The sequence below is a fragment of the Tiliqua scincoides genome, chromosome 4 (genome assembly GCF_035046505.1).
Source record: "Tiliqua scincoides isolate rTilSci1 chromosome 4, rTilSci1.hap2, whole genome shotgun sequence".
NCBI lineage: Eukaryota > Metazoa > Chordata > Lepidosauria > Squamata > Scincidae > Tiliqua > Tiliqua scincoides.
In genome coordinates this window covers 116,285,144-116,356,856 of record NC_089824.1, presented here as the reverse complement: position 1 = coordinate 116,356,856, position 71,713 = coordinate 116,285,144, and the positions used below count along the sequence as shown (strand labels likewise).

The 71,713-nt window shown below is 45.1% G+C and overlaps 2 protein-coding genes across 6 annotated transcripts in view; one reads left to right on the top strand and one right to left on the bottom strand.

Annotated features, from left to right (window-relative positions):
* Nucleotides 1-14,033, top strand: part of RNASEL (ribonuclease L) — a 14,640-nt gene extending 607 nt beyond the window's left edge. For 2 of the 5 annotated variants that reach the window (XM_066626346.1, XM_066626345.1), the window contains exons 2-7: nucleotides 2,088-3,773; nucleotides 4,528-4,619; nucleotides 7,914-8,116; nucleotides 9,852-9,972; nucleotides 11,604-11,758; nucleotides 13,787-14,033. In XM_066626346.1, the coding sequence (XP_066482443.1) occupies nucleotides 2,369-3,773; nucleotides 4,528-4,619; nucleotides 7,914-8,116; nucleotides 9,852-9,972; nucleotides 11,604-11,758; nucleotides 13,787-13,922 (2,112 nt within the window). In that variant the 5' untranslated portion in view covers nucleotides 2,088-2,368 and the 3' untranslated portion in view covers nucleotides 13,923-14,033. Of the gene's footprint in view, nucleotides 1-2,087; nucleotides 3,774-4,527; nucleotides 4,620-7,913; nucleotides 8,156-9,851; nucleotides 9,973-11,603; nucleotides 11,759-13,786 lie in introns of those variants that run through there. The other 3 variants (XR_010794410.1, XM_066626348.1, XM_066626347.1) reach the window with 3 other exon arrangements.
* Nucleotides 14,034-26,167: 12,134 nt separating this feature from the next.
* Nucleotides 26,168-53,061, bottom strand: RGSL1 (regulator of G protein signaling like 1). The gene is made up of 19 exons (XM_066626112.1): nucleotides 53,021-53,061; nucleotides 50,940-51,022; nucleotides 50,539-50,613; nucleotides 48,746-48,875; nucleotides 45,548-45,652; nucleotides 44,124-44,285; nucleotides 42,582-42,945; nucleotides 41,819-42,449; nucleotides 41,242-41,304; nucleotides 39,977-40,199; nucleotides 39,214-39,319; nucleotides 38,252-38,362; nucleotides 36,913-37,106; nucleotides 34,520-34,637; nucleotides 32,717-32,810; nucleotides 30,284-30,413; nucleotides 28,728-28,896; nucleotides 27,768-27,906; nucleotides 26,168-26,296 (listed from the first exon to the last, which is right to left on the bottom strand). Exons 1-19 carry the CDS (start codon nucleotides 53,031-53,033, stop codon nucleotides 26,168-26,170), a joined length of 3,039 nt encoding a protein of 1,012 aa, XP_066482209.1. The 5' UTR covers nucleotides 53,034-53,061.
* Nucleotides 53,062-71,713: the final 18,652 nt, after the last annotated feature.

Genomic DNA, 71,713 nt, shown 5'->3' with positions numbered 1-71,713 from the left:
CTCTGGTGGGGAGGCTCTGCCTCACCTGCCTCCCCACCCAGCGCATGTCCCTGCAAAAAAGTGTATTTTTTTGAATATCACAGTGACTACAAGTGTTTGGAAGGGGTGCCCAAACCTTCATGTTTGCTCCAGAATGCGAAATATGACATGGACCACGCTAACCTTGATGCCATGTAGTTATTTTTCACATTTTTATACCACCCTTCCGCCAAGGAGCACAGGGTGGTGCACATAGTTCCTGCCCTCCTTTTGTCTTCATGACAATTCTGTGAAGTAGGTGAATCTGAGAGAGCGTGACTGGCCCAAGTCATCCAGGAGGCTTCATGCCTGAGGGGATTAGAACCTGCTAGACACGTATATGTGAATCAGGATGGAATGAAAATAAACATTTGAAAGAGCCTTTTTAAAAGTCTATTTAATTTTTCAGCAGATTATATAAAAAGGTGAGGCCTAAACTGAAGCTTACTTACAGTAGCTTGTACATAAAACTGGTCCTGCTTGCTGAATGGCAGGGGGTGGGTGAGCTACTGAAGAGCATCTGCTGTGCATATGGAAGGCTCCAGTTTCACTCCCTGCCATCTCTAGGATGGGCAAAGGTGCCTGCCAGCCAGTGTTGACAATATTAAGAGTGCAATCCTGACCCAGGGTTGGATCAGCGCAAGTCCCTTGCACCAGCCCAGGAGGGTCGCAAACGTGCCCTAAAGCACGTTTGCGCCTCCTTGTGAGTTGACTGGACCGGCATATGGACGCCGTAGCTTTTGTGAGGGCCAGCTGAAAAGCCACATCATGTGGCCTGTGGACGCTGAATCCAGCTTCCGCACTGACTCTAATGGAGAGCTGTGCGTTGGCTGAGCTCAGCCGACGCAAGACTTTGGAGTGGGTGTGGAGGCGGGGATGAGGCAGGAGGGAGGCGTTCCGGGGCGGGTGGACAGCTGTCCCAGGGGCAGCGGGCAGGGAGCGGGAGGCAGGGTTGGGACCTGGCTCTTATACCAGATCCCAACCCCTGTTCCCAAGCAGCGTGGAGCAGCTTCAAGCTGCTCCCCTCTCCTTATGCCACCTCAGGAAGTGGCGCAAGTCTGAGGAGACCCATAGAGGCTGCAGTGGCTTACCCAGGGGTAAGGGGAAGAGTTTCCCCTTATCTTTGGCCGAGTCACTTTGGTGCCCTATCTTGTGCTGGCTACAGCGCAGGCCTCCTGGCTTTGTGGGTAAATAGCTCATACACCAGATTTCTGAAAAAAAAATGTCAGAATATTCTGCATTATCGTTACCCTCAGCCATTCTCAAACTTTTTTTGGCTACAGCTCTTAGAAGCTCTTCTCTGTTTCCAGGACCCCCTTGTCAAACAAGGGTACAACATGAACAGATAAACATAAAATCATTTATTCCTAAACACCAAATATGTCCCCCTTCAAAAGTGCCAGGGCTCCACTGAAGAAGTTTTAATATATCCAGAGTGAATTCAGCTCTAGTTTTTGAACGTTCCATGACCCAAAGTAGGGTTGCCCCCACTTTTAGGCAGAATTGTGGCAATGTTCCCGAAAATATATCCTTAAGTATTGGCTGATCGAGCAGAGGGGAGGGTGGGGCACTGGAGCAGGGCACTGGCATTAACAGGTATATCCCACAGTTGCAAGGAACAGGCCTGCCCACCCACCTGCTCTATGTTAGAAGAGTGGATTGAGAAAACGTCCGCCTCTTCTTAAAGATCAAAGTATTCTTAAAGACCAAAGACCAAGGTCTTTCCAATTTGAATCTAGAAAACAAACAAAAAGAATTGATGTTCATTGAGCACCAACAGTGTGTGCGCATTGTTGTAGCTCCTTCACAGAGATCTATTACATGCCCCTCTTTGTGTGTGCTGCCTCCCTTGACCCTTCGCATCATTCCTGGAGGATTGTAAATGTGGCACAACTTCCATGGTGATGTGCAAATCAGCCTGGGTTGTTCATGCTGCTGATAACATTGTTAGTGGAACTCAGCACAGAGCTAAACTGCACCTGAGTACGGAGGTTCTATTTCATTATCATAGCTAGTGATTTCTTTTTCATGTTAACTAAAACATGATATTTTCTTCCTTTACTAAACAGGAGCAAAGTACTTTGAAGGAGAAGGACTGTGAACCCTCAAAGACATTCATAACCTTGTGATCATGACACCGATTTCCCACTCTCTTTTATTATTAGAGCCGTTGCCATCAGAAACACCTAACATCCACCCCATGGTGCCATAACTCTATGTGTGACTAACTTCTCTGTGAACACATGTTCATGTGAACACATGTGAACAACATCATAGCTGTTGAAATATATTTGGAATTTATGGAAAGCTAGTTCAATCTGGAGGCTTCAGATTTTTCCACGGGGGAAAAATGGCCGCAGAAGCACTAAATGCTGCTGTGCAAAACGGCTCAATTGAGGAGGTGAAGCAACTCCTGGATGAAGGTGTAGAGATCAATTCTAAAGTGGTTACTGGTGGCTGGACAGCCCTTCATTGTGCAGTACAGAATAAGAAGGAGGAGATTGTCCACCTTCTGCTTGACAGAGGGGCCGATCCACATGTGAGGAAGAATAATGGCGCTACTCCTTTTATTGTAGCAGGGATAGTGGGCAGTGTGGAGCTTTTGGAGCTCTTTCTTTCTAAGGGATCAGACATCAATGAGCATGATATAAATGGCTTCACCGCATTCATGGAGGCTTCTTGTTATGGAAAAGAGGATGCTCTGAGATTCCTGTATAGCTGCGGAGCAGATGTGAATCTGAGAAGAGCTGTTGATGAAGAGAAAAGGGCCCTGAAGAAAGGTGGTGCAACAGCCCTGATGGATGCTGCCAGGAATGGCCACATCGTTATCGTCAAAACTCTGGTAGAAGAAATGAATGCTGACATGCACATCTGTGACAATCAGGAGAGGAATGCATTAGTCCATGCGCTGTCAGTGACTGAAGACAAGAACTGGGACCGAGACAAAGAGGCCATTGCCCTTTTCCTCTTAAAACATGGGATTGCTGTGAACAAGAGAGATGAATACGGGAAAACAGCCCTCATCTTGGCAAGTGAAAGACAGAGCCAAGACCTAGTGAAGGCTATATTGGAAAAAGATGAAGTGGACGTAAATGCCACAGACAGCAACCACAAAACAGCACTCTGTGTTGCGGTTGAGAATAAAAACCACGCAATAGCCAGGATATTGTGTGAACATGGAGCAAGGACAGACATCAAGAATCAGAATCTCATTGCAAGTGCCCGTAAACTCTATGACTACAAAATGGTAGAACTGCTTCAGCATTTTGGTGCCGTGGCTGTGTCAAGGCAGCCTCAGAAACAGTGGACACTCCCCAGCAAACGCTGGCAATCAAAGCTCCAGCAACTCCAGCAAAACTGCGCTGACATTGGAAAACTCCAAATCTGCAAGATTAATTATTTCAGGATTCAGGGAACCTCTCAAGGGGGTGTCTACCTGGGATTCTTTGATGGAGAAGCAGTGGCTGTGAAGATATTCCGTACTGGGACAGAAAATGCTGAGCGAGAGAAAACCTGCCTTGAAAAATGTCGTGCTAGCAACCATCTGGTGAAGTTCTATGGGTGGGAAGAAAAGAAGGCTTGTCTCTATTTGTGCCTCACTTTGTGCGAGCAGAACCTTGAGGAGTACTTGAGGGTGAAGGAGAATGCAACTATGAAGAGCAAAGACATTCTTGAAGGAGTCTTTCAGGCAGTGCAGGAACTGCATGGGTTTGGATTTGGTCACCAGGATCTCCACCCACGTAACATTTTGATAGGTTTGTGTTCGCTTGTCTTTGTCAGTGGAATACCCATTTACTCCAGGTTTGTTCCACTTAGCTAGCTTACAGCCCAATCCTGAGCTGCGCAGCGCATGGGGTTACCGTGGTGCCAAAAATGGCTGCCATGGTATCCTGCACACACCGGGCAGCTGCTGCCAGCTCCTTGGGAGAAGGGAACTTTTGTCCCTTTACCCTGGGTAAGGGGAATTTTGTGGTATCTCTTGAACTGGTGCAAAATCATGGAGTCCCGTGTTGGTCCTTGAGGCCCAATACAGGGCTCAGGATTTGGTGGAGCTGAGCTCTACTAGTCCCAACCCACTGCCTCCCCTGTCACGCCTCCTCCACACCCTCCCTTCACCTCCCCAACCCTGGAACACCTCCCCTCAAGCCTCCACTCATCTGCCCGCTGCCCGGCAGTCCAGGCAAGTGCCAGTTGGTGGAACATGGGCCCAGTGTGGAACTGGTGTGACCTCACGCTGGGCTAGCTCCAGCACTGGGCCTGTGGTAAGCACGCAAGCAGTAAGCTGGTGTGCCAAGCTCTGGATCAGGCCCTTAGACTGTTGCAGGTTTAAGAGCCACTGAAGCAGTTTGTATTCATGGAAACAGAATGCAGCACTGACTAAGGTGTTCTAAGAAAGCAAAATGGCTGCCTTTGTCACATGGTGAAATTAACCATGGCTTTCCAGGACATGTTCATGCATAAGAGACAGGGCAGTTTCATGTTCTTTTCCCACTTCTCTTATCTTGTTAGATGTGACTGGCAAAGTTTTCCTGGCAGATTTCGATAAGTGCAGAAAATTGATTGATGATGAGACAGACCTTATAATCAGTGAAGATGTGAAGGTAATGTATGGGTTGAATTTAAGATTCTTTGTCATTTTATTGTTTTCTTTTTGTTATTATTTTAAGATGTAAGCCACCATGATCAGCTACATCTTGGCGGTGGAAAGGCTAAGGGTGCAAGCCAGTCCTTGACTTAGGCTGGCACAAGAGGGTCACAAAGGCACGTTTGCACCTCCTCAGGAGTTGACTAGCCTGGTGCTCAGAGGTGCAACGGAGGCTGGAAAAAGCCTCCGCAACAGTGGAGGCACTGAGGCTTGCGTTGGCCCAGCTGGGCGAATGCAAGCTTCTGAGGTAGGCAGGGAGGAGGTGGGAGGGGGGTGTTTCTGGGTGGGGATAGGTCAGGCAGTGGGTGGCCCCAGGGCGGGCGGAGAGCAGGAGCGGGGCTGAGATCTGGCAGTTATGCTGGATCCCAACCCCCTTTCCTGAGGAGAACGGAGCAGCTTCAAGCCACTCCGCTCTCTTCGGGCTTGCGCTACTTCTCTGAGGAGACCTATAGGGGAAAGGGCGCCTTTCCCAGAGGTAAGGGGAAAAGTTTTCCCTTGCCTCTGGCTGAGCCACTTTTGGCCCCTATCCTGCATTGTATACAGCGCAAGCCTCCTGGCTTGCCTGTTCAAGCGCAGGGTAGGATTGCACCCTAAAGTATATAAGTAGATAAATAAGTTGCTTCTAATTAATGCAAATATTTTCTCCTTCTGTAGACATTTTTATTGTTAGTCTATTTTCTTTATTGGCTTTGGCATATTTTGTTATCATGAAACTGGCTAATAGAATGCAGAAGCTAGAAATAAATTGATAGGTTTCATAGTAGAGGGAATTAAGCAGTGGAATCCCTTGAGGATTTATTTGTAAATCACCTGGAGTTGGAGAGAACAATGAGGTAGCCAACTTTGCAGATGATGGCAGATTATTCAGGATGGTGAAATCCTAAACAGACTATGAAGAACTGCAGAAAATATATCTCTAGGCCATATAAATGGGTAAGAAAATAAGAAATGAGATTAGGTATAAATCTTTGTAAAATGGTTCCTAGTGGGACCAAATATTTTTACGTATAGATCAGGGGTGCCCAAACCCTGGCCCTGGGGCCACATGCGGCCCTCGAGGCCTCTCAATGCAGCCCTTAGGGAGCCCCCAGTCTCCAATGAGCCTCTGGCCCTCCAGAGATTTGTTGCAGCCCGCACTGGCCCGACACAACTGCTCTCAGCGTGAAGGCAACTGTTTGACCCTTTTGCGTGAGTTGTGGGATGAGGACTTCCTCCACTGTTTCATGTCTGTGATGCAGCAGTGGCAGCAAAGGAAAGGCCAGCCTTGCTATGTGCAAGGCCTTTTATAGGCCTTGAGCTATTGCAAGACCTTCATTCATACATACGTATAAGTTCATCTCTAATATGTTCATTTATGTAAACTTATGTAAATTTATTCAAATTTTAAATGTAAATTAATTCTTTCTTTCCCTGGCCCCCGATGCAGTGTCAGAGAGATGATGTGGCCCTCCTGTCAAAAACTTTGGACAACCCTGTTACAGATGGATGGAGTCACTATTAGCTGCATCTACCCAGGAAAGAAATCTTGGAATTGTGGCAGGCAGGTCACTAAAAGTGTCACATCAGAGCCATGTCACACATTATGCTAAGCAAGTAATGTGGCCTAGTACCATGGTTTTCAAACTGTGGGTCTGAGACCCACCAGTGAGTCATAACCCAATTTTTTGTGGTTCGCGGAACTCACAGGGAAGATTAGGCTATGTGCATCAAGTGTTAAACAGTCTGCCACTTGGGGGGGGGGGAGCACTGCTACCCAGTCACCATTATAGTCACACCCCTTGGCATTTATAAACCAGACAGCAGCCACTAGGGCCTCTAAAATGTTTGGGAACCAGTAGTCTAGTGGGTGGTTTGTTTTCTAAAATAGCAGCCTAGGATGGAGGCTACAAAACAGAGTGGAACTGTGGTGAGGGAATGGGGGGGAGGTGGCTTTAGGACTTTGCCTCCATGGCAGTTTCACTCCTGATTGCATCCCAAACGCACAATATTTTAAAGAGAAAAAAACCTTTACATTGGTTCTCAATGGAATCTTTTTTTCTCTAAAATGGCTTTAGAGAATGATTACATGAATTCATGTCTGTTAAATCTGCCAGTAGCTTTCAGGCATCATAAATACCATCTCCTGGCACAAAGCCAGCATTATTATTATTATTATTAATAATATTAATATTATTATTATTATTATTATTATTATTATTATTATTATTATTATTATTATTATTAATCTTGGAAGCCAATTACAGTTGCAGTAAAGCAGGTTAGGCTAAGAGAAAGAGTGACTAGCCAAAGGACACCTGAAGAGCTTCATGACTAAGCAGGGATTTGAATCTGGATCTGTCAAGTCCAAGTTGAATACTCTCAGCATGGTGCTGAATTCTTCTGAGGTATTTGGGATAAACAAGAGGATGGTCATGACCTTCATATCATGCTTTCAAGCTTCCCATAGGCAACTGGTTGGCCACAGTTTCTTTGGCACTTTGGACATGTGGCAGAGGAACTTGCATACCAAAGCAAGCAGTAGTTACCAATTGCCTGCACAGAGCAGGCAGATCAGATCTCCAAGATCTCTTACAACACTAGCATTCTATGATTCTGTGGAAGCTAAATGTGTGAATCCACTCTTAGGGCACAATCCAAACCCGCCCTGGAGCAGGCAAGCCAGGAGGTTTGCGTTGCATCCAACGCGGGTTAGTGGCCAGCAGCAGCTCAGCCAGAGGCAAGGGGAAACTTTTCCCCTTACCCCTGGGTAAGGGCTGCTGGCCCCAATGGGTCTTCTCTGACCTGCGCCACCTCCAGAGGTGGCGCAAGTCCAAGGAGAGCGGAGTGGCTTGGAGCCACTCCCTTCCCCCCAGGGATGGGGGTTGGGATCTGGCATAACCGCCAGGTCCCAGCCCCGCCCTTCCCCTTGGGGCCGCCCATTGCCCATCCTCCCCCCACCCAGAAATGCTCCCCTCCTGCCTCCTCCCCACCCCCCCACACCTACCTTTTCCGCTTGTGTTGGTGCAGGTGCACTGGCACAAGCAGCAGGGAGGAAGCCACCATGGAGGCTTTTGCCAGCCTCCGTGTGTCGGCGCATCTAGATGCGCCGACACAGCTTACTCCCACAGAGGCGCAAACGTGCTTTGCGGCACATTGCGACCCTCCCAGGGCTCCTATGCCACCATAAGTGCCGGTTAGGATTGCGCCCTTAATTGTTCATTCTGGTGTGGATGTATGTTTAGGAATGTAATCATTCTTTATTCTCATGCAGGCTCTCGAAAGATTGGTTATATATGTTGCAATGGAGGGCAAGTCCTGCTTTGAAGACTTGCCTACTGAGTGTCCAGAAGACGTGACTGATTATGAGGAAATTGAAGATCTCAGAGCAAGTCTAAGCTCCTTTGATGAAAGTATCCCAGTCAGTGAACAACTGGGATGCTTGATGCACCATCCTTATTTTTGGAGCAAGCAGATGTAAGCACCAGATACCGGTTGTCCCCTACTTAAATACAGGTTAGGTTCTGGAGGTCTATACTGAAGTTGAAACAAAATTTATCCATAAAATAGATAACAATTCACTCCCTAGACAATGTACACTCTTTGGTACCCTTACTTTTTCATTGTGTAATGTACAAACAGCAACTTAGATGGGGGAATGCATTTGTATTCGTTTATTTTACATTCTAGAGCAGCCATTTTCAACCACTGTGCTGTGGCGCACTAGTGGGCCGCGAGAGGTCCACAGGTGTGCCACAGGAATTTGGGGGGAAGATCATTTATTAGTAGGGCCAATGGGGATGTGAGCCCCCCAATGGCAGCATGGTGTGCCTTGTCAGTTGTCAAAAACCTGATGGTGTGCCTTGACAATTTTAGTGCCTTGTCAGTGTGCCACAAGATGAAAAAGGTTGAAAATCACTGTTCTAGAGTTTATTTTTGCATTAGTTGGAGATGAACGTGAATGCAGTTCAAGTACTGTAGCGGCTGTCCTTTACCTACCACTTCTGATCTCCAAAATGCAGCATCTCTCTCCTTCACACAAACCAGCATCTGTCTGTCTACAAAACCAGCACACTGGAGCCAGCAGACTGCAGCTGTCTTTAAGATGGGACATCTGTAAGTTAGATGTCCTTAAGTCAGGGACTACTTGTCAGTATAAATGGCTTTAAGGCAGAAAATGTGTGTGTCTTCAATTCTTACTCTGTCATTAACCTCCTTATGAAGATTACCCCAATATATTGTTGTTGGCAACCTTCAGTCTTGAAAGACTATGGTATCGCGCTCTGGATGGTGGTTCTGGCCCAGCATCTAGTGTGGCTGAAAAGGCCGATTTGGGAGTGACAATCCCTACCACACTGGGAGCAAGTGTAGTGTGTCCCTGGTCTGTCTCCCTGGCTGTGGGCCTTCCTTCTTTGCCTCTTTGCCTCGGTCTGTTGGCCAAGTGTTTCTTCAAACTGGGAAAGGCCATGCTGCACAGCCTGCCTCCAAGCGGGCCGCTCAGAGGCCAGGGTTTCCCACCTGTTGAGGTCCACTCCTAAAGCCTTCAGATCCCTCTTGCAGATGTCCTTGTATTGCAGCTGTGGTCTACCTGTAGGGCGCTTTCCTTGCATGAGTTCTCCATAGAGGAGATCCTTTGGGATCCGGCCATCATCCATTCTAACAACATGACCGAGCCAACGCAGGCGTCTCCGTTTCAGCAGTACCCCAATATACCCCAATATAACTTGAGTTCATTTCACATGTGCATCAACACTTGATGATTCCATCTGAGTCCAATTGGACTGAATTTATAAACAGAGCATTTACACTCCCTGGAAGGATAAACTCTGTTTGTATGTGTGCACATGTGGATATATATCCATTATTTTTAGAAAACGTTTCATGGTATATCCATTACTGTGCATATTAAGCTGCAGCATGGCATCATAGTACTTTGCAGTTAGAACATAAAGATGGAATTACAGTATACAAGATCACCCAGGTGGGCACAGTGCTTGCCCTAATGATACAGGCTGGCAGCGCTGGAGTCAGGCAGGATCACAGTACCAGTGATGACTTCCAGAACTCTGAGTACTTCCTTTCTAAGATTTCAGCAGACATTTTCAAGCTGCTTATCAAAAGGGAAAGGGACCTGCTTTTGTACGCAATTAAAGCAAAAGTTGTTGAAACAGCTACACTGCTACCAAACATTATCAACTTTTCATTTGGACAGGAAATACAGGTTCTTAAGAGACATAGGAAATGAGAGCGATATCAAGACACGCAATCCTGACAGTGGCCTTGTGAAAGCATTAAACTGTGATAAGAATCCTTTCCCAGACTGGACTGTAGTGGTAAGCTTTTGGGAGGCACATGGGGCTGGAGAAGCTAGTTTGCAACTTCCATCTTAAGACATACATTAGGGCTGCTTTACACATATATGTTTTGATTCAAAGTATCCTAAACACAGAAAGGGAGATATTTGCAGGGGAGAATCAGCTGGTGTGTCTGTGAATCATTTTGTGCCGGCACATCTTATGGTGAAAAGGTATTGCTGGCTTTCTGAACTGGTGTTGGTATTGATATCTTGAATCAGCCAAGCTGGCTTTTGGTTATTTTTGCATTTTTATGATGATGCTGTTGATATACAGTCATGCCACCATATCCTTGGGGGATCCTTCCCATGCACACACACTCCCATAGATATGGAAACCACATACACAGGGGACATCTGTATTAATACTGTAGTGGCACCCCCCACCCCGTGTGCCCATTAATGTTCTTTAAAGGCTTACCAAGAAGTGTATTTTGCTTTAAACAAGTCACTGTAAGTATTCCAGCTTATAACAGGACAAGAGCAAACTGCTGGCAACCTGAATGCCTGACATAACTAGACTTAATGCTAAGCAGGAAGTGAAAGTTCACTGCTAGAGAGCACCACCACCACCTCACCCATTGAGTCATCCCTGTTGGCATTCTTGATCCCAGAATGGCCTGCTAGCTGCAGCTTGCCTTTGCTGTGCAGGTCCCTGTTTCTTCCACCCTTGCTGAGTGGGAAGGAGCTGCCAAACAGTCTCCCAAGGAGTTTCTCCCTTGGACGCTTTCCCCTTGGATTCCCCTGGACAGCTTCCCCAAGCCTCAGAATGCCTTATAAGGGCAAAAAAAACACAAATCACTTGCAGTTTCCTGACAAAACTGAAAGTTGGTTTTTTTTGGGGGGGGGGGTGTTTTTTTGTTTTTTGTTTTGTTTTTGCCAAAATGGCCATTCTGAAACCCGCAAAGACTTTGGGCAGATGTGCATGGCCTCTACAGGCCTCGGAAAAAACCTATGGACCCAGCCAGAGCATAGCTCTAGTTGGGTTGGGGGCTGGCATTCTTAGGTATCCACGGTTTCAGTTAACTGTGGAGGGTTTCAGAACAGAACCCCTGCGGATACTGGAGCACACCTGTATATAAGCCACATTCTCATCTATGGCTGCCTTTTATTTTGGTTTCCAGAGACAGCTTCCCTGGGATACATCTGTGAATACCTCAGTTATACAACAGCACAACCCTGTAGGAAATAAACCATCCTATCCAAAAAAATTTATGGGACTTCTTTATTGACACTCACTGGCATGGCATCTGGAGCATTTCAGGAGCATGTGCCTGACTTCTGGACTAAATGCAAACCAAATGTTCAAGTAAATTGCCCTTGGCCTGAGTCAGCAAGACAGTTAATAATGTAGATGAAACTGATTAGCCACATTATCCAAATATAAACATTTTCAACCTTCTAAGCAGACAAACATGTTTCCACTCATTATTAACATATGAAGTATGAATGTCACTATCATTCTATCTAACATGGAATGTATGTGCCAATTTTTTTATTTTTATTGTGAATGAAGATTGCCAGCTTCATGGGGAGAGAGTTCCCTTGCAGAGAAGGCGTTTCCTAAACCTCAGATAATTACAGTGTCTTGCGGATCTTTGGTTCTTTCAGATTGACAAAGAAGTTCTGGCCAGTATGGAAGATCCTTTTAGCGAAAGGGACAAGAAAAAGAAGAACCGGGTCAAGAAGCCTTATGAAAACTATGTGACAGATTTACTGAAGCTAATCAGGAATCTTGCGGAGCACTTCAAAGAGAAAAAGCCAGAGTAAGCAGCATTTGATTTCTTTAGATTGAATTGCTATCCCGAGCCTGCTTCTTAAGACAGCATGTTAGCATACGTATTTCCATTTTTTATTCACTATGCAACGTCTGCCAACAGCTAGTATGTAATTTCTGGGCGTTCAGCTGACAAAATGGGCTGCTGTTGCTGCTGCTATCTCCATTTCGCAGCCTGGGTAACCGAGAAATTCACTCTTGCAAGAGGCTGCCTCTGAGACCTTGGCTAAGATGGGATTTACACTCAGATCTCTCACAGCTTCCAAGCCCTGTCAGTTGAACCACATTGGTTTCCCAGCCATATGTCATGCCAGTCTCTGGCAATCCTTCCTTTTAAAGTCACCAACTTTAAACTGCTTTGTTGGAAGAAAACTCTGAAGGGGAAGCACTTTGATATTTAAAATAGTTTTTTTTCTAGTATTACAATCTAAATACCAGGGTCACAGATCTGTGACTAATTATGAGCCCAATCCAACTTTCCAGTGCTTATGCAGCCATGAGGTAAGGAAACAAATGTTCCTGTCTTGAGGAGGCCCCTGGGACTATCTCCCCCCCCCCCCCCCCCACTGCAGGATGCAGATTGGCATGACTGAATTGGTGCTGGAAGGTTGGATAGGATTAAGGCATGTTTCAGTATGACCAAACTGGGAGAGATGTATGCATTTTGTAATGGGGTGCAGGATTGTGATCTACCATCAGTTGGTTCAGTTGACCAAACAGTGTGCTTTTATTATTGGGACCTGGATTATGTTTCACAGTATTGGTGAATTAACATGCCTTGGAAGTGAGGCTCCACCAGAACCTCAGGTTTGATAACAGGAGTGTTCGCTGAAGATACCTAATGAACTACTTCAGCAGGAAAGACATGTATCCATGACCAGCAGAACGATATATATCTAATACCAAGCTGATCATCATTTAAGTACATCTGAAGCCCATATAAGCTGCTTTGAGAACGTTTCTGTTGATTAATATTAAGAATATTTATATACTCCTTTTCAACAAAACCAGTTCACAAACCGGATTACATATAAAAAATAAATCACTAAGTGGTTCCCTGACCCCAGAAGGCTCACAGTCTAAAAAGAGATGCAGAAGAGACACCAGCAACACTACCACCACCAATATATTATGAAATAAAAATACACAGGAGAAAAATTACTTGAATGGTGCAGTTGCTGTGGCAGTGCCCTTAATGTCATCTGCTCAATAACTGTATTTTTTTGGTCAGAGTTGTGCTGAGGAAAAACTGCTTCTGCAGTGATAAGTGCAAAAGTTACATAGAGGATGCAACAGGATCATTGGATGCAACAGGACACAAAGTACCTTTATTGCTAAAATAGCTGCCTTCCATCTTGACATATAGCATTAGAGCAGGGGAGCCCAAACCCCAGCCCTGGGGCCACTTGCGGCCCTCAAGGCCTCTCTATGCGGCCCTCAGGGAGCCCCCAGTCTCCAATGAGCCTCTGGCCCTCCGGAGATTTGTTGGAGCCCACACTGACCCAATGCAACTGCTCTCAGCATGAGGGTGACTGTTTGACCTCTTGCGTGAGCTGTGGGATGAGGGCTTCATCCACTGCTTGTTGTTTCATATTTGTGATGCAGCAGCGGCAGCAAAGGAAAGGCCAGCCTTGCTTTGTGCAAGGCCTTTTATAGGCCTTGAGCTTTTGCAAGACCTTCATTCATTCATATAAGTTCACCTTTAATATATTCATTTATGTAAACTTTATGTAAATTTATTCAAATTTTAAATGTAAATTAATTCTTTTTTTCCTGGTCCCTGACACAGTGTCAGAGAGACAATGTGGCCCTCCTGCCAAAAACTTTGGACACCCCTGCATTAGAGGAACTGACCAAAAGCAAATGGTTAGGAAACTGGTGTTTATATTCTAGCAATGCTGTTGATGCCAGGACACAATATGTGGATGTCATGTAGATTTTTTAAAATGAAGAATTAACTAGTGCTCACTTACATACTTGTAGTTTTAAAAAAAACCATGTTTTCTTCTCTTTTCAGGGTACAGGAAATAATTAAAAAGCCTGAAGACTATTTTCTGAACCTTTTTCCAGATTTACCCATTTATGTCTACCAGAAATTGCGCAACACAGAATATAAGAAATATTTTCCACATGTCCAGAATGATTCATTGTAACAGGAGCTGCAGTAGTCGATTTTGTAGTTGACGCTTATGTCTCTTTAATTTGTCTCCATTCTATAAAGATACTCAATGAAGTCAAATAAATTTCATCATGCTCAATATAAAGAGAGCGAGAAAGAAAGCATATCTCTCTCAGACCTTTTATTGCCTTTGCTTTTGCCATTTCAAATCTGCTAATTTGTGGGTATGTAGGTATTGCTTGCTTGAAGGGCTGTCACTCATCTATCGACCTTTCACCAAGCCATTTTTGGGGAATGTAATCTCTTAGTTTCAGGCTCTGGGGAGAGTGGAAATATATACTTTTCATTACAATGTTGAAGGTGCCTGCCTTGGAACCACTTAACAGGAACTACTGTCAAAGCATTATAGTTTTTCCTAAACTTTCTTCAACTGCAACCATACAAGAAGATACAGTGAACCCTCTGTATCTGTGGTTCCACAGATTTAACCATCCATGGATACAGAGGATTCAGATGGGTGCCTCTGCAATTACTTACCTGAAGTCTCCAGATGCCTCTCCTGGGTGGTGCCAGGCAGGCAACCTAATCTACGGGCCTCCATATGCCACAGGATGGCCTGAAGAAGTCTCCAGAAGCTTCTTCCAGTTTTCAGAAGCAAACCAGAAGCAGCTTTCAGAGGCTCCTGTAGGCTAGCCAGTGCAACCCAGTGTAGACTTCTGGAGGCTCCAGATAAGTAATTGTGCAAGCTTTGGGAGTGAACCCAGCATCTGTGGAATTCCTTATCCATGGGGTCTGGAACTTGACCCCCACAGATAAGAAGGGCCCACTGTACAGTTTCAAGAGGGGTATAAAAAGCATTAAATGCAAATTGTATTGTAATCTAGCAGCACTGTGGGCTGCAGCAGATAAGGTTGCTATTGTCCTTGTCACAAGCACAGGAAGAAAAAGCTCTCCTTCCTACCACACACCCCAAGAGGAATGTGGCTTCCATTCAGATCATTTACAGAAAGGTCGTCCCCCCCATTCGCCTACTGCAGTGTTTCTCAAACTGTGCGTCAGGACCCACTAGGTGGGTCGTGAGCCAATTTTCGGTGAGTCCTCATTTTTATTGTTAATATATTAGACTGGATGCTACCATGGTATGTGACTGCATTTGGGGAAATGTTACAGACCTGTACTTTTAACAAGCTACTATGTATATTCTTTTAACAATTATAGTAAATGGGACTAATCCTGGTAGAATTGTTAAAATTTTTGCTGCTTGATGATGTCACTTCCGGTCATGACATCACTTCCTGTGGGTCTTAGACAGATTCTCATTCTAAAAAGTGGGTCCTGGTGCTAAATGTGTGAGAACCCCTGACCTAGAGGCTGTTCTCAGGCAATGGGGTGGTGATAAGGGGCACTTACAAACAGAGAGGTATGGTTGGCTTGTTTTGAGAACCTTACAGCACAATACTATGCATATTTACTCAGAAGGAAGTCCTTTCCATTTTGTTCAATAAGACTTTCATCCCAGATAAGTGCATATCAGACTGCAGCCTTACAGCCCATTCCTGAGCTGCCCGGAGCACCCAGCCTCGGCGGCACCGAGAACAACTGCCACCAGATCCTGCGTGCCTCGGGACTGACCTCTCCTAATGTCTCCCATGAGCTGAAGCCTCTGTAGGACCGTTGTCCCACTCTTGGAGGCAGCCAGCTAGTCTACGATAAGGGGCAGAATAAGTTTCGTCTATTTCCTTGCTTAGCTATAAGGAACTGCATCCTTGCATGGAAAAATAAGGTGAGTGATGAGGTGGTTGCTGGAGAGATTTGGGAATGTGTAGGCATTTGACAGACAGTATGGATGAAGGAACAGGGACAAGAGTAGAAATGCAAAATTCTTGTATTCCCTGATGCAGAACGAAAGTGGAAACTTGCTGACACACAAAGGAGTGGGAGGGCCCCCACCAGCACCATACATATAGTATGCTTTAAAGCAGATATGATTGTTACCCAGAGACATGTATAGTTTTGGACAACTTGCAGATTCTGCCCCTGAGTGACTTGGGGCCCAAATTTCCAGCACCGAGGTAAGGGCAATGCAACTCTCAGGTAAGGGAACACACATTGCCTTACCTTTAGGAAGCCTCCGTGACTGCCCCCCAACTGCAGCACATGCCGCACTGGCACAGCTATGCCAGTGCTGGAAAGTTGGTTAGGATTGCGCCCTTGATGTTTTTACAACATTCCATAATAAACACTGCAGTAATCATGATGAAGTATCCAAATGTTGCAAATGGCCTTCAAGTTCAGTCCTTTTTTAAAAAAAAAACTTAACCTTGAGTTTCCCCAGTTGAACATCCTCTGCACATGCCCAGAAATGGCTTAGCCCCCTTCTGCAATCCGAAACGGCACCTCTCTTTGGGTGCAATCTGCTCCGCACACTTGTCATTTTTACTGCCTGCCGTAAAGATGGCTTTTTCCCAACTGGCCTGCTATAACCCCTAATACAGCAGCCTTGAGACCTGCTGCAGCTATATTTAAGGACACCAGTCCTGACCTGCAGTGGAGCCATGTCATCTGGTAAGAAAGGGCTGCAGGGACCCTTTCCATCTCATCCAGACAAAGAGCAGCAGGAAGCTGATTGAAGCAGTCTTTCCATTAAAACAGCTACAGGTGTAACTTTGATCTGTACAGGGGAAGGAAAAAAACAAGCTATGCAACAGCACACCACCCACTAAGTATACAGCATATGTTAGGAATGTAATTCCATTGGAAAACAGCCAGTTCATTGCAGGTGAAGTACTCCCACCTTGCACAAAATGAGAAAAGACACAAATGAGAAAAGACACCCTGTGGGGGCTTGGCTCTACCCGGCAATAGATGTCATGGCCCTCAAGCAACTTGACAAGGAAGATCCTGTGCCAACTCCCCTCCCCCCCCCCCCAGTTTGAAGAGGTTGGCCTTTCCCAATTTAGAAAAATAGTGGGCAAATAAAGCCTATCTGTAAATTTTTGGGGCAAGCCTCTTTCACCACCACACTCCTGAGGTGTGTTGGATGCTAAAGAAAGAGGGAATGGAGAAGGGCTACCAACTGCCAAGGCCAGGACAGAAGCTACAATGCCATCAGCAGAAAGTGAAGGAACTTGCACAATTAGCTGCCATCCTTCAGAGAATTCTGGGAATTGCAGACTTGTGAGAGTGCCAAGTGCTGGACTTATCCAGCCTCTTTATAGACCTACATTTTTTTAAGTTCTCGGAAGGAAGTTATGACAGTTACATAGGGCTGAAACTATGGGTGGACATGATTAAGACATACAAAATTATGCAGGGGATGGACAGAGTGGATAGAGGAATGTTCTTTTCCCTCTCACATAACACCAGATCCAGGGGACATCCACTAAAATTGAGTGTGGGGAGAGTTAGGCAGACAAAAGAAATTTCTTCAACCAGCATGGAATTAGTCAGTGGAACTCCTTGCCGCAGGATGTAGTGAAGGTGTCAGGTCTAGATTCCTTTAAAAGGGGACTGGACAAATTTCTGGTGAAAAAAGTATGTGCAACCTCCTAATTTTAGAAGTAGGCTACCTCAGAATGCCAAATGCAAGGGATGACAACAGGATTGTCTTGTGTGTTTCCTGAGGCATCTGGTGGGCCACTGTGAGATACAGGAAGCTGGACTAGATGGACCTTCAGCCTAATCCAGCATGGCTATTCTCATGTTCTTAAAATGATTTACATGTGCAGTGTGGGCATGGTTTTGGAGGTCACTTTGCTTAGTGTGCAGAGCTGAAACAGTAAAGGAGAGATTCCCTATTTCTTTCCACTACTTTACAGTTAATCAGAGGATTAATAGTCATCCTTGTCTTTTTTCTTTTCCTTTTATTTTTGGAAATTTTTAGACTTATGTTGGCATATGCTGAGCTACCAGGGAGCAGGGTTTACAGTTCACACCCTTGACTGTGAGGTGGTGGATTGTTAGGTTCTTCTGGGACTTTCAATACAAGTTTGGGGAAAAGAGAAGATATCTTGAAGTGCACCTACCCCCTTTTCTGGTACATCAGCATGGCAGATGAAGACTTTCTCGTGTGATTTATGCTTACTGACGAAGCTGAAAAGAAAAGAGTCAACATATTACTTTGGAGGCCCTCTATACCAGAGGTCATTTTCTAAAAACATGTCTCTTTCCTTCTTTGGCTCCAAACACTTAGGCTCACACCAAGGCAAGTGTCACACGGACACTTGCAGGATGCTTTGGGTGCTGATGTTGTCCCTCCTTACTCAAGCCATTTGAATGGTTGGTATTGAGGGGATGGGCGGAAGCAAGTTGTGATTGGCCAGTGTTTAGATCATCCCCTGAGTGGAGCTTTCTCCAAAGTTTGTTTTTTGCTTTGGTGCTTCAGCCCCATGTATTGCTTGCTGGCTGGCTGCAGTCAGAAAAAGCTCCAGAAATACTTAACAACCAACATAGGTACCAAGCAGGCTTTGCATATCTCAGAAGTCCCAGCTTTTATGGCAAGGGAGCTGCTGGTTTAGCTCTTTCGGCTGCTCTTGTTGGTTTAGATCCCCCATCCCAGCCAGCCTGCCTTGCTTTACCTGCCTGGTATCTGTCTCAGGGAGCTAAAATGGTGTTCAGGAGACAGCTACCTGGAGTACCAGTCTTGGTTTGCCTGGCGTTTCTGCAATATCCTGTTGCAAAGATTGCTGGATTTACATTTGGAAACTCCCCTATCTGTGTGAACACACCTTGGGCTCTGGCCCTGCCCCTAGCTCAGACCAGTGTGTAGCTAGTGAGGGTGTGGGGCAGTCTGCCCTAGGTACCAGCCTTGGGGGGGGAGTGACACCACAAGTGACCAAAAGAGCTAAAATTGTGGTTTTTAGGAATAACAACTTCATGTCATATGCCATTCAATGTGGAAATTACAGTAGAAAGTAATGGAAAAAAAACAGAGTGAAATCTCCATTCAGAAAATTACGTTCAAAAAACCAGAAAACAAAAATGCATGGATCCCTATGGAAAGTGAAACTGGGCCATATTGCACATTTATGTGAAAGTAGGCAAACTCGCCTTAGTCCTTTGGAAAAGGCAGGCTGAGAGGAATCCAACAACACCAGAACGGTCCCAATCCGATGAACCCAGACCCCAAAAAACACGCAGAATGGAAGTCCCTCCCTCCAATTTGACGAATGTATTGAGTCTTATGGAAAATGTAACTAAGGGCGCAATCCTATCCTGTGATGGAACAGGCAAGCCAAGAGGCTTGTGCTGTATCCAGCGCAAGATAGTGGCCATAAGCAACTCAGCCAGAGGTAAAGGAAAACATTTGCCCTTACCTCCGGGTAAGGGCTGCTGGCCCCTATGGGTCACCTTAGACTTGCGGCACAAGTCTGAGAAGAGCAGAGCGGCTAGAACCAGCCGGGCCAACGCAAGCCTCAGACAGGAAGACAGCACAGAGGCTTATGTCAGCCTCCACAGGCCGGTGCTTCTCAGAGCACTGAGCTAGCTTCCTCTCAAGGAGGCGCGAATGTGCCTTATGGCATGTTTGTGACCCTCCTGGGCCAGTGCAAGGGACTTGCGCCTGCCCATTCCTGGGTCAGGATTGTGCCCTTAGTCACACAGTCGCGTTTACTCATGAGCAAGTAAATGTACCTTGGCTCGTGGTCAGGTCAGGCAAAGGGAAATGAGGCCATCAGAACGGTCCTGATCTGATGCAAATGGAGCTCAGCAGATCTGGAGTTCAATAAATGCTCCAGGAGGCAGCCCCCCCAAAAGAACAGAATAGAGGCTTGAGCTGGTAAGGTGAATTTTTTTTCCTTTTTTATACTTGTAAAGTTGGTTGGGTCCTGATATTGATTTGGTTTAAATATAAGAAGTTAAATTGAACTGGGCACTGGGTAGGGCTGAAAAATCTTACTAATTTTTTTTTTGTGGGGAGAGGGTGTTATTGCAGGCAGTCTACATAGAAAATTCACTTGGTGGAACAGGGCTGGCTTCCCCTTATTTAATTATTTGTTTTTGTTTAATTTATATATTTTAATTTGCTTGATGATGTCACTTCCAGCCATGACATCACTTCCGGTGGGACATGGAACATTGTCATTCTAAAAAGTAGGTCCAGATGCTAAAAGTTTGAGAACCACTGCCTTAACTCAAAACAGACCAATGAGACATCTGAGGACACAGACACACACTCTAGTGACCAAAATCGTGGCTTTTAGGAATAATTCCATCATGTTATCTACCATTTGGTGCAGAATTTCATCCACTGATTGTGGAGAAATATTCACTGCATTTGTTTTCTGGCCATTATCATTCTTTCCTTTCATGTGATGACTATTACTACCTCTCAGTATCACCTACTTCACAGGATTGTCGTGAGGACAAAATAAGGTGGTATAAAAATGTGATTGATTGATTATGTTGTATGGGATGACAAAAATTTATGGGCCTGGGTGAAAAAATGATCTAGCTACACCACTGGCTCAGACTTAAGACTTGGAGGTTGAATCACGCCAGCATCCCTCTAACCCTTAACTTCTACACAGCTAATTCTGGGTAACACTGAGATGTCCTGAAGTGGTTAGGGAATTGCAACGGATTTCGTTCTTTTAATTTCCTTTGATTTCCCAAATGTGCAGCTTGGGTGCTGGGTTCCTTGTAAAGAGAGAGGACATACTGAGATGGCCCACATACATTGATTCTGGGTGGGACAAGTGACCTGGGTCAAAGGGTCCTTCTTTGGGTTGCAGCTGGAGGCAATGGAAAAATCAGGATCAGCCCAGGTCACAGGCCAGCGCCCTCACTGGCCCTTCACAGGTCAGCATTGTCACTTACACTTCTCCATAATGGCCTCTCCACTTTTCTCTACTTCTTGCTTAAGCTGAGGCAGCAGCAGCTGAATCCCTCGGAGTATCGAATACCTGATGATTGGATAATCCTCTGTTTTTTAAAAAAAAAACACAAAACAGAAAATCAAGGCAGATTTTCAACCTTACTGTTTACTTTTCTCCAAAATATTATATCCAGATATCCCAAGGCAGGATATACACAACACACCATAGCAAACTACCTGCCAGTTTCAATGACAAGATGCACTTTCAGAAACCGATCAGCTAAAAATGAATCTCCCTGGCAAGACAGGCACACATCTCTAATCATTGCAAAGTGGCATCTACATATATCTTTGGCCCCTGGGCTGGAGACACTGAAAAAAAAGTCAGAAAGAACTCTGCAGTCCAAACTGGTCTTCAAACCAGTGGCCCAATAGTGCCATCTTGAGGCTCCCTGGAAGAAGATCAAGTTTGTATCTGGAGTTGTCACCAGATGTTGCCTCAAGTGACAGTCTTGAACCGAATCTGTCTGCTCTGGTGAAACATCTGGGCAGTTTCAAGGAAAACCTGAAAGTTTGTCACATATTTTGACAGCACAGGGAGAGACCCTTTGGTCAAGGCCTATAAGTTGACCCCAGAGATAAGTCAAGGGCAGGTTTTGAAGCCAACAATCATGGAATTTTCTACGAGTGGAGTAGAATTTTCTACGACCCTTGGATAAGTCGGGGGTTAAACTTAGGGGGGTGTCTGACAGGTTGGTGTCTGACTATAGTTTTGTCTGATTTTACTTGAGGCCAGATCCTGAAAAATAACCCACTACTAATTGTTACCTAAGAACTGTAGTCTCTAATTTATTAAAAACATAATAAAAGATCATAAGATACATTTTTATTCTTTTTAAATTCTGGTCTTCATCACCTTTTTGTAAGCACTATCAGAGAAAGTGCACTTTAAACAACATACCAGTGAAACAGTGGTTCCCAACCTGGTATTCACATACTCCCAGGAACACTCAACAGGACCTTTAGGGGTAATTGAAAAAGAATGGAATAATGGCAGAAAAAGGCAGGTCATGCTCCAGAATGCCTTGCAAGACAGGAATGCCTTGCAAGGACTAGCAAGGCAGGAAGGGAGGTAGCTAGCTGGCTGTGAAAGCCCCACCAATAGCTAATTTTGGTCATCAATTCATGTATGAACCAGTAATTGAAAAGCAGCACAGTAAAAACAGTGTGGTTACTGGAGGTAGGCGGTTCGACCCTGTCAGCCCGCTTCTCCAGCGGCTGCATTGGCTGCCCATTCGTTTCCGGGCCCAATTCAAGGTGCTGGTATTGACCTTTAAAGCCCTATACTGCTCTGGGCCAGGGTATCTTAGAGATCGCCTACTCCCGTACAATCCGGCTCGCCCTCTCAGGTAATCAGAGAAGGCCTTTTTACAAGTGCCGCCGCCTAGGGAGGTACGTGGGGCGGCAGCAAGAAATAGGGCCTTCTCAGTAGTGGCACCAACGCTAAGAATGGCTCCCTCTCTTGAGACCTTTCGGCGAGGCCTGAAGACCCTCCTGTTTAAACTAGCCTTCTGAGTTCTCGGCCTTTTTAACATCTTTTAATATTTTTTACAGGCCTGATTCTTTTATGACTTGCTGCTGCTCTATGCTCTTTTTACCTATTTTTTATTCTGACTGCTGTTTTTTATGATGTGCTAATATGTTTTTATTTGTTTTTAAATTATGTTTTTAATCTGTTGTAAGCTGCCTTGAGTCCCTTTGGGGAGAAAGGCGGGGTAAAAATAAAGTTGTTATTATTATTATTATTATTATTATTATTATTATTATTATTATTATTATTATTATTAAAAAAGTTGAAACATAATATGGAAAGTGCTCAATCACCCAGAATTTCTCAGCACACTTCTGGTGCAAAACAGTGCAAAGGCAGAGTCTTCTGTTCTTCAAACAGATAAAAAGAAAAAAACACTGTGATAAATACATGAAGTCTGGGCTTTCATATAGAGGAGATGAGGGTTTGTATTATTAATTACAAACATTTTGCTAATAGGAAGGGTACAATTTATGGAAAAGGGCTGCCACGGGATATGCCAGTGAAAAAGGTTGGGAACCACTGCAGGAGAACCATGAATCAAATCCACCTTTAAGGTGTCTGGTGTGTTAAGCCAGAAGCTCTACGTACAACATACAACCCATAACACATAACTGGGAGTGTGCAATTCAATTCACAGCAGAGAGAAGCAGCTGCATATATTTGCAACCCTTTTTACTCAGAAGTACACCCACTGCTTTCCATGGGTGTTATTCTTAAGTAAGGGTGCATTGAATTGTAGCCTGCTTCAGATGGAAAGGAGGATTCCCATCCTGGTGTTTCAAAAAACAGACCTGCTTTGCAAGCATTTGCCAAGCAGAACCAGAACCAGGCTGCAGCAGAAGGAAGGAGAATAAAAGGTAACCAATTGCTTCTAAGGAGCTGTGCCTGCCTGCTGCTGGAGAAATCTGGCACCTGTCTGCCACTTGAGAAACCAAACTTTTCAGAGTTGAAAGGCTTTGCCCTCTGACTGACCCGGAGATAAGGCCAAGTGAGAATTGGAGCTTGATTACTTGGCAGAAATTTCACATACTATAGGCGAGTCTCTACAGTAAATGCATGTTGTGGCACAAGTTATGGAGCTACATGGATTCAACAATATGCAATACTTTGAAATGCTTTATGTCATGTAACACTCTCTTTCCCTCCCCCCCAAGCGAATGCATAGCTAGTAAGATAAATTGAAGCTTCCTGTAATACCTCCACTGTATATGCTGGATTTCTTTGTTAATGGCTTTGGGGGCGGTGTTATTGGAGAAACCGATTTCACTCTCTTGATTTTTTTGAAGCCCCTCATCACTTTCCAACGGCAATATCTGCAAGGAAAAAGTTTACATCAATGCTTTGATGCAAACAAGTAGGGCGCATTTGACTGAGCATTGTTACTGGTTGGGGTCATTTCAACCAGTACCAGTACATGTGGCCAGGCCTGCTTGGGCAGGCATCTGGGATCCTGGATCCCCAGAAGGGTTTGGTGCTGGACAGTCCCATCCCACAGGCAAACAAGGATGAAAGGAAGGAAGATGAGATTGCCCATCCTTTCCTCCACATTGGTCAATGGGGATTCCCCTTTCCCCATTGACTTACTCCACCCTATACAATTGCTTCCTCCTCCCTTTCTTCTCTGTTGGTCTGTGGGGTGTGGGTGCTTCTCCACAACCTCCTCGCTCCATTGCCTAGCAGGGAAGAGAGAAAAGAGGAACTACATGCACGCAATTCACACTCCTCTCCTCTCCACTGGGCAATGGGGCATTTTGCCTGCCCTTCCAGACTGGCAAGTTTTGCATAGTAACATGAGCACTGAACATTTAAACCTAAGTACTACTATTATGGGATGAGCTAGGCTCCACTCTTAGTCTTTCCTGTTCTTTTTAGTTGCTTGCTTAGTTGTGTTCTACCCTACAATAAAGAAACCTGCTTACTTGATTGCAATAAGTATGTTATTATGAGTAAAATTATTGCCTTCTGGCGCCCTATACAAAAGGCAGGTAAGAGAATAAGCAGGTTTGGGAAGGGAGGTTGGAAAGAAAGTGGTGGAGGGGGTGTCTTGGAGTGTCACATATTTTGACAGCACAGGGAGAGACCCTTTGGTCAATGGTACCCCAGGGCTATGCAATCTGGTGCCAACCCTGGTGCCAAGGAACGGGGCAGACAAATCAAGTGGATCATTTTACAATGAAAATCATAGGTGTTCTTTACTTTTCATGTTCACATTTCTCTTTCATCCAGGAAAATTCTCTATCAGCTCAAAGATATGGGTTTGTTCCTTGCCAGAAATCAGCCCACTGAGAGAATGATTGTATTCATCATCGCTGCTGCAATCCTTTGGTTTTCTTTCCCTTCCTGGTTATGAGGAGACTGATATCTGTGCATATGTGCATGCATTTCTCTTGGGTATGCCACCACAATTTACAGCTTACCAAACTGAACATGTTCACCCAGATGTCAATTGGAGCATGTCAGCTACTTACCAATCCTTCATTATTAGTTCCAGGAAGACTGCAAGAACAGGAAATACATCCAATCCCAGGTGGGCTGCATTTCATGCATAGCTCAGAGTACACATTCAACTTGGTGAATCACAAGTGGTTCAAGCCTGCCCTGAAGTAGGAGGGCTTTCATAAATGAACTCTACATCTGTACAATCATAGCCTTGTAAATCGGGTACTAATTCTTATGTTAAAAAGCCAAGATGGACTCCAACTTTCAGTGATAAATCATAAACCTAAAGGTTTACCTAAACCTGAAGAAGTAACCTTTAGGTGACTCTGATGATTAACTTTGAGCTGCAAGCATGCATTTGGGATAAAGACAAGATGTCCTCAATGCCAGTGCTTTACTGGAAAATATCCATTGAGCCTTTCTGAAGCTACAGCAGGCCTGTACAATTTGTAATCTATCAAGTTGAACACAATTCAGTGGCCATGCGTGGTGGATTTTCAGGTGTTGGTTACAACTTGTAGAAGCCTCAGGTAGAGCAAGAGACTGCAAAGAATTGTGCAGAAGTTGCAGAGATTCATGCAACCTTATTTCTCAGGAGATAGTTGTTACTGCTGGGTGACAGTTGTTTTTGCCACAACTCAATGAGCACATATTATCACATGAAACAATCACTTGCCAAAGGGACATGAGAAATGGGCAATTCTATTCCCCCCCGAGCTGCCACAAGTCCCTTGTGCCAGCTCCCAGATATCACAAACATGCCACAAGGCACATTCGTGATGATGTGGGAGGCGGGAGGCCAGTGCACAGACATGGCCACCTGTGGTGCCCAAACACGATGAGTATGTGCTGGACTGGGTAGGCTGGCACAGGGAGTTGGAGAGGAGGCAAAAGGGCAGGACGGGGGTGGGGAACAGGCATTCCTGGCAGGGGGAGGGTGGCCTGGGAGGCGGATTGGGCCCAGGTGGAGGGTGTGACTAGATGCAGCAGCAGAGACTGAATCCTAACCCCTGGCCCCAGCCTGAGCAGCCTGTATGGGCTGCTCGGATTTGCACCCGCAAAATCGTGGGCACAGATCTGAGTAGCCCCATAGTGCTGCCTGGGGCATATCTTGGGGTAAGGGAAATAAAATCCCACTATTCCGAGTTGCGCCCCAGCCCCAACCTACCTCATGCTGGATACAGGGCAGGTCTATCAGCCTACCTGTTCCAACATGAGTTAGGATTGCTCCATGATGAAATAAGTTCTTCTTTTGTTTTAACCAACTACCCTGCAACTCACACCTTTCTAGATCTGTTCCACATTTCAACTCCACCTGACTTCACTCCATCTGCTGTCTAGGCTGGAAAGACCAGATGCAGTAAGTATTCATTCTCTCTCTCACACACACACTCTCATATTCTCCCCCCCCCAGCCCAAGGGAAAGAGACACTTACTTTTTCCAGAAGTATAATAAAATGGGGAAGATAGAGATTATAGCACCATGATAAAGAGTCCTGTTCAGTACACCGTCAGCAATTAAAAGCCGGATTTGATTGTTCTGTACGTCTGTGAGGTTCACCTGACCACAGGAGAGAGGCCACGTCATAAAACTGATGGCAAGTATAACAATACACCATTAAAAAAGAACAAACAAATGAAAAGATATTTTCGCTTTGAGATTCTGCCTTCCAGCTAAGGGAGGCCTGCATGAGAAACTGTTTCTGGAGAAGGCAGACACAGAACACAAGAGCAGTCATTGAAGTCTTCATCCTTGCTGTGACTCATACTTTGCAATATTTCTAATAAGGGTAAAACTCATAGATTAAACTTTGCTTTTTCTTTTGTCTGCCAGGTGAGCTGTCTGCTCTGGGCACACCTGCATTCATTCTTAACCTTAAAAAAATTCATATTTCAAAATCAGTTGCAAAACTACTCTTGGGGATTGGGGGCAAGGTAGTATCATGGGTGCAGATCATGGGTGCAGGCCAAAAAGAATCAACTACAGCATATTTTTCTCTTCCCACAAAGCCCCCAAACGTTTTTTTCAGCACTTGCCACAAGACAGAAAAATGTATGCAGGTTCTAAGAGCAGTGCCAGTTCTTTCAAACCACCTCATCTGCTCTTAAAATGTTACATCTGTCTTCACTCTTTGTATCCCGCTTAATCTTAGCCGGTAAGCATAGCAGGTAGTTTAGAAGTAAAAAAAATGTTTAGAAGTAAAGAATGGAGATGTGCCTGGTCACTCTGGAGAAACATCTCAACAGGTAAACAGGCAAGTAACTAACTGCAAATTTGCTCTACCCAATTTGAGCCTTGAGCTATTCAGGTGACATGCAAATTCTTGTAATGAAAAGCTTGGCTGGAAACCAGAAGTACCTTTCAGAGGCCTTCCAGAGGCCCTCTGAGGCCCAGAGAGACTGTGCAGGGCTTCCCTGTGCCTTAGAAGACCTTCCAGATGCGACCAGAAGACTCTTCCAGTCACGTCCAGTAGGTACAGGGAGGGCCGACCCATGGATTTCGTTATCCGTGGGTTTTGGTATCTGCAGGGGGTCCAAAAACAGATCCCCATAGATCCCAAGGTCCAGCTGGAATAAGAAGTTCTATTTACTTCCACCATTTATATCTCCTGGAGATCAAATGTCAATGTCCAGTTCATGCAGCCATTCAAGGACAGAGTTACCTTCAAAGAAAAAGTCAGACCATGGGCCAGTATACGCCCTCAGTTTGCAGCCAGACACAATGTGGTACAGGAACAGGGCAGACTAAGGCCTACACCTCTTGATAAATGTTGCTGTTTTCCTCCTGCTAGGCCAGCCACGTCTTGTCATCTAAGTCCCTTTGAAAGAAGTCAAAGGCAGCACCTGAGTGTTCTTGCTGATGACATCACTGCTCCTGTTGCAGGGGAAGTTATGAAGCTCTGCTCCCCTCTCCTCTATTTTCCCTCACCTGCTCCTCTCTCCCAAGCATAAGCCCCAATATCTTCACTTGGAAATCCTATGGAGGACATGTGGTCCCATTGTTTTGGAAATCTGTGTTCCAATTCTTTTACCTTAAGTTTAGGTGGGATATCTGAATTCAGGAAGAGTTTGTTGATCATGGCCACTTTAGACCTCAGAAAGGCAATGTCTTTTTCTGTGTACAACCCAAGGGAGGCCAGCACGACCACTGAATCAGCCAAGTGAAAAAACCTGCAGCAGATACGAAAAGGCACCAGGTAGAAAACAGAAAGACAGACAGACATGGGGATGAATGAAAGCACATTGTGTTTCATCACAGTAACTATAAACCGGACATCAAAATTGGGCTCAGATTAGAAGCTGCAACATACAACTGCAGTGTGTTTCCTGGAACTTTGCAACTTTTTCTGGACATGGTTGTATCAATAAGAACATAAGAAGAGCCTGCTGGATCAGGCCAAAGGCCTATCTAGTCCAGCATCCTGTCCAGGTTGGTGGCCCACCAAGTGCTTCAGGGAGCACAAAAGAAGTCACCTGTATCTAAGTCCCTTAGAAATTCTTAGGACCTACGATAGCCACATCTCGTCAATTTCAGTGGTGCTTAGTCACAACTGACTTTCTTTGGATGCATCCCGGCGCCTAGGAAAAATGGGTACTGCTTCCCCAGGAACTTTCCCATGCTGAAAACAGCTATGCAAGCATAGCACGAGTCCCACTGTTGGTTACGTGGACTGGTGGGAAACCAGGCAGAAGCCAAGTGTCCCAGACAATTATCTGGAAGGCTTGAACACATGACTGGTGGATGCAGTCAGTTCAATGCTATGTTATTATGAACAGAACCTCCTGGCATTTTGAGAAGAGTGCCATACATGGTGCTGTTTACCACATAAGATACAGGCCACTCATCTCACAATGCAAGGGGAAAAGTAGATGTGATGGTGTAAGGCTTTGAATTCCTGTTCCCATACAAAATAGAAGCTGAAATGGACTTCACCATTAAAAGAAGAGCACAAAACAGTGCACAGTAGGGGAACCAACACAGTCTCACTCACTTCTCCACCTCAAGGTAAAAATAGAGATCGTTGACCAGGAAGTTGATCAAGATGATTCGGTTGGAAAATATCTTGCGCCTCACTTGCACCACTTCAAGGTCATCAGGACCATAACGCATGCCAGGGGCGTTAACCATGCGTGGCAGAGGTGAGCTGTGGGGTGGCATATCTAAAGAGGCAAAAGGGGAGGCTCCAATCAGATCACCCTCTGCAAACAGCTGATATTTACCAGAGGTAATACCAGATGCAATTCATGTGTTTGGCATAAGTCAGGTGCTCCGATGCTTAGGAGCATAGCCAGAGTGTCACTGAGGCCAAAGAGGCTAATCTGGACAGCAGCTTTGCAGAGCACATCAGCCCCAGTGCACCCCAAATCATACACTAACATAAAAACCAAAATCAGCCTCTACACTATTTATTCCTATAATTAATTATTTACAGGGCACTGTAATAATAATTATTTATTTTTATAATTATTTTAATAATAAATAATTATTTATTAATCATTGTATAGGGCACTTCACACAGAATGAGAGAACGGGTCTCTATGGCAGTGATTTTCAACGTTTTTCATCTCACGGCACACTGACAAGGCACTAAAATGGTCAAGGCACACCACCAGGTTTCTGACAACTGACAAGGCTCACCATGCTGCCAGTGGGGGGCTCACATCTCCCATTGGCCCTATTAATAAATGACTTTCCCCCAAATTTCTGTGGCACACCTGTGGACCACTCGTGGCACACTGGTGTGTCACGCCAAAGTGGTTGAAAATGGCTGCTCTATTGCATTACTAGCCACACATGGGAAGAAACCAACGAGGGAGATGAAAACGGAGGCAAGGGGAAGTAGGGGGAGGCCACTCAATTATTTTCATTTCATGCAGTTAAGCAAAGGGAAATGGGTGGAGCCTTTTTAGACATCAGGAGACCTTTGAGTTGCTAAGGAAAGTGGAGGAGTAAAGTCCACTAGCAGGGAAATAATATTCAGGTATATGAGCAGGCATATTGAAACTGTGGAACTCTAAAAATCAAAGCTTAAAGGTTGTGCTTCATCAAATCACATATGGCTGTCAAGGTTTTTGTATGCTATTTCTTTCCTTTCAAGGCTGAAAGTATTGGGGGGGGGGCAAGGAATCAATATACGTTGTGAGTATTGTTTATGAACACCATTGAATCTGCATCAAATGGCCATCTTCCCATGTCTCAAACAAGCACCAGCAGGAAATACACAGAGGGCCAAACTACACATAGCAACAAGCGGGTCACTGGCCCTGGCAGGCTTGGATTTTTTAAGCCAAAGGGAAACCTGATCCAAGTTGGGATTTGTGGTTTGAGAGACTTTAACCCTTTGCCCCATTGCAGTCCCTATCCAGATCTCTCCAACTAGTGCTAGTCACCCTAGGAGGGAAGGGCAAATAGTCACTATTTGTGGGGTGGGTTGAGGGGACTATACATTAGGATCAGGATTCCAGCCATGGCTGTCTGGCGGTCCAGCCATTCCAGCCATGCCAAGAATGGATTTCTTGTGGGAGGCAACAAAGACTCGGGACGCACTTTCCTTGTCGTTTTTCAGTTCCCGCTGGAGGAAATCTTCAAAGGGTCTGCGCTGCGACACGTAACTCATTGCTTTTCGGAACCTGCAGACACTTCTGATGAATCCACCAAGTACATGCCAGCACCTTTTCTGGAGAAAAGAAAATTGTCAGCCTGTGCGCAGCACAGTGTAGCTACATGAGAAAGAGAAACTGGGAATGCATTCGGACATGCAGAATGGGGAAACTGCATGTCAGAATGTCCTTCAATTTAAAACAAAACTTCTTGCACATTGAAAGCTAGTGTGAAAAGGAGAACAGTTTCAGTCTGGCATTCTGCCTGACATGTTCACTTTCCATATGTAACTGGTGTTGTACATGGAATTACATCTGAATAGGGAACCACCACCCCCCACCTGCAGTCTGTGGGGTGGTAGAGTCCTGGGGAAGACTTTACTGTGTGCTTTATCACATGTTTGAATGTTCTGTGACACTATGAGTTCTGGAGAGGAAACCATACAGAGATTGTTGAGAAGGGGCTGACAGAGTGTATTGGAATTGCAGAAGATATGGCGAGGAGCTAGGACAGGGGTGCTCAAACTTTCAACTTTAGGGATGCTGGACCTTTAACAAGTGTATAGAAGAGAGAATTTCAGAAGGTGCAACTTGTCATCCCACGGATGACAAGCTGCACCTGCTGAAATTATCTCTCCTACACAATTTTAAAGGTCCAGGATCCCTAAAGTTGAAAGTTTGAGCACCCCTGAGCTAGGATGTGGTGTCAGCAGTGGGGAATATACTTTGCTCTGGAGAATACAGGGTAAAGGCCTGGGCTTTCAGCAGAGAATGTGCTGCACAGCTGCAGCCACTAGAGGCAATGAGGTCTCTAGGGATATAAGAAGCACCTGATTTGGGGGGGGGGGGAGACAGACTCACTCACACACTGGCAAAATGGACTGACTTTTTGGCTAAACTGACCTACTGGCTTGTTGACTCACAGCTCTACCTACTGGACTGACTCTCTGGCTAACTGACTTTCTGACACACTAATTCATGGATTGGCAAACAAACAACAAACTGGCACCATGACTGATAGACTGGAGGATAGTGCTGGTGCTGGAGTACAGTGATAGTTTTTGCAGTCTGCTAGATCTTGCTGTGGTCAAGCTGGGGAACGAATTAGTTTAAAGTGGGCATAAGTTCTTTAGGCAAAGCTCAGAACAGGAGCTTGGCAGGACATGGAGTATGATTTAAACCTAGAACATCCTGGTGTTATAGGAGATTAGATTTTGTTGTTCAGACAGCAAATCTACATTATGAAATTATACAGGTGTTACCAAACTGCCACAGCATCCCCCCCCCCCCCAATCTCCAGGCCAGAATTTGCAGCCTTGTTTAGTGTGTAGAAGTAACTTCATTCCATGATTAAAGCTAAAAGGAAGGAGCAAATAAAATGTGAATGGGAGGGGGGAGAGAGAGGTCAGCCACATGTGAAATGGGAGGGTTTAGCTCCTGAACTACATGCCTGATCTACAAAATCAGATTCCTCCATCTTCTTTCTCTTTGTGATTGGAGCAGATCCAACTTGAAACAGATGGCTCTGCAGCTGTCACCATCTAGATTCCAGATCAATCCAATCAACAATAAAAAGTTCAGTAACTTCCCAGGAAATGCCTCCATTTCTTAGACAGGAACTCCCTCATCTTAATCAGCACAAGAGTGCTGGAAGTCACATGATAATCTCTTTAGCAACCTGTTTCCATCAGCATAGCCCAAATTTTTGCTGATTGCTGAAAATAAACTTCCAGTAACTTGAACCAGTCACGCACGTGCTAGTTCAGTGGTTCTCAAACTTTTTCGTACCAGGACCCATTTTTTAAAATGACACTCTATCAGGATCCACTTAGCTTTACAAAACTAAAAAAAAGTTATTTAGAAAGAAATAATATTTATTTATTTACAAGTATTGGTTTATTTATTTATTTGCAAAAAACCTTGATCAATTTCTTGTAATGAGGCAGCCCTAACAAATAGCCTCAAGCTTGTGGGGCTTAGTTATGTGACCAGCCTTCACCTGCTCCCACTGTCTGTCATTGAGAGACTTGGAAAAACACACCAGGAAAAAGATGTTCAAACACTTATCTCCCTATATTTACACAAGCTTGAAAACTGCAGGAGCTGAGCTCCTTTCAAGGCAATTGGCAGCTATCTGATTGAATAGCCTCAGGTCTTGAGACAATTAGTTATTTGATCTTTCCGTCACCTGTGTTTTCATTGGAGGCTCTCTGGGCCCTGACCCACAAAGTGGGTCCTGGCCCACAGTTTGAGAAATGCTGTGCTAGTTTATAGGTAAATCTCAGGCCAACTGAGCTAGCAGAACACAACTATATCCAATACAGTATAACCATATGACAGACAAACAAACTCAAACCTCCACAACATAGCCTTCACTCACCATCTTGTGTATCACAGAACCCCTCCTGGACCTTCTGCTAGATGACAAAATGGAAACATCACTCTCAGGATATAATCCTTGGAACTTTTTAAACCTGCCAGAGAGCAACAAAAAAGGAATACAGGTTGAGACTAATTATTCGCATGGGTTCTGATCCAACCACTCACATGGATGGCAAAAAACAAACTGCAGGTTGAGATTAATTATTCCCCTCCCTTCACCAATGCAAAGTGATCAACTTTCTTTCAAGTGCCCAGGGGGAAGGGAGGGGTCAACTGGGGAGAGAAGGCTTGATGGATTGTCAGCCAGCTGCCCTCTCTCTCCCTCATTAAGGGGGCTATTGTTAAAGGACTGTTCAGTTTTTTAAACTGATTTTAAAGGGGTGCATTTTTCCCCTTCTCCAGGTATCAGCACATTCCTTCTCATTTGCAGGGGCCATTTGTGTTGAGTCAAATCCGTGTATAAAAAGTTTGTGTATAAATAGGCTGATTATCACAGATAATGCTGCTTCCACTACACTGCTTCATCACCTCAATCTTTGGTCTGGGTTGACTGACAGTTACTGCAGCCAATGAGAGCACTATATTTCTGGTCAATCAGCACCAGTTTCCTGTCTTATAGTCAATGATCTCTCCTACACAATGGTTCTTACACATTTAGCACTGGGACCCACTTTTTAGAATGAGAATCTGTCGGGACCCACTGGAAGTGATGTCATGATGGGAAGTTACATCATCAAGTAGGAAAATTTTTAACAATCTTAGGCTGCAGTCTTACCCACACTTACCCAGGAGTAAGATCCAATGACTATCGTTGTTAAAAGAATATACATAGTAGCCTGTTAAAAGTACAGGTGTGTAACTTTTCCCCAAATGCAGTCACATACCATGGGAGCATCAAGTCTAATACATTAAAAATAAAATATTGAAATGAATGGGGACCCACCTGAAATTAGCTCATGACCCATCTAGTGGGTCCTGACCCACAGTTTGAGGGACACTGTCCTATAGGACTGTTTCAGACAGCACTTGGCTTTCCAGGAACAGATGCCCCACATTATTGCAACTGCATTTGTTAGCTAAGGCAACCAGGTTATTTCTCAACTAATCTGTAATCAGTCCTATCCAGGGCTGTGTGCACTGCACACACAAGTTAAAATTCTGCACTCAAGCAATAAAAAAATCTGCATGAGGAAACGCTGAATTAATCAATAATACCTTTATTGGCATATAGAAAAGCTGAATTTGTGACACATCACATGGCCTAATCAACTCCCTATGTTGGGCCAGCATGACTTCTGCTGCATCCCTTGGAAGAGTTTTGCATGTTGGAGGTCTCAGTGAAGTAGGAAGACATTCTCCTCCTTGCCCCAGGGAAGCCCCAACAGCTGCAATGGGGCAACTCAGACCCATGCCTGCCAAATAACTGGGGCAAGTCCATGTGGCCCCATGTTGGTGAGCTGGGTCCAGGAAGGAGGTTACGATATGGCGTGTGCCACTGTCATTGATCCCGCCCTCCCACCCCCGTTGCTGCCCTCCTTCTGCCCCATTACACCCCCTCCTTGCCCTCCCTTTCCCTCTCTCACTGCCTGGCATGCAACTTAATGAGTGTGGCACGTGCTGCTCCCTGTGCTAGTGCCGATGGGATGGGGCAGGCCTTCCCATCAGCACTACTACTGGCGTACTGGCATAACATGGTTTACAGAGTGTTTGTAACAGCCTGCTGGCACACAAGTGGGGCACACAAGATTGGGCCTGCAGTCTACAAAGAGCAGTTCCTGTTTAGCCTTCTTTTTCTACTCACCATCGCTCCTCCAAGATCTTCATGATACAGTTTTGGGCTGTCACCAACATGGGAACAGTGACCAACTTTGCCTTCTTAATCTCTTGCATGATAGGGTCTTCACACTGCAGCAGTTTCTCTGATGGGAAAGAAAAACTGTATCCATTTTCCTGTATCTAATCACTGAACTTGGTAACTTTGAATGAACACAAATCCTGCAAATGAACTATCCTGCCAATGATAAGTAAACTTTTACCACACATCAGGTGCACATAAATAATAAAATGGTAATTTGCATACTGACTAAGCAAAGACTGGAGTGCTACATTGACTTTTTGCCTATGAACAATTTTGGAGTTAAAAGATTATTCTGGGGGGCCAACAGGTTCCAAAAAAAAAAAACCTGTCTTTCAAAAAATCTTTTTGTACTGTTCAAAAAGTACAGTTCAAAACAGTACAGTTTTGTACTGTTCAAAACAGATAGTGCTGTTAGCTGCTATCTTACCATTACTTTTTCAGGTTTGTTTGGCTTTCTTTCGACTTCCCTACATGACCCTAATCAGTCAAGGACCACATCTAAAACACAATGTCAAGGTACCACTTAGCCAATCAAAATTGGTTACATAGCGATGTCAGTGAGACCAAACATTTCCCTCATAGCCACCCTAGAATGTGCACTGGAACATTCATTGATTCAAGCATGTATACGTACTTGGAGGAGCCAAGTGAATACATTGTCAGGCATTCAAATACATGTCAGAGCTGATGCTCCTGATTTTGTTGCACTGCAGTATTTTGGAAATTTCCCTTGCTATAGCAGAGCACAGCAAAACAGAGAGCATCAGCCTGGTTGCCAAGGCAACGGATATCTCTTTCCAGCCACTGGATATATTCTCACACCCTTTCAAATGGGGAGGGGTGCATTTTGAACAACATGAAAATATTTGGAAAACTGAGCCCATTCCTGTTCAGCTCAGGTTGAAGGGCACAGCTGACTGGAAATCAAGGGCCAAAATTCCAGGCACATGCAGAGCAGGAAAGATGACAGCAAGGACCAGGATGGCAGAAGCCAGAAGGTGCTGTTAGTGATGCAACTAGTTTGGTCATCAAGTACAAAGGAATTGAAATGCATGTTCTGGAATGGAATCTGGAATTAGAAACTGCACAGGAGCCAATCCACAGAGACAGCAAACAAATGCCCACTATCTCCCTCTAGTAGTCCACCACTGACAAAATTGTCCCTTTGGTCCTTCCTTTGCATGGGCCCTTTAAACAAAACAGGAAATGAATAGCATCTGGGGCTGCTCTCAACATTCTCCACATCTCCTCCTTTGTTTACAAAGCCTGCACAGAGGAAGAAAGTAAGGGGGCAAGGCTGCCTTTTTCTGAGCCTCAGAGTACAGCAATTTAGCCCCCTGCCTTCTCCTCTTGCTCCTTTAAATCATCAGCATGCAGAAAGGAGCAAAGGAAAAGCAACCGTCTTATCTCTGCCAGCTCCCTCTTTCCTATACACAGGCCCTTTAAACAAAGCAGGAAATGCAGAGGATACTGGAAGTGGCACCAGCATGTTCTGCATTTCCTGCTTTGTTTAAAAGGCTCATGCAGGGGAAGGAGCAAGGTAAGGGGTACATGGTTGGGGGATACAGTGGCATGGAGAATGGCACTGCTGGGATGCATCAGGCAGCCCAATAGCTTCAGCTGACCCTGAGACTGGATCAGTTCTAAATCAGGCTATGCACTAAGAATGCAGTCCAGAAGGAATGAGGGGTTGATAATGCAGCAGGCAGGCAGGCTGATAGATAAGGAAGCTGACTGACTGAGGGTATGATCCTAACCAACTTTCCAGTAATGACCTAGCCACAATGCAGCCCCAAGGTAAGGTAACAAACATGCCCTTACCTTGATGAGGCCCCCCTTGACTGCCTCCCCACTGCAGGATGCAGTGCACACCACATTGGCACAGCTATGTCAGTGCTGGAAAGTTGGTTAGGATTGTGTCCTAAGAGGGAGAGAAGCAATTAAGAAGGGAGAGGTGGAACAGGCAGGTTGTTGGGCAGAAATACCTTGATGGAAACCATTCAAATAAGAATAGTGTCCGACTACTTTCCAGGCAAGGACCCAGGTCTGTCCAAGAAGTATTGATAAGCAGACCATATCAGGAGGAACTAATGAACTACCTTGAGGGTGCAGCCAAGCTGAGACCTGGAAGAGCAATGCTGCCCCTTCTTCCTCTGCTTGCAGCTCAATATCCTAGTTGAATATGATCGGTAGAAAACAAGTAGAAATGCTTGTGGTTGGTAGGAAAGGGAACAAGCTGCCACACTTGGCAACCTAAGGGTATACTTGTGGTCTAAGATTGACCTGCTAGTGTTTATGGACCAGAGTAAAATGGAATGGGAATCTGGCCTGCCTACCAGGTGGGATAACGTTGTAGAAGTAAGTTCTGACACAGTCATTGATCCGAATACGCTGTGTCCTGAGGTTGCTGTCATTTTTTAACTCCTCCACAGCTAACCAGAACAAGAGCAGAGTTTCAGCATTGTTCATCTTGAGGAACTGCCTGAAGTAGTCCATCTGGATGGGGCTCTGCAGCACGTCTGATAATACTCTATAAAAAAAAAAGGCAAGCAGAGACCAGATAGCTGAGCGCATCCATTTTTCTGTGCAAGGTCCATATTTTTAGACACAGGAACTTATGTCACAGGTTGCAAATGAGAACAGGAAATTGGGACAAATAAACAGAATGAAGCTTTCCCTATCATCACAGTTTAATACTATGAGCCCAAAATGATTCTTTCAAAGAGCAGACCATCTGCAGAACTGCTGAATTCTGCAGTGTTTCGATCCCTGAAAATCTCCACTTTCATTTTGAATCTGGTTTCTAGACCTCATGAAAGTCTGTGTGGTGTAGTTGATGGAGTGTGAGATACCTAGCAGGAGAAATGGTTCAAGTCCCTCTTTCAGCTATAAAGTTCACCAGGTGAGCTTGGGCTGTTCTCTGCCTTTCCACCAAACAAACCTGACAGGATGAACTGGGATTTATAATACCAATATCTTTGTCCTGAGCTCTTTGGAAGTGGGGAAGGATACAAATGGAGACTCCTGCCCAGGCAGTGTCTGAAGAAAAGCTCCAGTTTCTATGAGACAGAGATAGCACCCAAATTTCCTTCTCAGCTTATTTTAGGTGTGCCTATCTATTTTGACATCTCCCTGCCTTCAAATTGCCTATAACGTGTCTGCCACTACTTTGGGCCAGACATTTCCAAGTGATGCAAAACACAAGTATTGTAGCATGCTAACTTAGCAAGCTCCTACAGAATAAAAGAATGAAACAACATTTGCTGGACTTATTCTAAGCCTAAAGAACTGCCTTCTTTGATGCAGCAGGGAAGGTATTCAAGATACCATATGGCTGGAGACAAAGATAAGAGTTTTTTTCCAGAAAACTGAAATTGGGCAAAAGAGAGGCATTGTGTCCTATGGCTTATGCACTAGTCATGTGTTCCATTGTCATCCTTGGTTTAGCAGTTTTTTTGCTTTTTTACAACAGCTTTAAACCCCGAGGATGTATATACAGGCTATAGGCAACAATGCCTCTGTTGTGACCCCCCTTTAATTTTGAAAAATCTATTGCCCCCAGCCTATGAATAGACCAGAAGGTGGTTTGGATATCATAAGATGGACAATTGCAGTGTTAGAAGGAGGAAGTACATAAGCAGCAAGAGATCTCTCTGTGACATGATGCTGTAATACCTGGGCTTTACTAGGGGCTTTCTCAAGCCGGGTCCCTTCCTCATGAAGGAGAAACTTGATCTGGTCCAGTGGAAGCTCCTTCTTATAGCAGCTGGCCGAGTGAACACCCCTGTAAAGAGAATGAAGCAGTATTTCTGAGTTAGTGTAAGCCGGAAATAGCTCTTAGAGTCCATCCTCAAGGATGACTCTCCCTGATTGGAAATTCAGAGGGTCTGAGGTTAAGCTTACATTTTCAACCCACTATGACAGGGCTTTTCAGTCTGGGGTGTCACGACACCCCAGCCAGAGAGCCCTGGCCACTTTCCCCTTAAGGGGGACAGGGGGGAGGCAGTGACGCAATCCCCAACTATTGCATTGCCAAGGGGGCTGCAGGGACTGGGATGAACTCACCAGTCCCTGCAGTAGCCTGTTGGGGATGCGAGGAGTCCTGCATGAGTGTCTGTAGGGCTCTCCACAGCTTAAAAAGTGAAAGCGCAGTGATCGCGCTCCACTTCTAGTTTTGCAGAAGTAAAGCATGATTGCTCCACTTTCACTTTTTAAGCTGTGGGGAGCCCTGCAGACACTCACAGAGGGCTCCCCGCACCCCTGACAGGCTGCTGCAGGGACTGGTGAGTATATCCCAGTCCCTGCAGTCCCATTAGCTGCTTCCCCCCCCGCCCCCGCAAGAACTTACTGCGGTTCAAACTCTCCCTGAGAGTTTGAAAACCGCTGCACCATGACAACAATTTTGCATGACCTTGTGCATTAGCAAGGACCAATTCCATTTAAGGTTGCCTGCAAGAAAACATTTCTTCTCTCTTGGTCATGTTTCCATGGTGTAGCTTGACATTTAAAAGCCATGGAGCTGCCACCACAGCAGAATTTTCACTGCTTGAGCCTCCATCTTAACTGACCTCTCTTATTCTCTCTGCTCACTTGTGAATCACACACTACTCTGCTTCTAAATCCACAAGAACCCATCGCCTGAGGGACATGTCCGGCAGTATTCTCTGAAGTTCTCACTGAGAAGTTCTATAGCCATCTTGGGTTTCAGTTCGGTCAGCTCCTCAAATGTCTTGTTGGTGTAGTCTATTGAAAAGAGAGCAGAGACTAAGCACAAGGAGAACACCTAGCACTTAGGCCCTGTGGTGCAAGAAGAGCGCAAGAAGAAGTCTGCCTGGGAATGTTTAGGTGTCTCTGTGTGACCGAGCATCATGTGCATGTACTTTGTGCATGTCACATCAGGCATGTGTTGAGGGCTCACTGGTCCTGCACTGCCATCAGGCCACAGGGATTTTGTTAAAAGCAATTGAGATAGGTCTGCACGCACACATGTCCATGCCCATGCCCATGAAAAGGCAGAGAGTTAACACCTAGAGATCACACAGAGGGAACTGAGGCCAGAGGAAGTCTAATGTAATGGCACCACCAGCAACAATGTGGTGCCAAAGGTCAACTTGAGGTAATGATTCAAGAGGGGTGCCCAGAACAGCAACTGTAGTTTTACTTTTTGAATTGATTGCCTTTCTTTCAGTGGGGCAGTTGATGTTCTGTGAAATGGAACAATTTCACAACTTCTTCAATAGAGAAGTCTAACCAAACTCTGATTCCCTGACAGTCAGACAGGTAAAATTGCTCTGAGTTTGTAGATTTGCCCAAAGTGACCATCTCTATGAGAACTTAAACTGGACTCTTAAGCAAGAAAATTAAACATTGTTCATGACTGAACCCTCAAGAAATCCTTACCGATCTTGTGCACAACAGGCTCCAGTTCCATATAAACAGACCCCCCTGCTTTCAGGTCCTGAGTGCCCAGTAATTCCCAGTGTTCTCCAGAGAGCAGATCAAAGTCTCTCATTCCAGCTAAGGCTTGGCTCAGATGCAGGGATGCAGTTATTCTCCTGATCAGACGGAGGTGTTCTCCCTTTTCATAAGGCTCCTCTTCATTGGGCTTTTTCTCCTTCCCCCCCTGAAATAACAGGCAGTATAAATAGTGTGTATGTGCATGGGTGCTCAACCCACTGAGTATCCAGGCTGAATCAAAATGGCTTGATACCAGGGACACCTGGAGTTCTGGCCCACACACAACCTCTTTTTTCTGTTTGCACTTTGTGAGAGTTAATTCCCTTCCTATGTAAATGCAACTGGATCTCCTGTGTCACAGGATCACCCCAGGCCCAGGAGAGGGCAGGTGATGGTTCCGGCTCCCCTAGGTTGTAGCCTTCTTTACTGTAGCCTTATAGTACTGAATGTGCCTCTTGCCCAGATTGCCAATTGCTGGGTATCAAACACCCTCACACAACATGCTGTCAGAGGCAGACCCCTTGAGCTGTACCTGTAATCTCACACTGACCCTAGAATAAGAAAGTACAGCTGACTGTCTTTGCTCCTGCTGCTGGAGCAGAATGACACACATTTTCACTTTCCCTGGCAGGGAACATAGGTGATGCCCAGCTGCCACCTTATGGGGGAACATGCAACACAGGGTGACAAGATGACATAACCATAAAAGAGAACAAGGCAAGGAAAAATGTAGGGCATCCAAGGAAAATGTAGGACATGTCAAAATAAAAGCTGAAAACATTTGTATATTGATTGCATGTGGTCAATTTAAACACTATTATTACTTATAATTAGACTTAAAACTATATTACAAATAATTTATTACATATAATTTATTAATTACAAGAATGCTATGCACTGCCTGCAGAGGCTGCTCACAGGGAAAAGGAGTTTAAGTTCTTTTCCAGCACACAAGGCTAAAAAAGAGGACATGTCCTGGAAAAAGAGGACATCTGGCCACCCTGACCCAACACCACACCCTAAATCAAGAAGGCCCTCTGTATCATGGAGATCTTCTCTCTTTCTTTCCCTATGTCCAACCCCAAGCTATACAATTGGCCAGCTGAGAGCAGCCTTCTCTGAGCACATCTGACATGGCCCTTTGTCAAGCTCTGACAAGCTTGGGGACACATAATGAGCCCCTCATTGGCTCTGTGGCTCCACCTTACCACATAAAACAGGAACATTTTGTCATCCTGCTGAAGGAATTCCTCGTAGAGAAAGCTGAGTATCTGAAAGGAGAGCAAGAACAGAGGCTGAAGTGGATGCTCTTTCCTTTTTCTTTCTTCAGTTTCGTTTTTGCTCCTATTTCTGCCCTTCCACCCTGAATTTGTATTTCTGTTCACTGTGCTCGGTGGCAACAGTACCCAAGACTCTAACTCTTCCAACATTCACACCAGTGAAGGAGTCTAGGGTGCAGCCCGGTGATGTGATGGCCAGCCAGCCACAACAGCTTTGAAAAATGGGTGCCAACTCCACCGATCCCCTTTGAATCCAGGGAGAGGAGAAGCTAAGGAGACATTCTCCCACTTCCACTTGCTGGGTTTGGGAGTGCCACAGGCATTCTCACAAAGAGGTTAGAAAGGGCCACAGACACTGGATACTTAGAATCCTCCCCCCCCAGGCAGTACAAACAGTCAGAGAAGCAGCCACAGCTGGCTTTACTAGATCCTGACTGCAATTCATGCATTTCCCCCCACAATACTGGTTGACATTTCAAGTATGTGTCATGATGTTAATCTTCACCTGACAGATTTCCTTCTGTGCCTTTAGTACCCAGGGTATGACATGCCCTGAAGGCAAGAGATTCTGCAAACTCTTGAGTGTTGTTAGTTTCAATGGGAGGTGCCAATTGCTGCTCTGAACCAGGTAGAGCTCACAGATCCTTTCACCCATCACATGGCGCAGGAGGATGTTCCCTTCACCAAGGGAGCACATCATCATGCTCAGAAAGTCCTCAAGGTCATGCCACAGGTCAAGGAGATGCACCTCCACTGAACAACTGCGGCGCAGCAAAAACTCCCGGAACGGACGCCCTGCACACTTCTCAGCTATGAGCACCCAAGGAAGGAATGCCAAGGACAAAGGGGAGGCGACCATCGTCCTGAGAGCAAGCATGGAAGGAAATGCAACCATGGGGGTGGAAGACCGCAGCTTCGTAACGATGCTCATCTCAGGGTAGTTGTTTGATGAAGGAGATTCCTGGAAGTCACTTGGGCTGCTTTTGAAGCTCGGTGACTCATTTGAAATGGTTGCCTCATCTATATCGCTGCTCTCTTCTGTCTCACCAGAACTTAGTCTTGAGGTCTGTTTTTCAGAGAACTGCTGCTTCTTGTCTGCTGGACTGCTGTTAGGTGACTTTTTCTTCTTCTGATGTCTGAACCCACCATCTTTGTGCTGCTGCTTCTTGCCTGCTGGGCTGCTGTTAGGTGACTTTATCTTCTTCTGGTGTCCAGACTCATCATCTTTGTGCTGCTGCTTCTTGTCTGCTGGGCCACTGTCAGGTAACTTGGTTTTCTTTTTGCGCTTCCCTCTTTTCTGAAGGCAAATGTTGCCCGTTATGTGATCCCAGACCTCCTTCTTGCTTTTCAAGCTGCAATAGGACAGGGCTGCAGGGCTGCTTTTCCTGATGCTCATTTGTAGTGGTGGTGACATCGGCCTCGGGAAGCCTGCCCTCCATAACCGTTCCTCATACTCCTCCAGCAGATGGAAGCATTTGGGATCATTCTCCATGCTTAGCTTGCAGTGAATGTAAAAGTTGGGGAGCCAGTAACTCTCAAGTTTGAACAGGGCTACTTTCTGCATCTCGCTCAGGATCTCCCTCCGAGTGCGGACCTGCGGGGGATGCCAGCCAGATATTTGCAAAAGTGATTCTAGAAAGAGACAGAAGAATTTGAGAAAAAGAGACTTTCATTCACTCATTTTGAGAAGTTAACAGTGGGGTCTTGCTGCTCACCAAGCTAGGCTTTAATATTTTGTTGGCTTTGAGGATTTTGCTGACCTCAGCTGCAAACAGACAGCACATTTTTCAGGTAGTGGAAGACAATATGAAAGAGCGGTTGCTGCCTGTGATATACACATACACTTTTTCCTGTATCCCTTCGGTTGATCACTACAGATTAAATAGATCTTGCAAGATTTTGCAGTACTTCCAAAGCCTGAAAATGGAACTCTCTGAACTTTTTCTAAAAAGCTATAATCCTGATAATCAGCTGAACAGGAAGAAGAGACGGATTCAGTCTTCCCCCCTACTAACCAGCCTACAGACAATATTTGCTTGGGAAGGGGGGGAAGGATTCCACGTACATGCAACTCAGTTTAATCTGCACTGAGTTAGAAGAGAACTATAATGTATACCAGATCTGAAATTTGGCATATAAAGGCAATTAGATGCAATGATGCAAATTCACCTACAAGTGTTTTAAATTTCCAAACCTGGGAAGAGAAGCAATTGGCATAAAATGTTGATTTGAGAATGAGACTTGCTTTAAGAAAATTAATGCTTAAATCCAAGTGCTCCTTCTTAACTGGGCTGTGAACCACAGTTTAAATTAATCTCACTAAGTATTACACTGGGATGTTTCAGATACACATGGAAGATTGGTCTAGCAACAACCATGAGCCAGGACGACTAAATGGAACCTCCATATTCAAGAGCAGTATGCTGGGGGTAACAGTGGGAGAGGGCTGTTGCGACCATGCCCTGCTTTGGGAGCTTCAGGAAGCATCTGGTTGGCCACTCTGGAAAACACACAGCAGGACTAGATGGTTTGATCCAGCAAGTATCTTTTTACGGTTTTTCTGGAAGCAGAAAGGCCCAGCGCCACCTATCATGCAGAGGTGTAATGAACAGCCTCTTCTGAAGCCAGTGGTTCTGCAGTGAATTAATAGAAAGAGGTACCAGGTAGCCTTCTCTGCATAAACAGGTACTTTGGGTTCATCAGAGTCTTTATTTCACTGATTTTCTTGTAGCACATAAGCTGCCCAATCCTGGCACACAATTAGGAGATTGTTGATCTAACCTCAGTATCTCTGAACTTGTGCATCTTACCAGTGGTTGTGTTACACAGAGTAACAACTGTGGAGCCCTCCTGAAGGTGAGTGGCCATCAATACCTGGATCAGGGATATATAAAGATCTTGCTGGGCTTCATCTGTTTCGTCAATTCCAAGTATCCTTTCCACAGCTAGCCAGAACTTAATCAGCTCTTCCCCTGAGGAAGCAACATAAGGTCAGAGCTGTTCAGTATTTAGACCAGCAATTTTCAACCACTGTGCTGTGGCACACTGGTGTGCTGCGAATGGTCCTCAGGTGTACCGTGGGAGTTTGTGGGAGGGCATTTATTAGTAGGGCCATTGGGAGGATATTATCCCCCACCAGCAGCATGGTGTGCTTTGTCAATTGTCAAAAGACTGATGACAATTTTAGCATCTTGTCAGTGTGCCACGTGATGAAAAAGATTGAAAATCGCTGATTTAGGCAATGCCACATCTATTCTCCACCTATTATCTGGCATAAGATATGTTCCCCAAAGATTTCCACTTTATGTGTAAATAAGAGTCAGCCCAATCGTACAAGAAATGCACTTTGTTATAACTGGAACTGAAAATCTGCTGAGGCCTCTTTTTATATTACATCTGTCTTCACATCTGAGAAAGATCAGTGCAAAAGTGAACTTTTAATTAGGCATTTAATCTACTAACAGAAGGAGCCAGGCAGATGTCAGGGGGTAAAGATAAATGAAACTATAAGAAGCTGCCTTGTTTTGACTCAGACCCCTGGTCCAGCTAGCTTAACATTGTCTACCCTAGGAATGTGGGTCTCCTGTGCCAGCAGACTGAATGTGGCCCCCAGAAGCTCTTTATCCAGCCCCTGTTATAATTGGGCTGTCCCAGAGCCACCCTTTCAGCAGCGCTGCTTCTGCCTAGGCATGTCTTTGCAGATCACCTCTCAGCTGTTGAGCTATGAAGCTACCTCAGCAGAAGTAGCACTGCTGAAAGGGTGGCCCGTGTGATAATTGGGATCTCCTGGTGTGATAACTGGGCTCTCTCATATCTTGAGAATATGATCAAGATTTGCAGCTTTTCTCTTCTGTCATTTGCAGCTAATGAGTTTCTATGTGAGAACAAAGTGCTTATTTCTGACCATCATCTGCATGACATCACTTCCTGCTTAATGATGTCACTTCCAGCCCTCAGCAGGCACCATGAATGCTATTCGACACACTGCATGAAACAAATTTGACACCCCAGGTTTACCGATTGGTTCCAGCACTCCAGGATTGCAGGAAGAACTCTTTCCTAGACTTGTTACTTGAGACTTTTTAACTGGGGATGTCAAGGACCACCCTGGGACCTTCTTCAGTCAAAGCACATGTCCTGCTTGTGGAGTTTTCATCTCAGAGGTCAAGGAGAGGAGTTCAACCCTGTGCAGCTCTTTGCCCATTTCTGGGAGCTGTACTTCCTGTCTTCTTACCTGCCATTCCTTGCATGAAGGCACGAAAACGCCACATGCCCCTGCTGCCCGCAATGCACTTCTCAAGAAGCCACTGATCAGCCTTTCTCCATCTCAGCATCTCCGCTGTCAAGCAGAAGTGAAGGCCAAGTCACTTGAGGAAACAGTGACATATATCTGCATCCTAGCCAGTCGACACTGAAGCAAATTCCTGCTTTCAACAGACCCTGCTAGCATTTTTGCCAAGAATTATATTGCTGTATTATTGAGAATATTTGTACTCAGCCTTTCAACAAAAGTAGTAGACAAAGATGTACCCACTCAGCCACACCTATACAGAAGAAGAATGCAGAACTGACATACAACTGATGATTTGACTGCCTGGCTGCTCCTTTGCTCCATTTCAGCACTGTAATGAGATAAGTTATGGTCCAGGCAGGATGTCCATTCCCAGGCATTTGAGGCTTTGTATTTGCAGAGCAGGACAGATTGAAGATATTGTACATTACCTGCTTCACTGTCAGCTTTATCAAAATCCTAGGGTAAGATTTTTGGAGCCTATTTTGGCTACCCTTCAAGGGGAGAACACACTTACGAAATTGTACTGGTTACTTTCTGATTGTGACCCATCGGTCACCTATAGTGTGGCGCTGTTTGCCAAAGCTGCCAGCACTATTCGTGCCAACTACCTGGTGGAAATAGCGGTAGATTGTAAAGGAGATTCCTTAATATGATGGGTGTATGTGCCTTTTGTGCTTGATTTTGACCTCATTTTATCATTTTATCACTGTTTGTATCTGATGTATTTTTGGATTTACATGTTTTATCTTATTGTGATGGCTATTAGCTAATACAATAAACAATCTTTGACTTTTGGTCCAGACAGGCTCCCAATACTATGCTTCTCCACTCCCGACCCCAACATTCCTTCCCAGGAATCACCAAATGTGTGTTCTGCTGGACCTTCTGCTGCCACTCCACATTCTCCCTACTTCAGATGTGTACCTGCATGCCACAGCTAACCCTGTGTACATAACGAATGGGACTCAAGACACAACTGTTTTGCCAAGCTTTAGAGCTGTGAAGCTGAGGAGATCCAATGTCTGCTGCTGGGATGTTGAATTTCTGTCAGCCTCTGAATACTTTTTAAATGGTTGATTTTGTTTTTATTCTAAATTGCATTTACACCGTTATACTCAACTCAACAAACCTTTATTAGGCATACAATTACATTGTTATACATTGGACCCTCAGTATCCATGGGGAACCATTCCAGGACACCCCCCTCCCCCCACAGATACCGAATTCCACACATAGTGAAATTCACGGGGGGGGGGGAGGGGCATGCCTTTCAGAAGCCTCTGGGAGGCTGTCTGAGACATGGGGAGGTTGTATGCAACCTCCCCGCATTTCGGAAAACCACCCAGAAATGACTAGAAGGCACTTCTGGTCACATCCCTCCAGCGTGGACTCAGGATCTGCATTGTCAAATCTGATACTGAGCCCGCAGATAAGGAGGGCCCACTGTATTCTTATTAACTGTCTTGGGACTAACAATGGAAGGTACCATAAAAATGAAAGAAAATCCATCAGTCAATCAGAGATTAGAGTCATAACCATGTTTTGTTGTTATGAGAGTGAGCCGTGAGACCAGCCCTCCTCCTCTTCTGTTCCTTCCCATCATTTGATCAAACCCTGATCAGAATCTGGTATGAGGACAAGGACCGTGGTTTGTTCTTACATCACCACTGGGCCATGGAGTCTTTCACCCCAATCCTGAGCTGCCTGCCAAAAGGTCAGCACTAAAGGCGCTCGAGTAGGGCGCAAGGCCCTGCATGAGCGCCCTGAATCCTGCGGAGCACAGCTCTGCGGATTTGCCTCTCTCCTTCCCCCCGACACGCCTCCCACCCTCCCCCGACACACCTCCTCCCTGCCCCTGTCCATGCCCCTGCCTCCCATTCTGCAGCCCGGCGGTCCAGGAGACCGCCGAGCCGCGGAACCTGGGCTACCACCTGGCGCTAGCCCAGCACCGGCTGGCACTGGGCTAGCACCAGCGGGAGCCCGGCAGTGAGCCCTGCAAATGTGCCTTACGGAGGCGTGCCACGGACCACGGGGTTGGGCTCTTTGTAATGCTAATTTTCTAGCAAATACACACACAGGGCATATTAGAAGCAAACAGCCTTTTAGTAAAAACCCAGAAAGCAATCTGTGTAGTTCCTGCAAGATTGCATCTCCAGTTAAAGCTAACTCCAGCCAGAAACACAGGCTCAATCTGCCCCTCCACCCTGTTTCTGTTAATTCAAACTGCAAACTCTTTTTTTGCCACTCCCTGTCCCTTCTCTTCAGTCGGAGGAATGTTGTTTTCTCCTACCTCTGATGCATATTCTGAAAGCTCAAGAAATAAGTCTAGCTATCCGACATCTCATTTCATTAGATCCCATTGGTCAGTGGTTTTCAGACTCTCAGGGAGAGTTTGAACTGCAGTAAGTTCTTGCGGGGGCGGGGGGGAGGCAGCGACGCCATCCCCAGGAGGGCTGCTAAGGGGGCTGCAGGGACTGGAATGCACTCGCCAGTCCCTGCAGCAGCCTTCCTGGGGTGCAGGGAGCCCTGCACAACCTTCTGCAAAACGAAGTGGAGCGTGATCACGGCACTTTCACTTTTTAAGCTGCGGGGAGCCCTGCAGACACTTGTGCAAGGCTCCCCACACCCCCGACAGGCTGCTGCAGGGACTGGTGAGTGTATCCCAGTCCCTGCAGCACTTATCCCAGTCCCAGCCCCCTTAGCAATGCGATCCTGGGGATCGCGTTGCTGCCTCCCCCCCCCCGCCCCTGCCTACGCTCCTTAAAGGGAAAGTTGCCAGGGTTCTCTGGCTGAGGTGTCACGACACCCCAGTTTGAAAAGCCCTGTCATTGGTGATACATTAGTCACTCACCCTGGGCTAACAGCCTCAAGTAGATGGCAAAAGGTTATCAGAAGTGTGGTACAGCAGTGTGGCATATTCGGTTTATCATCAATATTGCCATTGTTTGGTTCTCCATTTTTCATTTGCTATTTTGGTTCTTCCTCTCCTCCCTCCCTTCCTCTCTTATTTTGTCTGGTATCTATTTAAGATCTAACCAAGACCCTATCAAAAGCCTATATGTATTTGCATATATATGCATATACATGCAACATTGTTGAAGAAGAGTTTTTCTTTTAACATTTTCTCTCAATCCTCACCTGCCTCTGGAGACTGGATGAAACTAATGAGCTCCTTGGAGAGAAGATAGTGAAGGCACAAGTTGGTTTTGCAGAAGTAGGGCAGCCGATGCTTTTCCATCCAGTTCAACAAGCCTTTGTACTTGGATACCTGTTTGTCCCCAAATGGGCAATGAGAAACAATTTGTGTCTGATCAATGGCAGAGCTAGGTGGCACAGTTGTAAATCTTTGCTATCCTGGAATTCAAAGCCTTAGGAGACCTTCCTGGTTTATCTTTTTTTCCCCTTTTCTCAAAAAGAGAAGAAACAGGAGATGAGAGACACAGTGGCTTTCTTCAGTGACACCACCAGCAAGAGGGATTCACTCTGTATTCTATACTATGACACCACTTATTCTGTACACACTACCCAAATACAAGAGCAAAGACTAACCTAGATAGTTGTTTCCAAAAAAGGAAATAATTCCAATCGAATAATGCCTTTTCCCATTCTGGCACTCTTTGATACCTGAACACTGGACAGATCCTTCATTTTGACACATGGGCTGTGCTTGTACTCCTCTGAGAGAGGCAACTGAAAGCTGATTCACACAATTATAGTACTCATTAGTTGTGATTCAGCATGCACAGAGCAAGATGGTTGTGCAATGGCTTTTTCAGATAGGCCCAGATTTTGCTCTCATCACAGCCCAATAGAAATATGGCTTATTCAGCAGTACACAAGGCTCATGACAGTTTGTGCATATACCAGGTGAGCTTGTGTGAGATGTCAACCTGGGCTTCAGAATCAGCAGCTGTCTTGGTTCATAGAAATGATAGGCTAGATGCAGTTACCAAACCCATCACTGTTTTTCCAGACACATCAACTAAAAATGACAGGATAATGAATTCTGGATGAGAATGAGAGATTCCAAACAGCACCCCTTTTGCAGTTGCATAAATGGGAAGGGGTTCCTTTGGATGCTGATATGTTCTGGTAATACAGTTGCAAATTATAGTTCACATTGCAAAACTCAGCCTGCCTTCAAGTGCTATCAAGTGCCGAGGTGGTCATGAGCAAAAGCATCTCTCTGAACAGTCATCTTCACTTTGGCTTGGCTTGTGTTGAGCTGGCCTTCTTTACATTACCTATTTGGTGGACTGTTTGTTGAAGTGGAGACAGATTGCTTTAAGGTGCCTTCAGCAACACTTATGGCCCAATCCCAACAAGGCCTCTGCCAGCAGAACGCATGTTCTATCAGTGCTGCTATTGCAAAAGCGCCATAAAGCGTTTTGTGACAGTGCGAGGTCCAGCCGCACCAGTGGGAAGGCCAGAGGCTTTCCTACTGGCACCAGTGGTCATCAGGAGGCCCTCCAGAGCAGGGAAATCCGGTCCAAAAGTGTGAGAGGACAGGGAGGGAATTGAATGGGACAGTGATGGGGGCAGGGGAGGATGGATCAGGTTTGAGAGACAGGCAGGATTGGCAGTGCTATTGCATACTATATCCAAATCCCCTTCTCAGGCCTGATCCACCTGAATGGATAAACATAGATATGTGCCAGTGATATAGCTGGTGCAGGTCCAAGCTGTCCCACTGCAGCTACTGGGGCTTATCCAGGGGCAAGGGGACAAATGTCCCCTTTGCCTGAGGAGACCTCCAGCAGCCAAAACTCCCCTGCAGGATACAGTGCAGCCGGCTGCATCACCACATGGAGATTTATTTGGGATTGGGGTGTTAATCAAGTGTTCCCACTGCAAGCGAATATACAGATCACATTTCAACTGCACCACATTCCTGGGACTTTGAGCAGATAAAGGAAAATCCTGGAACGTACCTGGTTGCATGGTAACTCTGGCCAAAGATACCATTGGCGAGCACTGAACATGAAAATGGGTGTCTGGCCAAACACCTGCACAGAGAGCAGGAGAAAAGGCTTGGTTAGGACTGATGGTATTTAAGCCCAGTTCTAGGTTCTGCTGGGAAGCAGTAAAACAACCGTACATAGGTCAAGGCAGCAATGAAGAAGTACACTTGAGCACACCCATTGCAAGGGAGGCTTAAAAGTCCTTCTACCCCAGTAACCCCCATCACTGAGAATCATGCCAGTTCCTGAACTGCAGAGCCCCACCCTGGACTCTTGTAATGTGACAGAAATTGAGGAGTTGACCGATACACGGGGAGAGAGGGAGAGAGAGATTGCAGGATTGCTGGTGAAGGCATAAGAGAGACACTCACAGGAAGATTCAGGAATGTGTTGAAGAAGTCTGCAAATATTTCGTCTTGTAGCAGAACCGTCAAATGTTTGCTGGCAATCCGCTCTACAAAGAAGGGGAAAAGCATGAATGTGGTTACCAAGCTGAAAATGGAGGTTTGGAATTGATGTAACATTATTAATTGTTTTTTTTCACCTTCTTCATCATACAGTATATACACTTCTGCACACATATGCTTTCTTTCCAGGCATGACACATGCAGACCTCCAATTAAATTTGTGACTGATGCTATGACCCACAGTTCAGCCACATATTGGAACATGTGTCTAGGAGAGCTTCCAGCAACCTTGGACCTTCAGGGTAACATAGACCTCCCATATTGCACTTTTGCACTAAAATTGCACTAAAATATTGGGGGGGGAGGGTGATAGTGGATGGCATTAATCGATGCCTTTCATCAGGGAGCACCTGGGGAGCATGGACGGGGGGGGGGGAAGAAGCACACATGAGAAACAGTGATGTCACAACTATGTTCTCCAGAGATCAGAAACACACACACACCTGAATGACTGAAACAATGACAAATGTAAAACACTAGATAATCTATATCTTTCCCACTTGATATGTACTTAATCTGATCTAGAAAACAGCCCTTATAGTGAAAGTCTGGTACAATCATTACAATGACTCCAATGGAGAAAATTCTGTTTCAAAACCATTCCATGTTCCATTCCATTCCATTCTGTGTTCACCCCAATGAGCAACTCTATTATGTTTCACCTGTTCCTTCATGGCCTCTGCCAGGCTCAGACTAAGCCTTACAGGTTAAAAAAAAGTCACCTCCGGTTTAATGGGGAAAACGGATGTCATTTTTTTTTACCTATAAGGTGAAGTCTGAGCCCGGCAGAGGCTGCGGACAGACGTACGTGGCCTCCGCTGGGCTCAGAGGACCCTCTGGTGCAGAGCAGTGTACAAGGCCTCCCTGTACCCTGTAAAAAGGAGTGTATAATGTACATGTCTTGAAAACATCAGGCAGTGCATCTCACACAAAGGAGGGTGCTTCTTGCAGAGCCGTACTCCATTGAGGGTCCTGAAAGGCTCTTCCCCTAAAGCCTGCAGGAGCATACCTGGACCTCTGACCTGCCAGGGGAAGTAATCCAAAACTTGATATGACCTCTTGGAACTCCTTTCTGGGCACATGAGGCAAATTCATTCCCTTCTGTGTTTCCGGAGCTCAAAGCAGAGGGAAGGTGTGTCCACTGGGTAAAATGAGAGGTAGACCGTGCCTCCATGAGAGGCTCCACACCATTCTGGGACCTTATATTGAAAATCTTGATATGCACAAGTCTTCTACTACAAGGGGTAGTCTTCTTAATATGTGCCATATGGAGAAGCAAAAATGTGTACAGCAAAGTACTTATAAAGAAGGAAGGGTGTATTAGTTATACAATATTTTATTCTGTTGGTTCCATACATGTTCAGTAGCACAGATTATCCCGGGTTGTTGGAGCAAAGGATGGCCTCATGAATGACATCATAGTTGATGGGGGCATCAAAAAGAGTCCACATACCGAGTTCTCCTTCTCCATGCTCTCCCTGTATCCTGGGCCTGAGGTTACAATGACAAGGGGAAGCCACTTGAAGTAGAAATCCCATGTCTGCTGTTACAAGTACTTTGGACATAAGACTATGACCAGAAAAGAAAGTGTAGTGATGCCAGAGAAACCACAGAGGGCAAAATGAATGGGTGAGTACACTGTGGCTGAATTGTGCCACCTTTGAGCCTCTTATGAGTACTGCCTGCTTGGCTCCAGGGTCAGTGCATGCAGCACCCAATGTATCCTGTCCTCTTCTGGTCAATACAGAAGCAAGAACATGAGGCTAAGCCCAGAGTTACAACAGACCAGGAATGTAAGGTTGCACTAAGAACACCCAGTGGCGGAAATCCTGGCACCCAGCTGAGCTTTCCCCAGTTTTGCCTCCCACTCTGCTCAGTAGTTTCTTCTGCATCTCTTCCTCAACACATCACCTCTCTTTGCTCCCTAAATACTTTGGAAAGAGAACAGGATAAAAAGACAACAAACCAAGAAAGGATACACTCACTGGCCCTATTCATGTCGAGTGTGTATCTGGGCTCTTCACTATTGCTGTCTTTCAAGGCAGTCCGACAATGAGCATTCCGTTCTGTTGGGATGTGATCACAGAGGGATTGTTGCTCAAGGAGGTTCCAGATTCCATCAAAGCAGCTCTTCTCCATAAGGATGTAAGATGAGCCCTGCCAGATCAGGCCAAAGTTCCAGTTAGTCCAGCATTCAGTACCTACCAGGTGCCTCTGAGTAGCCCACGTGGAGAAAGGGAAGGCATACCCTGACATTGCAAGCAGCACCTCTGTATATCTGGAGATGGCATATAGACACTGTGACTAGTTGCCATTGATAGACTTCTCCATGAATTGGTCTAGCTTTGTCTTTTCGAAAGCCCAGGCTGTACTGTTCACAGTCAATCCCAAGCAAACAATGGTACTCTACATCAGGGGTCCCTACACTACAGCCTGCTGAGACCAGCGGCATTATAATTATGCGTTCTCCACCTTCCTCTTGATCCCTGCCCTAGCCTGCCACCATGGCCCTTCCTTCTCCTGCTAGATAAAGTGACTGCTGTGCTGGATCACTTTTGCTGGCAACCCAGAAGAAAGAGAGAGAGAGAGAGAGAGAGAGAGAGAGAGAGAGAGAGAGAGAGAGAGAGAGAGAGAGAAGAGCCTACAGCTGAAAATATTTTGCAAATATGTTTCTCCTGTTATAAACATGGAAGGTATACAAAATATATCTACTGTATTATTTTCTATCATTGACCTACTCGAGCCCACTACAAGAGCAAGGCTGAGAGTCTGGAGACCACTATTCTGCACACTTTCTCTTCCTAACTAGCAAACTTGTCATTTGTCCCAAAATGTTATAGTAACGTATAGAATCAGCAGCCATGTTGTAAAGCTTTTCCTGGGCCGTACCATTTCAGCTGCAGATGTGGAGGGGGGCTGCACTCTTGAAAGTCCTACCCATCTACCCCCAACAACAACATCCTTCCCTGAACATACAATCAGGGTTGGTTCCTGGGAAACCTAGTAAATACCAAATTAGCAGATACTGAATCATTGAAAATGGCGGAAATGGGGTTAGTTCCAGGGGACACTTTTCACCATACACTCTATGAACTTTACAAACCTGAATCCTAATTTGAAGTATATGGGGTTCGGTGATAGTGAGGGCTCACCAACATCTGATGATTCCTCTGCTGTGTTGGATAACCCTTGATGCATTGAAGGTTGTGGCGATGGTGATGGCGATTTCTCCATGCTGGCTATCCCTCGATTTGTTGAGAGCCTAACAATGGGATTAGAGATCCGGAGTGGTCAGGGGGTTGCTTCACCTGTCCTCCTCCTCCACCTGTCTCTTGGCTCCTTCCCTGGGCTTGCCCCAGGCGCAAAGCAACCCTCAGGTAGTCTTCCAGAGACCTTTCATCAGCCTCTCATCATCACCAGGGTTGTGAAGGTTCAGCTGGAGTCCTCAAGATGGTGCCCAAGATGGTGGGGCAAGTCTGGAAGGAGGCTGTATCCAGCGCAGAACTGTGGCCAGCAGCGGCTTAGCCAGAGGCAAAGGGAAACTTTCCCCCTTACCCCTGAGTAAGGGCTGCTGGCCCCAATGGGTCTCCTCGGACTTGCGCCACCTCCTGAGGTGGCACAAGTCTGAGGAGAGCGGAGCGGCTTGAAGCTGGTTCTTCCAGCCCCACCTCCGGCTCCCCAAGCGCCCACCCCTGGGGTTGCCCATCGGCCTCTCTCCCCCCACCCAGGAACACCTCCCTCCCTCCCCCAAGCCTACCTGTCACCCTTGCATCAGCTCATCCGAGCCAACCCAAGGAGCCTGGAGGAAGCCAGCGTGGACGCCTCCATCGGCCTCCACAGGCCGGTGCTTCTGGGAGCGCTGGCTTGACTTCCTCCCACGGAGGCACAAATGTGCTTTACGGCACGTTTTCGACCCTTCCAGGTCGGCCCAAAAGACTTGGGCCGGCCGAAGTCAAGGTTTGGATTGCACCCGTAGGTGACAATGCTGCCCTTTGCAGTTCAGCAAATTGAGTGTGATTTCAGCAAATTCAGCAAATCAGAGTGAATGGGGACCCATCTGAAATTGGCTCACAACCCACCTAGTGGGTCCTGACCCACAGTTTGAGAAACACTGCACAATACCTAAAAGGGGGCAGTACTTTATTTCTCACAGCAGGTGGCGCAAAGAGATTAAAAACCCGCCTCATACTAGCAGAGAAAGTGCAGCCTGGACTGGAGATGGCAGAGAGTGCAAAGGGGAGCAGAAAATCCAACCTCGGCGAATCATTAGACAGACAAGGGATTTCCTCCCCAAGTCGGGATTATTGTTGTTTATCAGCCCAGGCTCAGATGTTGCAATAACTCCCAATTTCAGCTCCACAGTCACTGACGTACAAGGATTAAGCATGGAGCTGGCATTGGGGGACGGGCCAATCCCCAATACCAGCAGCACCAAATACCCCCCCCCCCAACTTTTGTTGTCTGATATAGGGTGCAATCCTAAACAATTTTCCAGCCCTGGCATAGCTGTGCCAGAGGGGCGTGCGCTGCATCCTGCAATTGGGGGGACGGACGGACAGTCACAGGGGCCTTCTCAAGGTAAGGCAGCATTTGTTCCTTTACCTCAGAGTTGCATTGCCCTTACCTCAGTGCTGGTAAGTTGGTTAGGACTGCGCCTGTATGCGATGAATGCAGCCCAGCCTGATCACTAAGCCAGCCTTGCCACACCTTTGGCAGGGGTGGCGTGTGCCCTGGACTGCCTACACCCCCCTCCCCAAATGCTGCCTCTGCAGGTGAGCACAGCCCCACTGCTGAGTGGGGAGGGTGGGCTGGTGGCCCCTCTCCTTCCCTACACAGGGAAGCTGCATCCCTGCTCTGCACTGCTGCTCTTTGAGAGGAGTGGCTCCCAGCACCCCCTGCTCATTCCAAATAGAAATGAGGCTTGCTTTGTAAGCAAGGGGAAGCTGGGTGAGTGGGCATCAGATCACCTCTCCTGCCCTATGTGCTGCTTCAGAAGCACCATGGGGAGAAGAGATCTGAAGGCACAGCAGTCGTCGTCCCCTTCTCCTTCCTGCCATTCTTCCCCTCCCTGCTTTCTTATTGTCATCTACAGCATTTGCCTGTTTGGGTTTTTTTGCCTGTTTGCCAGACTTTGCACTTGCCTCCACCACTGTCAGCACCAAACAAAGCTTGGTACTCCAGCAATTTGGGTGCTAACTGCCACAGCACCTTTTCTTCCTGCGATGCCTAGTCCAGATTAGCCCGTGCTCTGCCTCCAGCTCACACTTCCAAGTGGGGTGGCCAGCTCCAATCAGCTGTCAATTTTAGTCCAATTTTAGGGGTGAGTGGTTGGCTGAGAAAATCATCAGAAACCCTCAGGGCCCCCTGAAAAAATGGCAGAAATTGCCCCCTACACATGCATACCATTTTCGCCACCTGAACATTTGATGGGAAAATGGGAGGGGCATTTGAGATCAGCTGCTGTGTCTTCAGTACAGGTTGTGTCTCGTTATCCACTGGGGTTCTATTTCGGAACCCTCAGTGGATAAAAAATCAGTGGAAAAAAAGCTTTAAAGACTGACTTCCAGGTTACTTGATTGCCCCAGAATGCATTGGTATAGACTCTATACTGCATTTAGCCACTAAATGGGGTGAATAATGGAATCGAGTGGAATGAAATTATAATTATTTGACAGCCCGAAAGTGGATTTTTGTGCTTTTTTCCTTGTTACAAGGCATTTAAAGGTGGACCTCGGTATCAGTGGTGAGTCAAACTAGTGGATACCGAATCAGTGGATACGGAAGTCCCACCTGTATAAAAATAAGCAGTTCAATAATAAAGGGGTTCAAGTATATTCAGCTTTATCATTTTGCTAGTGTAGGCATTTGGTCCTTGCAACACGACTGCAGTAGCCTGCTAAATGCAGGGTTACTGGGATGAGGCAATATAGGATTTCAGTTTCATTACTCCAGGAAGTGATAGAACAGCATTGATCACTCTGTTGTGGCCTTTTGGCTGGAACTTCCTAAGAGGGCATAGCCAGTCGAAAGTCTTTCTTCACAGGAGCAATGCTGCACATCCTGTGAAACTCCCCATTTCCAGCAGCAAGGTTTTGCCCTCCTTCCTGTCACTAGTTTTGGTCTCCTGATGTCATTCTGGAGTCACCACCTTTTAAAAAAAATTGGCCCTGCTCCTTTGCCTTTAACAGCAACCCCACAAAATACAGGGGGGTAAAGCTTTTCCATGCCACTGGCTAAAATTGTGTGTGAGGCTGCTGTTAAAACCACAGGAGCAGGACCAACCAAAATGTGGCAGCCCCACTTCTGTCTTAGCAATGAGATACAGAGTACCATAGACAGATAAGGTGAGAAAGCGCTTCCCATGTATCCTTGAACACCAGTATACCAGCCTGCAACAATTGTATCTTGCAGCATAGGGAGTCTCTCATTCTCTTCTCATTGACAAGGCTGGATTAACATTTTGAGAATCAACTTGAATTCACATTGAATTGATTCATTTGATGGAGAAGGGCTTCCATTAGCAGTATCTTGAGCCCCCTCTGAAAAGCTGTTCATGCCTCTAGCACAGTGATTTTTAATATTTTTCATCTCAAGGCACACTGACCTCTCTGTGGTCTTTGCCTCTTGTGACTTCACTTCCAGGAGACTCTTCTGGTTCTGCAGGTCTGTTTCTAGGGTAACTGTCTGTGATAACACAGGCCTACAAAATTGAGGGTCAGAAAAGTTTTTTCTAAACTTTATGGTGGTTTGATATGAATTTTGGCTGCTGATTCCAAAAATGGCATCCATTTTGCCCTATCATGTCTAGTGCAGGGCCTAACAGGGTGCAGGAGGTAGCAGTCGCACTGGGCAACAAGCTTTAGGGGGGCAACAAGCTGAGCTTGACACTAGTGGCCAAAATTGTGAAAAAATTTGGTATGCACAAATAATACCATCATGTTATATATCACTGGAAAGGTAATTTAATGCAGAATGCAATGAAACAAACCCAACTGGACTATCTGTAGTCTATCAAAAGTTATGGCCAATTAACCAGAAAATGAAAATGCAACTGCCTTATGGAACAAAAAGTGAATTCTTAAACTCAAAACTGACCCATGAGACTGATTGTTCTGAGAGCCAATGAGATGTTGTTATGATACACCATGGAACCAATAAGGTGTTAATATGAGTCAGCTCTCATTTCTATCTATCATAACACAGCTACTCCTGCTAACTGGTAAAGAGGCAATTTTTCAAGTGGTGCTCCTCTTATATTTAGCAGGGGTGAACAACCATCGCTCTACACCCCAGCACAGTGTCTGTAACCAATAAGGGGCACACTTTTTATTTATTTACTTAATTAAATTTGATTTTGTCATAGAAGGGGGGCTACAAAATCTTCTTTGATCCGAGGTCGCATATAGATGCCTTAGCTATGCCACTGGCTGGGGAGAGGTCACAGATCAAATGGGTGGTGAACAGCTGGGGGGGGAGGCAGGTTTCCCCCCAATTCACACTTTTTTAAAAGGCTGGGTGTGATGTCACTTCCGGTTGTGACATAACTTCCAGGGCATCATTTTGACGTCTGCACCAGGCTACACATTCATTAGCTATGCCACTGATCACATCCAGTTTTGGAGATATAGTATAGCCTCATTAGTGAATGGTTCAAGCAGCTTCCTCATGAGTTGTAACGCTTGGTGTAACGTTTAAGGTGTAACTTTTAAGGAAGCAAAATGTGTGTTGCCCTGTGTAATGAATTGTCTGTCTCTTTTCTTCCACCTGCTCCTTAGTGTTTTTTTAAAGCAGTTTTCAACTGCTGTGCTCCATAGTCCCACAGACACTTCCGGACCATTTGTGTCACATCAAAGTGCCACAGCAGTGGTTGAAATTCACTGCTCTAGCCATTTAGGATCAGAAGCCGGATCTTGCCAGGAAATTCCAAGCAAATGGCAGCTCTCATTTGAAACTGGCAGAAGCAAAGGGGCTGTGCATGCAGGAAAACCACAGAGAGCTGGCATGTTTCACTACCATTACTCCAGTTCCTGGTTGTTGCCAGGTAATGGGGTGGCAAGTGCGCATATAAATTCCCATCCCTTGTTTTCTTCAACTGCAGCTTTTCTATTGGTCCCTGCTGCTCCTGTATCTTTAGCAGGCAGCTTGATCTGCATTAGGCATGCGTTACCAATCAAAGATGGTCTTTCCATTTCCTGAAAAGCTTTATCTGAGGACTTCTGCAGAGCAAGGCACAGGATTCATTCTTCCTCTCTCATTCCATACAACTGAATGGAGGATTTTTACTCCACTTGTATGGAACAAGGGAAAGAGTTTAACAATCACAAAATCTCTCTTGGTGGCAGATGATAATCCCCCCCCCACCTCAGTCATGTTCCAAAGGTCTGGATAAAAGAGGCAAGTCATGTGCTGGTGGATTTAAGCGACTGGGAGCATTGAGAAACTGAAATACACACCCTGAAGCACGGAGAGTACATGCTAATAACCCAGCCTTCTGTTCTTGTTTGCTTCACCTACAATCTGCCCGGCTTACTACTTTGCAATTCCTATTTATTCTTCCTCTGTCCATGGGCTTCTGGACCAATCAAAGGAATGGGAAGGGCAGGGAGTGGATTGCCCTTGTAGTGTTTGGTTGAGATCCCACTACTGTATTGCATTATCCTGGCTCTGTTTGTGCCAGCACAGTTAGTTGTATCACACATGGACTGAAATACGGTGCTTGATGGGAGCAGAGAAAATCACAGAGCATCACCTCCCTGTGCCCTATTATTTTTTTGTCCTTCCACAAGACGCAGTTGTGTTCTCACTGTGCGATCCTTTTAGTTCAGGAAAAATTTGGACAAGTCTTCTGACCACTGGGCACACTTTAATTCAGCATAATTTTCAGCACTCCAGGAGCGGGGCAAGATGCACATTCATGCCCTTTTCCTAGGGGAGCAGAGGCCATTTGGAAAGTATAATTGGAACCAACCTATCGATGGGAGTTTTTGCTTCCCCACCTGCCCCCCCATCACTATACAAGCAAATAACAGCTAACAGGCAAATATCCCCTGCTTACAGGAAAAGAGGCACCTTTATAAGTGGCGCTCCTCTTATATTTAGCAGGGAGAGAATATGCCCCTTTTTACCCCAGCACAGCATCTTTTCTAGTGGCTGTTTACTGGTGTTCTTATGCATCTTTTTAGATTGTGAGCCCTTTCGGGACAAGAAGCCATTTAATTATTTGATTTTGACTGTAAACCGCCTTGTGAACTTTTTTGTTGGAAAGTGGTATATAAATACTGTTCTTAACAACAACAACAAGATGTTGGCAGTTGATGACAATGTGGGGCATTTGCAGGGAAGAACCAGTAGATGGTCAAAATGACTACCCTTTCCTCAACCTGTCAAATTCTCCTCTTATTTGCCCAATAGTACTTATTTCTGGTTTCAGAGCTGATGAGGGAAAATGGAGGCGAGGGGGACCAAAAGATGGCTGGACAAAGAAAATGAACAGGTGGGAGCAGGGCCTAGGAGAGGGGAGTAAAGGGGGTAATTTGTACTCAGGTCCCAGATCTGAAAGGGGGCCCTGGAGCCAGAGGAAGGGGCCCTGAGTCTTACATGTTCCAAGAGTTCAGCACAGCCAACTTACCTTCCCTGCACTTCCCTGTGTGCTTTCCATTTAACCAAAAGAAGCTATATGCGGAGGGAGAACCCTCCAGTAAAATGAACACCATGATGACGAGAAACTATGTGAATTATTTCTCCTTATCTGCATTGTTAATTCTTTCTCATCTGCATTATAAGCATAAACAAATATATTCAAATCAAATCCCTTTGGGAAGGGGCCCAAAAGACACTTATTTTCTTAAAAGTTAAAATTCCTCTCAAAGGCCCTGGGTGGGAGATGGACTAAGCCGCTCCTCCACCTACCAAATCTCCCTTTCCATTGCTCCATCCTACTTCCCCATTAATATCTCAAGGTAAACACAAGATGTTTGTTCAAAAGGTGTAGTTCTACTCCAAGTAGACACTTGTAATATGTGCAGCCTGCACCTCTGCCCGTTTACTCAAAGGTAAGCTCTGCTGAATTCAGTGGGTGTTTTCCCCTGAGGTACATGTGCTTAAAACTGGCACTGAGTGCACTGCTTGAGCCTCCTTTCCCTGCACTGTTTTCTGAGGCCAACAGTTCTACGTTGCCCTAGCCTCGACACATTGCTGACGCACGTCACAGCCAAGCCTATCTGTGCCAGATGGAGCGTCTTTTGGAAAAAAGAAAAAAAGAAGAAAGCCTTTCAGTGCAAGTCAGATAAACCGCTGACCTTCACTACATTCAAAAACCAATTTGGAAACAGCGATCATCTACCCCTGACCTGGCAGCTTCTTCAAAGCCAGCCCGGGACCTCTGCAGCTCTTTCAATATTTATTCATTATAAAAGCAAATTGAGCACGTAGGTCTCTGCACGGATTTCATCAACCTCAGTACCTGAAATCCAAAGGCTGCTAGCAAGTGCACAAGGTCAACGCAGGTTGCCCCTGTTCAAATTATTTCATGTAACCATCATCCAGACCTCTGCAATCAGAAGCCAGAAAAGGGCAGCTGATTAACCATCAGCAGAATGTGTAAGCTAGACTGCATTTTGGTAGACTGTGGTTGCATAATCCGTGGCTGCCACACCCACAAGTGTCCCTGCACCCAGAAAAACAGCACACCACAGAAAAAGACTCACAAGATAAACTTTGCTATGTGCAGAGGCCTTTTTTAAAAATCGGAATCCACAAAAAGCATTTGAATCTGCTGACTTTATAAACAGGTCCTGAGACCCAAATTGGGTGTTAAAAGGTGCATGTGCCTTGGCCTACTCATGTCTCCTTGGTCAATGATGCAGGACACATTTTACAGCAGCCCTGGAACTAGGGGTGCCAACTTCTCATTCCAAAAATATTTCTGTCCATTCTCCACATAGCGCCAGAAGGTGACTGATGTTGGGTTGGGATAGACAGAGACAGAGCAGGACATCCTGGCTTAAAAGTGGCATAGTTGAAAAGCTCATGGGCACAGCCTGGAACAACTGACCTAACAGACTTTACTGAACTGGCTACATGAGTTTTGCCCATCAGATCAGTAAAATACCAACCGCTTGGGACTAGAGCAGTCTCCAAACTGCAGTCTCCAGCATGCCAGGATTACTGTTCCAGGTGTGGTGGTGGTGACGCCTTACTGTTCTGCTCCACAGCCACTGTTTGTTGCACCCGATCTTTGCAGAGCCTCATGCTGGGGGTCTCTTATGCTGCATGTTGCCCCAGAAAGCTTGTGCCCCAGTTTCCAAGTGGAAGCAGTTCCCTGGTGCAAGGATCTGTGAAAACTGGGTGCAAAGAACAGTGGCTGTGGGGTGAAATGGTAAGGCTTTGCCACTGCCACTCTGGGAATAGTAATAGTGTGCTGGATCCAGCCCATGGCCATAGTTCGGAGGCCCATGGACTAGACTAACCATAAGGCAAGGCTCTTTGAGTCTCTGTACCTTTGTGGAAGATTCCTAGTGCAAAACACCTATACTATATCGCCTCCTTATACTGAGATGCTACAAAATTTTGTGCTGCCTAAGTGCTGCGGGACATGGTAGATAATGTCTGGCTTGGACCTTGGAAACTCAGATTCAAAGCCCTGTTCCGCCATGAGGCTCACACTGGGTGCTGCTCCTTCTCAGCTTCCCTTACAGGATTCTTTGTGCAAGGATAAAATGAGAGAGGGTGACCACACACATGACCCTGAGCATCTTGGAGGCTCCATGGGATTTTACAGACTAGGGATCTTAATCACAAGAAAGAAAAACTGGGCCAAATGGGAGGGAGTCTATGTTCCTGTATCTCCATGCATAACAGGGTTTATGGACAAGGCTCCAGCAACCCAAGTCCTTGAAAGGGGCCCCAGTCAGCCACCCTCTTCATTTTGCGTATCTGAGTATCAACAAGGTTTCACAGCTGTACATCCAAAATTATGTTTTAAAGGAGGGTCAGTGGGTTATGCAGGTCGGAGTGACGCATCAGGTGAGCCTGTTCTGTACAAGTGTGATTAACCAGAGTGTAACTGGAGCAAGAGAACAGAACATGAGTAAACAAGTTAAGGAACAGCACACTGTGGTTGCCTCCCAGAATCCCTCACTAGAGGGTGCTGTCTGATCTCACACTAGCAAAGCCGTCACACCTCCCCACCTCTCTTCACCATGTAAACAATATTTGAATAGCTCTAGGGGGGAGGGGAAACTGAGGGGGAGGCAAGATGAATACTGAACAGGGCAACACTCTTAAAAATCTACAACCAAAATCTTTTTCATTTGTCCCTTGACAAATTAACCAAAATCTTTTTTAATTTGTCTCTTGAGGTGCTTTTGTTCTGGCATGAGCAAACAGGAATTAAAAATCAATCAAGGAGGTAAAAAGCAGAGCCTCTTCGGAATGTCCTTTGGTTATGACCACTCCATGCAACAAATAATAGGTCTCATGTAAACAGCTCCTGATAGCCTGGATCAGCCAGGGACAGGGTTCCCTCTTCCTATAACATTATGTAGGATTCCAGGAGGTGCGGCCTGTCATACAGGAATGAGATAAGCTACACCTGTCAAAACTGCTTCTCCTATGAAAGGTGTAAGAGCCTCAATGTCTTCCACAGCATAAAGCTGGAATTATTTAGTTTTCCCACATTTTTATACCGCCCTTCCTCCAAGGAGCTCGGGATGGTGTACATAGTCCTTCCCCTCCTTTTGTCCTCACAACAATCCTGTGAGGTAGGTAAGGCTGAGAGTGAGTGACTGGCCCGAGGTCACCCAGGAAGGTCCATGGCTGAGTGAGAATTTGAACTTGGCTCTTTCAGGTCTAAGTCCAACTTCTGAGCTCCATCCTGGTTTTCAGAAGACTAAATTCCAAAAGGGACATGACCACACAGCTGCATGTTGTCCACACTAGTGGTGGTGAAGTGTCTTTTCCCTGCACTAGCTGGAGGGAAGCCTGACAGCTTGGATAGCAGAAGAGGCACTAGTTAACGCAAGCAAATGCAAGACTGATGCAGCTGTACCACTGTCAAAGCCCAGGACGTTGAAGTGACCAAATTTTCAGGTTACCTGTGTAAACAACTTCCCTCTCACTGTCCAGCTGCGTATAAATATAGAAATATAAGTAGGGTCTCCCAATGCTTTATTGTGAGCTCAAACAAGAAAAAAGATTGTAAAACACTTCACTTATTAAAGTGCTCTATGTGCAATTAAAAAAAATTCTTCTGTATGTAGGTGATACTATGCTCATGACTGCAGTCTGTTGAAAAAAGACTCATATTTGGACTATAAACACAACCAAATTAACCTGGAATATGGTCTCCAAACTAAGTTTTCTGGAGTATGTTTTGTGCCAGACAACCTCCAAGGCCACACTCATTAATCTGAAGTACAAATAATTAAAATAATTTGTTCTTTCCTTCTCTACATTGCCCCCAATCCAATTTCTCCCCTCGTTGGACAATTAGGTTCAAGCGACCAGATATGAACTTGTTTGAATAATAGTTTGTCTCTACTGTGAAATAAGCAACTACTGCAGATGGACCCAAAATCTGGAGCCGAACAAAGCAGGGTTTCATTCATTCTAAGGGCCAAGAGACTTGAAGGAGAGACAGGATGACTCCATTCCTAGGGGACTTGGGGTAAATGGAACAAGCTCAAGCAGACACACTGGTAGTTATGTAGTCATAAGAATTGCCTCGCACAATCAGACCAAGAGTCCATCTTGTCCAGCATCTATAGGCAAGAGATAACAACCCAGAATTAGATGTATATTTCCTCTGAAAAAGGGAGTTCCATTTAGTTCTTATAGCCATTGCAAGATCTAGGTTCCATGAATTTGAGTCAGGAGTATCAAACTCATTTCATACAGCAGCTCGAATAGTGATGTCTGCTAAGTACTGTTAAGCAATGTCATTAAGTAGAAAGTGATGTCATTAAACAGCCAGAAATAAGCACCTAGGAACTCATTAGCTGCAAATGACAAGAAAATATGCAAATCTTGATCACATATTTTCACAATATGGGAGAGCCCAATGTAGCACCATTTCAGTACCATTGCTTCCGCCACGTTGTCACTTAGCAGCTGAGAAATGCTCTGTGAAGTGATGCCTTGGCAGAAGTGGCACTGCTGGAAGGGCAGCCCAAATGATAACTGGGCTCTCCCAAAGCCTCAGCAGCATCCCCCTCTCTCAACCCTCTTGCTCTGCACATTCCCCCATAGTGTTCCTCGCCTTCTGAGGCCTCCTTCCATCTCTCCCTCCCAGAGCCACTGAGGGCTTCCCCAGGCCTCCTAATGCCTTATATGGCATTAAAAATATCACTTTTGGTTTTGTGAAAAAAGTGGACTTGACTTTTTTTGACCATAGGGCTCAGTCTGAGCCCAGCAAAGACCATGGACAGATGTGTGTGGCCTCCGCTGGGATCAGAAGACTCTCTGATGGAGTGCATGGAGGGCACATGTGGGGGGCCTCATGGACCTGATCTGTGGATAAGTGAATTGGTGGATATATACTTAGTGTCCCAAACCTATGTCACTGGGTCTGCTTGCATTTGAACCCTTCACCTGTGAGAAAAAATGCAATACCTCCCCACTTTTACAGTTCTGGTCAGAATCTGGGTACAAATCACTCTAGTGGATCAAACTAGACAGACCATTCCTCTTTTGCGGCTCCTCTAAGACATTTAAGGTATAGTACCTGCTCTCAGCTAAAAGCTTGAAAATGTACAGAGACCTCTAGAGTTCTCAAAGTAGGAGGTAAGAAGGGTTAACTCCGACCTTTTCAGTCTAGCTATTCAGCATGCCTTGAGAAGGCCAAGACAGTACAAATGTTCTGCTTTATTTCCCAATAAACTTATAACTCTAAACACACTTATTAGGGAGCAAGTGTCAATAAATGCAGACAATGTAAGTTACAATACATTTATTTCAGAACAAGCATGCATACGATTGTGCAGCAAACATGTGATTGGTGGGAAAGTCATAATTATATTGAACTGTGGAATTTGGTGCTAATGGAGTTATCACACAGGCAGTCTTATTTCTGACAATGACTTTCAGTATAGCTGTTTCATCACACTTGAAGGCTCCTAAGTGAACAATAGAAGTGCAATCCTAGACATGTCTATTCAGAAGCCCCATTGAGTTCCGTGGGACTTACTCCCAGGTAAAGGTTACCTAAAAGACACTCCACTGACTCTAATGAGATTTACTTCTGAACAAACACATATAGGATTAAGCTGCAAGACTTAGCATTTAGAATATCCTAAGAAGCTCATATCTCAATCACCTTTACAAGAGGTTAAGTGTCACAGATACATGCTTAGGGTTATGAGGTTATTTAATTTGTTAGAGAAAGAAGACAGGACATTTGGGTAGGCTCAAAAGCTACACTGAAGTTTAAAGCTTTCCTCTGCTTTCCTACAAGTTGAAGGAACTTTGACACTGCACGTTCCAAAAAGAGTTTCCTTTCCCTTTTAAGTACCAAAACATTGAGGTACTACAGCTACAAGATGCTCTTCAAATTCACTCTCTAAACTTTCTCTCTTTGAACACTGTGTATGTCCTGTTGAACAACAACCTCCTTGCTGCAGAAGATATAGCCAGAATGCCATATGTCCTTTGTCTGAACAGACATTTATAATGATCTTTAAGCATTCCATAATAATATGGTTTCTATAATGTGCCTGTTAGTTTACTCCATGCCACCATCCATGTAAGAGTTTCATTCCTAATACCACATGCTATATGTTGTGTCTCTACATAAATATGGTAAACACACAGTGTTACAAACTCAGAAGTTATTTGTCCTAAATCATAATTATCAACACAGTTCTAGTTAGATCTAGTTGATGAAAAGATCTCTGAGTGATGAAAAGACCACCAACAAATGCCCATCCTCCACACTCCCCATGGGTGAGAGACCAGCCTTCAAGATTTTGGGGAAGTTCTCTCCATGGATGCAGCTTTTATCTATGTATGGAGGGAGGTTTTCATTTACAAGAAGGGGAGACAGGTGAACTGGCCCACAACCAAAGGCCAGTTGATGGGGAGGTGAGGGCACCCTGGTGAGCCTCACCTGTACTGATGAGTCATTCTTTATATGCTTGTTTTCTTCAAGCAACGAATATGTATGTACAGAGGAGTGGGGTGCTTGGGGGAGGATATATGGATAAGGGAGTTGGGGAAAATCAGGTCAGAGATAACTATCACCTACTTGCTCTTCTTGCAAATGCCCTCACAGAACACGGAGAGAAGATTCTAAAATCCCACCTGTTTTAATCAGGAAATAAAATTCCTCTTTAATGGGATTGGGGGAGAGACTCCTACAAAAAAGTCCCACTTTCTTCTCCACTATGGGCTCCTTGATTAACTGGTCATTCATAACAACAATTTCACACAGAACTCTCCCCTTTCCAGAGCAAACCTGGCAACTGTGGCATCCAAAGGTATCTTTCTCACACCTTTGATTTCAAAGACCATTTCAGGCACTATGTCCTGCTCAGAGAGCAGGTCTGATTTGATCACACAGATAAGACACAGATGTGCAGCATTCCCAAGACAGTTTTGTCTTTAACTATTGTACTGGCTCCCTGTACATTGCGTTTACCAAGACAAAGCCACAGGTATGACTTTTCTTTGTATCCTCATTGCTTTTTAAAAAATTTTTTTTATTATTTTCCCAAAATAAAAACAAACAACAAATATAAAAAAACACACAACAAACACAAACTCAATACACAACACACACACACACACACAGTTGGAGGATGCAAGCAATCATATCAATATATCTAAATCAATACATATCTTCTAATCTTGTTCCTCTTCTAGTTTAGCCTCTTAATATCATTTATCTATCATATCATATCCTGTATAATATATCATGTATACAATATATTCATCTAAATGCCCTATCTTATACAACTACAACTTCATTTTCAACCAAGCATAGAATGGTCTCCATTGCTCTATCTGTGTCGGTTTGCGCTATTGATTCAAAATTTCTGTAAGCCTATCCATTTCCGCCACATTCATTATTTTCTCTATTAATTCATCTTTCATTGGAATTTTAATATCTTTCCAGTATCTAACATATAAAATCCTTGCAGCAGTTAATATCATAGTAACTAAATACACATCATTTTCTTTATCTACAATATCTAAGGTAATATTAAGCAAAATTAACTCTGGTTTCAGCGATATCGTAATTCCAACTATCTCTTGTATTGGATTCCTTACCATTTTCCAATATATTTGCATTTTTTTTTTACGTGTCCACCGCATATGATAAAATGTCCCTTCTACACATTTACACGTCCAACAATTTTTTGATATGTTCTGATTCATTTTTACCAGTTTTACTGGTGTCATGTACCATCTATAAAACATTTTAGATACATTTTCTTTAAAATTTGTTGCTCTAATAAATTTTATATTATATTTCCAAATATAATTTCCTAAATATAGGCACAGGCCTATGCCTGTCTACTCAGAAGCAAGTCCCACTGCATTCAGTAGCGCTTACTCCCAGGAATGTGTGTACAGGATTTTGGTTTTAGAAGCCTTTTGAAGAAACAGCCTATCCCTTACACAGAATTTAATTTTATTTAATTATTTGAGAGATTTGTATCCTGCCTTTCCCCATGCTGAAGCAAACACCCAAGGCGGCTTACAAAGTTCCATAGTAAAATGAGTTTATTACAATAATTGTTCTACGAACAGCTGGTAGAACCCTCCATAATCCTTTATGGAATCCTTTAATGTACACCTTCTCTCATTTTAGAGAAAACGGGGGGGGGGGGCCTGGGGTTTTTATCTCCTTCATACTATGAAGATCTGAACCAATGTCCCTCTTTGTTCATCAAGCTGACCTATAATTTCAGCACCATGAGTCGAGGTTTCTGGTGCTATGTCTTTCATTGTCACTATAATTTCCCTTGGTATTTGGTAACACAGTTGATTTTGCCCAAATAACTTCACTACCTTTTCCACTGTGTCAACTTTTGAATACTTCTTAAGCTATGTCCACAGAAGATCTTTGAATTTGGCCCCAAATTCAACCATGGATTTGGGACCCTGATGTTGTAGTGGTTTAAAACACTTCCTGAAATATCTGAAACTAATTTGAAATTTCTAAAAATCCTCCTCAAGTGTGGCCGAAGACCCCCACTTTTCTTCTGAGGGTCCAGCAACAGCCAACACAGGTACAAATATTTTTATTCTATTGTGAACACTCTCAGACTTCTGTACAAAATGTATGTTTTATTTTCTATAATTGATCTGCTCCAGCCCACATAAGAACAAGATTGAGTGACGTGGCCTGGGCAGTTGAACATCTGGGGACCCCTAACCAAGATAATCCCAACACATTCAAAGCTCCACAGTTCTACCATCTTTGAGCAGTTGGTGTACATTACCGTAACCAACAAACATCTGCCTTCTCTCTCTTGCTCAGTACAGTCTATAAAGAGCAAGGCCCATACAACAGGGCCTAGGAGAGGGGGGTAAAAGCCATAATTTGTACCCAGGCCCACAGTCAAAAAGGGGGCCCAGAAGTCAAAGGAGGGACCCAGAAATTTCTTCTTACATTTTCCTATTTACTCAGATTTGTTGTCTGTACAGGATGCTGGGGACACTACCACAAGTATGTAGCTGCAGCTACTGGCAAGCCACATATGCTGGGCCGAGGAATGCATACATGACACTCCTTGACACAGTGTCAAATCTGGGAGGAAACTGGCCTGCTACAGTAGCTCTTTGGCTTGTTGATCTGCTTGTCATGAAGGAGTGTACAGGAGCTCAGGGACACAGCTATTGGGCTACAATTGCCACAGAAGCAAGTTTTGGTACTCACAGGACACTTTCCATTCTAGTGTGAACTTAATATGATGCTAATTTTCTACATGATTTTCTGTATTTAAAAGATTTTAGAGAGACCTAGGAGTGTGTTTGGTTTTCTGTATTACTGTATTAGCTGCTGATGCTACATGGGTGGGTAAACCTGGGCTCCAAAGACTTTTCCAGCTGTCCCCCCTTTTCCAAAGACTTTCCAGCTGCCTCTACCTTCCCCCCACCCTGTTTTGCCCCTCCCTGCACCCATTCTATTCTGCTCACCCATCACTGCCTTCCTTTCACCACTCCCCCTTTGCAAAGGAGTCCAAAAGAAACTTTGTACCCCCTGATAAAGTTTTTCTCAAATTCTGCCATACAATGTATCAGTTTTTTTACCAACTCTACCAGTTCAGCTTTAACCTGTAATTTGAGGTTCTGTTTACAAACAAAGTTACCTCTGAATTCTGTTTCTTTACCAGAAGCATTCAGACACATGAGCCTCTGAACAAATACAGCTCAGATACAAGTCAACCACCTCAATTAGAAGTTGAACTAACCGGTAGAGATATATTTTGAACTCCCTTTGCCTTTGTACTTAAGTGGGTGTATCATCCTGCCTCTCTCTCTCTCTCTCTTTTTTTTAACTTGTATTTGTTCTATGCTCTATCAATGATAGGCCTACCCCCATAGCTGTACTGGCTAGACAACCACTGTTAGTAGAAGGAGATTAATTGCCTTGCTTGTATCTCAGGCTTCTGACCCATCTGAAGAGATTAACTATGATAGTAGAACCTTATTCAGGGAACTGAATGAGACTCAAGGACTTTTCACATGTCAAACTATACCTAGGCACATCCATGTACCAACATCATTAACCTGTAACTGGGTACACTTATTCACATGTTCAGTTCAGTGCAGGAACAATTTATGTACATTGTACTTGTTGTTGATCTGCAAAAAATGAATTCAGATACCCATTCAAGTTGCACACAGCTATACCTAGGAATAGGAATGGACATTTTTTGTGCATAGAATAACATGTGAACAGCCTTCAGTTTCTCAAAATGCCTAGTTAGAATCTGTCACCTTCTGAATTAAAAAAAAAAAAAATTGGATTAGCCTGGGTCTGCAAGAGCAAGCCAGTATCATTGTTCCCATATACCAAATACATGGCGAAGATAGAAAAATGTGACAGTTTGTAGTCAAGGCAAGCTCTGAATCAGTGGTCTTCCAGCCCATATACTTTTATTATTTAACCTACTGCAGATGTTCAGCATGGCCTACAATGGTTCTAATATGGAACCCAAACATAAGTTTTGTAGGAATTTTGAGGTGGACAAGTTTTCTCTTCAGATTCTGTTAGGGTAGTGGTTCCCAAACTGTGGGTCAGAACCTACTGGTGGTTGTGACCTGATTTTTGGTGGGTTGCCACAGGGTGGTGGAAAGATCAGATAACTAATTGTTCCAAATCCTGAGGCTGTTCAAAAATCAGATACTGTAGCTGCTAATTACTCTGCAAAGAGTTCAGCTCCTGCAGTTTGCAAGCATGTATAAATATAGAAAGATAAATGTTTGAGCATCTTTTTTCTGGTTATTCGTTATAAATAAAAAAAATCTTTCTAGATCTCCTTTTTAAAAAATCTGATAAACTTAAGAGGGTCCCGACTGAGTGTCATTTAAAAAAGTGGATCTCAGTATTTAAAAGTTTGGGGACCACTGTGTTAGGGCATGCCTAAAGGAAGAGTAAAATCTTGGGTCGACATCTGACAACTCGGGCATAAGGCAATCCTATAACAACTTTCCTCAGAGTAAACTCCATT

Bases quoted from the DNA above. Each gene is read 5' to 3' on its own strand.
- RGSL1 (XM_066626112.1), bottom strand. The intron at 42,450-42,581 runs GTTACCTGACAG...TGGTGGGTTCAG, and splicing joins AAGCGCAAAAAGAAAACCAA to ACATCAGAAGAAGAAAAAGT. The intron at 37,107-38,251 runs GTATTACAGCAT...TTTTTTTTATAG, and splicing joins AAGCCCCTAGTAAAGCCCAG to AGTATTATCAGACGTGCTGC.